The following is a 72,089-nucleotide window of genomic DNA, read 5'->3' as shown; positions in this document are numbered from 1 at the left end:
TTGGACACTCTAGGCCAGTAGTGGTGAACCTATGGCACGCGTGCCAGAGGCAGCACACAGAGCCCTCCCTACTGGCATGCTCGCCGGCAGCTGCTCACCACGGTAGTGTTACCCCTGGGGTACCGTGGCTGCCCTGCCAGTATTCACTCAACAGGAGCTGATCCCAGTTGCACACTGTGACGTCAGTGTGCACCTGGGACCCTCTTCCCTCCCCTCACGTTTCCTCCTTGGTTCCGTGAGAGCAAAGGGGAGGAGGCATCCAGACGCACAGAGTGACGTCACAGTGTGCACCTGGGATCAGCTGTGGGGGTCACTATGACTGCTGGGGCCACTGTGTGGGTCACTATTACTACTCGGGCTACTTTGGTGGTCACTATGACTACTGGGGCAACTGTGGGGGTCACTATTACTGCTGTGGCTACTGTGAGGGACATTATTACTAGTAGCACTATTGTGGGGGACACTATTACTGCTGGGGCTACTGTGGGGGTCACTATTACTACTGAGGCCGCTGTGGGGGTCACAACTACTGCTGGGGCTGCTGTGGGGGTGACTATTACTACTGAAGCCACTGTGGGGGTCACTATTACTGCTGGGGCTACTGTAGGGGTAACTATTACTACTGAAGCCACTGTGGGGGTCACTATTACTGCTAAGACCACTGTGGGGGTCATTATTACTGCCGAGACCATTGGTGGGGGTCACTATTATTGCGGAGACCATTGGATGGGATACATAAAACAAAGGGTGGGCATCACCCCTGAGATTAGGATGCTATATGAGCTTACCCTCTTGGACACTCTAGGCCAGTATTGGTGAACCTATGGCACGCGTGCCTGAGCAGCACAAAGAGCCCTCCCTGCTGGCACGCTTGCCGGCAGCTGCTCACTACGGTAGTGATAGTGCTTAGGGTCCTGCGGCTGCCCTGCCAGTATTCACTCAGCGGCGCTGATCCCAGTTGCACACTGTGGCATCAGTGTGCACCCGGGACCCTCCTCCCTACCCTTACGTCTCCTCCTTGGTTCCGTGAAAGCAGAGGGGAGAAGGCATCCAGATGCACAAAGTGACATCACAGTGCGCACCTGGGATCAGCGCTGCTAGCAGCGCTGAGCAGAGGAGCAGAGGCGCTTCGACGAGGAGGAGGGGTTAAGTATATGGGTCTCAGGGGATCACTATTACTACTGGGGCCGCTGTGGGGGGTCACTATCACTACTGGGGCTGCTGTGAGCATCACTATTACTACTGGGGCTGCTGTGGGGGACACTATTACTGCTGAGGCCACTATGGGGGACACTGTTACTACTGGGGTGACAGTGGGGGACACTATTACTGCTGCGGCCACTGTGGGGGTCCCTACTACTACTGAGGCCTCTGTTGGGTCACTAATACTACTGGGGCCACTTTGGGGGACACTGTCAATACTGGAGCCACTGTGAGGGACACTATTACTGCTGGGACTGCTGTGGGGGTCATTAATACTACTGGGGCAGCTGTGGGGGTCACTATTATTATTGAAGCCACTCTAGGGGGTTACTATTACGGCTGGGGCCACTGTGTGGTTTACTATTAGTGCTGGAGCTACTTTGTGGGTCACTATTACTACTCGGGCTACTTTGGGGGTCACTATGACTACTGGGGCCACTGTGGGGGTCATTATTACTGCTGGGGCTACTGTGGGGGACATTATTACTACTAGTGCCATTGTGCGGGACACCATTACTGCTGGGGCTACTGTGGGGGTCACTATTACTACTCAGGCCACTGTTGGGGTCACTATTGCTGCTAAGACCACTCTGGGGGTCAGTATTACTGTGGAGACCATTAGTGGGGGTCACTATTACTGCGGAGACCATTGGATGGGATACATAAAACAAAGGGCGGGCATCACCCCTGAGATTTGGATGCTATATGAGCTTACCCTCTTGGACACTCTAGGCCAGTGGTGGCAAACCTATGGCACGCATGCCTGAGCAGCACGCAGAGCCCTGCCTGCTGGCACACTTGCCCGCAGCTGCTTACCACGGTAGTTATACCGCTAGGGGTACCGCAGCTGCCCTGCCAGTATTCACTCAGCAGCGCTGATCCCAGTTGCACACTGTGGTGTCAGTGTGCACCCGGGACCCTCCTCCCTCCCCTTGCGTCTCCTCCTTGGTTCCGTGAGAGCAGAGGGAGGAGGCATCCTCCCACTGTGACACAGTGATGTCACAGTGCGCACCTGGGATCAGCGCCGCTAGCAGTGCTAAGAGCAGAGGAGCAGAGCTGCTTCGACGAGGAGGAGGGGTTAAGTATATCTGTCTCAGGCAGGCACTATTACTACTGGGGCTGATATAGGGGATACTATTAGTAATAGTGTTCCCTATGTCGGCCACAGTAGTAATAGAATTACCACTGGGGCCACTCTGGGGGTCACTATTACTACTGGGGCTGCTATGGGTGTCACTATCACTACTTGGGCCGCTGTGAGCATCGCTATTACTACTGGGGCTGCTGTGGGGGACACTATTACTGCTGGAGCTACTATGGGGGACACTATTACTACTGGGGCGACAGTAGGGGACACTATTACTGCTGGGGCCACTGTGGGGGTCCCTACTACTACTGAGGCCACTGTGGGGTCACTAATACTACTGGGGCCACCTTGGGGGACACTGTTAATACTGGAGCCACTGTGGGGGACCCTATTACTGCTGGGACTGCTGTGGGGTCATTATTACTACTGGGGCAGCTGTGGAGGTCGCTATTATTATTGGAGCCACTGTAATATTACTGCTGCGGCCACTGTGTGGTTCACTGTTACTGCTGGAGCTACTGTGGAAGTCACTATTACTACTGGGGCTACTTTGGGGGTCACTATTACTGCTGGGGCTATTGTGGAGTACATTATTACTACTAGTGCCATTGTGGGGGACACTATTACTGCTGGGGCTACTGTGGGGGTCACTATTACTACTCAGGTCTCTGTTGGGGTCACTATTGCTGCTGGGGCTGCTGTGGGGGTAACTATTACTACTGAAGCCACTGTGGGGGTCACTATTACTGCTAAGACCACTGTGGGGGTCACTATTACTGTGGAGACCATTGGTGGGGGTCATTATTACTACATAGATCACTGTGGAGGCACTATTACTGTAGAGACCACTGTGCAGGTCATTATTACTGCAGAGACCACTGTGGGGGTCACTATTAATGCGTAGACCACTGTACGGGGTCATTATTACTGTGGAGACCACTGCGAGGGTCACTATTACTACAGAGAGCACTGTGGGGGTCACTATTACTGCGGAGACCACTGTAGGGGTAATTATTACTGCAGAGACCACTGTGGGTGGTCACTATTACTGTGGAGACCACTGTGGGGGTCACTATTACTGTGGAGACCACTGTGGGGGTCACTATTACTACTGAGGCTACTGTGGGCATCACTATTTCTGCTGAGGCCACTGTGGGCATCACTATTACTGCTGTGGCCACTGTGGGAGTGACTATTAGTGCTGGGGTATGTTTACACGTGGCAGAAATGCTGCAGAATGTCCTCAGCAGAAATTTCTGTGGCAAATTGTGCAGCATTTCACATCCAAAAAGCAGTCAAAATCTGCACTCTGTCTATTTTGAAACAGCCTTGTCCTTTTTATAACGATGGAGGTAAAATCATACGTTGTGATAAGCCCCACCACCTGACATGTTGGCACTTTGCTATAAATAAGTGGATTTTAGGTTGCAGTTTGGGCACTCGGTCTCTAAAAGGTTTGCCATCACTGCTCTAGGCTCTGTCACCTTGTTCTCCATTGACCAGTTGTGCGTTTTGAAGGACTGAACTCTACAGCTGAGCACTGTGCTTATTGAAGGGATTGTCCCAAGATTTATTATCAATGATCTATCCTCAGAATAGGTTTTCAAAATTTGATCGGCAGGGTTCACTGCTGGAAGCAGATAGTGCTGTCCGTATTGCAATGGCATGGTTTGGTACTGCAAGCGCATCCCACATTGAAATAAATGGGAGCTGTGCCTGTAGTACCAAACTTGGCCACTGCAATGTTGACAGCGTTATCTACTTCTAGTACTGTGTTCACTGACAGTGGTGCAGGAAATCAGCTGGGATCCCAAGCAGTGCATGCCGACGATCGACTATTGCAAACCTACCCTGAGGATAGATGATGGTATCTAACATCATCATGTGACACCTCTTGGATTTTAGCAGCCCCATCATTGTGGAGTAGATCACATCCCTGAGGAAGATCAATTTGTCTTTCACAGAATTTTAAGTCATCTCAATTTTCTCCCAAGTAAACAGTGACACAATTCTCTGGCTTCAGTGAGTGGGCGAGTGCCAGTGTAAGGGTGATCACATGGCATCTGCACAGAACGCCACCGCATCTTCCCATGGTAAATGTCATGTTAACTGCTCGTCTGCCACACAGTACATCACTGCAACTGAAAATTCTAGAATGTAATATACATGCATAGCAAGCAAGGTGAGTGTTCCTTCATGCCTGGCATCGTGTTATATATCGGTGCACACCCATGCAAGGGAATTTTAAAAGAATGGCGCAAAAGTAAAGTTGATTTATTCCTCTGTGAATTGACGTACAGCAGCCAGAGTGACATGAAAAGATAGAAGAACTCTTCAAGTTTTTAATGCCCCTTACAGATGTTTGACGTGAGCGCCGTTGGCGACACGGTAGATATCAAGTCAGCCCAGACACGTCCCGGCATATTTTCAGTTATCGATTCCGCTGCAGTGGAGATGCGTTGTTTTCACTCGTCTAGTGTCACCAACGGCGCTCCCATCGACCATCTGTGAGGTGCATTAAAAACTTGGAGTTCTTCTATCTTTTCATGTCATTCCGGCTGCTGTATGTCAATTCATGGAGGAAGAAATCTGCTTGACTTTTGTACCATTCTTTTGGAATCACCCTGTATAAAACTCACAGTTGTAGTTGCAAGAAAAAGTAAGTGAACCCTTTGGAATTTCTGGGATTTTTGTATAAATTACTAATAAAATGTGGTTGGATTGTTATCTAAGTCACAATTACAGACTAAGGCCGGCAGCACATGGCCGTGACGGGCTCCGCTGCGGAATACTCCGCGGCGAAGCCCGTCACGGCGCCCCCCAGAGACCCGATACTTACCAGCGGATCCGGCATCCTGGGTCCCGCATGACGCTTTGGGACAGCAGCCCACAGCATCACATGACGCGCCGGCGGTAGACGGAGAGGCGATTTCACGCTATCTTCCGCTGTGCTACAGCGGAAGATAGCATGAACGGACGGCTTCCATTAACTGCAATGGAAGCCGGACGCGCTTACACCCGCGGCAAATAGAGCATGCCGCAGGTGAGGACGGGAGATTTCACGGTGCGGAATTCCGCGATGGAATTCCGCACTGTGAGCATTGAGCTATTAGGTTCAATAGAACCTAATAGCTGCGGGCAACGCGGCGGATTTTTACCGCATATTACACGGCGGAAATCCGTCTGTGGGAAGGAGGCCTAACACAATCTAATTAATAACGCACCAACAGTTGTACTGTTCACGTCTTTTATTGAGCACATTGAGTAAAAATTCACAGTCGGAGAAAAAAAGTAAGTGAACTTCACCTTTGCGTTAATTACTTTTCCAAGAGCTAATTGGCAAAAGGTGCTTCAATTGAAGAGGACCTGTTATGTTGTAAATACAGTGGGCTGGGCGCATAGCTCTGCAGCTGTGGCCCCGTTGACAATCAACCTGTTTCTTTTTTCATACACAATACTCCCCTCATTTGTCCATAAAGGCTCATCTTAGGTCTGTTTTTTTTTGCTGTGAATCTGTCAAAGCCTGGTCAATTAGCGATCATTGAGGAAGCAATGGATTCTAAAGGCCCATTTAGACACAACGATAATCGCTCAAAATTCACTCAAAAGCCGTCTTTTGAGCGATAATCGTTGTGTCTAACTGCACTTACATCATGCAGTTTTCGTTAAGCCGTTGCTCAGTGTTGTCTTTCAGCTTGATGAGCCTCATCAGGGATTCACAGCGGGATACAGCTGATACTATTGTTTCAGCCGTATCCCGCTCCCTGATCACAGGCTGAGTATGAAAAACAGAGCAGTCCAGCTCAGTTCTCCATACCCAGCATGAAGCGCTCGGCTGTATAGCAGCCGGGCGCTCCATGCAGAAAACATCTGGATGCAGAAGACAAGCAGGGACACCCCGCTTGTCTTCTGCATCCTCCGCTCTGAGCGCTCGGCTGTATAACAGCCGGGCACTGGAATGGGGGAACAGCTGTATGCAGAAGACAAGCGGGGACACCCCGCTTATCTTCTGCATCCTCCTCTATGAGCACTCGGCTGTATAACAGCCGGGCGCTCGGAGCGGAGAACAGCTGGATGCAGAAGACAAGCGGAGACACCTCCTCTGCGGGCAGCGCAAGGTGATCGCTCATCTTGAGCGATCATCTTGCGCTGTAAATGACACTTGAGCGACATCTTTTGAGCGATTATCGTTGTGTCTAAATGGACCTTAAGGTACATCAGAGAATTTTACAGGAGAATGGAAGAATAGGAGTCCATAACCTCAAGCTGTAGAGACGGTGGATCATGCAACAGGACAATGACCCAAAACTCACATGTAAAGAGGCTAAGGAATAGTTGAAAAATAATATTTGCATTTTGGAATAATTAACTCGGCCTCAACATTATCAAGATAATTTGACATGACCCAAAGATGGCTGTGAACGAAAGGCATCCCAGAAATACTGATGAACTGAAGCACATTTCCAAGGAAAAAATGATCCAAAATTCATCCTCAACGTTGTACAAATCTTATTTGCAGCTAAAGAAGAAATTTGGTGGAGGTAATTATTGCTAAAGTGGAATATAGAAGTTTTGAAAGTGTACTTCATGTGTAGATATGGAATAACACTATTTCTGGATATTATATGGGAAAAGGGTAAAGTTGTAATCTTTGTATACACCGACCCCCATCATCTCTGACCCCAAGACCTCACAATGTTCCTTGAAGAACCTGAACATAGAAGCTCTTAGTAGATGATGCCACTAGTCACCTCATTTGTGGTCTATCCTGACTCCTTAAGGTGGCTATACACATGAGATTTGGCCATTTCGGGTGGAAAAAAATGCAACTAATTGTTCACGATGGCAGACTATACTCTGCCAAAAGATGCTGTTGGAAAATTTCAGCTGAAAATGCTAGTGTATGGCAGGATCTACCAAATATGGCCAATTAGTTGCCATACCATTCAAATACCTGATCTCCCATTTTCATGTACAATGTTGCTGGTGGCTGATCGCTATCTTAAACGTACGGCCAGCTTTATAGTGGAAGCAGCGCCATATCCTCCTGCTGTGCAGTCACGTGGAGGTGATGAGGATACTATTGGTATCTCTAACTGTTAGACTGTGACAAGCCTGCTCGTGGTGATGAGGAGTTATTAGACGTTAATTACTGTACAGTTGCAGCAGTCGGTAATTACAGAAGAATATACACAGAGATAATAGATGGTATAGTATTAATCACAATCCGGATCTTCTTTATCTGCCGAGACGATGCCTGGAACCTGGGGTGGATTCAGTGCCCGAACACCACTCTGGCTGAAAAGCCAAGTTGTACAAGCATTCAGAAGCCCTAGCAGCTGAAGGGTTAATGTCTAGGAAGTGGGATCCGTAAAAGGGGAGATCCCAAGATGTAATAATGGGACTTATAATCTGGGAATGATCCAAGTTCTCAGTGGTGGTCAAAACTGAGAGGACAGAAAGAAATCCCAAAAATCCACCATTGCTGAATATTCTGCACCAGTATGGAAGGTGGCTACCACTCTTCACACACAAGTCATAGACCTATCATAGCCTTCCAAAGTCTGTGCAACATTTGTAACAATACAGTATTATATGCAATACACTGTAATGTAACTTTTGTCGTCTTCGCAGCCGAACTCTAGTTCAGGTCTATAGAATTGTCTTGTCTTCCATTGGTGGTTATGCCATTCCTAAGTGCTGACTAAGTGCTCCTCTCATCCCTGAAAGTGTGTCAAGCTATATAGTGTCAGCAACTCTTCCCAGGTCTCGTCTACTAGAGGAAAAAAGGTTAAAACAAATAGCCCCCTGTGCTACTTTCACAGTATGGGTTAAGCGCTGCGGAATAATTTGGCGCTATACAAATAAAGATTATTATTATTATTATCGATAGAGTCGAGAAAAGATCCCTTAAGGGTAACAGAACTTACTTTTTAGAGGAGTCCTATATAGAAATAGAACTCCTCTATATCCAGGTTTGTCCTTAGTTAATCAAGCAAGGTCCTTTTCCTTTTTCTCCAAAAGTTCAACAGTGGAAGACTTTGCCTTCCATCTGGAAAGGAGCGCCCCCAATAGGTAGCTAAAGTAGAATTCAAGTCACTCGCACTGTGAAATCCACCACAACCTGCTGGTGACAGGACTACAACAAAGGCAATTGATAGAATCTCCCAGACCTACTCAATGGGGGGGTCATCACTGCAATCACATCAATCCTGGAGGAATCACAATGAAACTGATTACATTGATACTTGTGACTCTTCCCAGACACAAATAACACTCAGAGTGCGAGTTGGTAAAAGGGGATGTAGCTTTCACATGAATGTATCAAAGATTTCTGACTTTTCTAGATGTATGGTACAATATATAGCAACAAGCGTCAATTTTTGCAGGACAATCCCATGACTCAGACCACAAGGGGATGGAATTTATGAAGTCTCGGAGCTCAAATTGCCCTAGGGATAACTCCGGGTTATAGAAACATAATTCTAATTGCCAAAGGCAAAACCTACCCATAGGTAATATTCTCTAAAACATAAATGCTTTATTATTCAAAAATAGACAAGGACAACATCAAAAATATTATAAAATAAAGGGGCAAATCGTGGTAACAATATAGCGTGACCAACAGTCATCAGTCAGTATCGTGTGTGTAATTGTGCATGTATAGACTTAAAGGAGATGTCCCGAGGCAGCAAGTGGGGTTATACACTTCTGTATGGCCATAATAATGCACTTTGTAATATACATTGTGCATTAATTATGAGCCATACAGAAGTTATAAAAAGTTTTTTACTTACCTGCTCCGTTGCTAGCGTCCTGGTCTCCATGGTGCCGACTAATTTTTGGCCTCCGATGGCCAAATTAGCCGCGCTTGCGCAGTCCGGGTCTTCTGCTGTTCTCTATGGGGCTCCGTGTAGCTCCGTGTAGCTCCGCCCCGTCACGTGCCGATTCCAGCCAATCAGGAGGCTGGAATCGGCAGTGGACCGCACAGAAGAGCTGCGGTCCACGGAGGAAGAGGCCATCTTCAGCGGTGAGTAGAGAAGTCACCGGAGCGCCGGGATTCAGGTAAGCGTTGTGCGGGTGGTTTTTTTAACCCCTGCATCGGGGTTGTCTCGCGCCGAACGGGGGGGGGGTTTAAAAAAAAAAAAACCCGTTTCGGCGCGGGACATCTCCTTTAAACATAGGTCCGGATGACCAACTTCCAGAAGCCTATGTAGAAATCAGTAGGTCAGCGCCACCAGAATCCTATTGAAAGTCTACCCTATAGCCATCCGGACACGATTCGCCTTACGGCATCCTCAGGGGGAACAAGAACCAGGACTATAGTAAATGTTGGCATCTCCCTGCTCAGCACAGTATTAGGGGCCATAATCTCTGTGACTCTTGCATGATAACTAATAGAAGTTCTGATTGCACACAGGTTCTTCCCCATCATCATCTTGCTGGGCTGCGTGCTGAGAAGATACAGAGCCGCTCTTGGTGAGTATTGATTACCAATTACTAATCTACTGAAAAAAAATAGAAGGGCAAGTATAGACACAACATTCCTCAGCATACAGGCAGGCAGATTGCTACATGGAGGGGCAGTGCATACGTGCAATATACTGATGAACAACCACTCACATACCTACCACCTATTGGACTTACCTGCATTGGACAAACTAGCAGTAGATTTGGGTTTCGATACCATCTCTACACTGACGACAGCCAATTATATACTACTTCCCATGACATTGCACCCTCACTACTAAAAATGTGCCAGTGATTTGTCTGCTGTCTCTAACATACAAAGGGTGTCAGGTTAATGTATACGTGTGGTGCACCATTCAGACTTACAACCTATTAATGACGCCACATACTATTCAGGGCAGTGGATTACCCTGCACCTCAAAGGTGAACCACACTGGCACCGACACCCTGGGCTTCCCCAGCATTTTAACACAGCAATTTGCTGCAAAAATAATGATAAACACAAGGTATTGACTAATATTTTGGCCAAAATATGCAAGCTTGCAACCCCCGTCAAAGGTTGTTCTCTTGCGAGTCCCGACACTGACATTACAATGTGCAAGTATAACACTAAGCAGCCACTTCCTCAGTATAGGTTAGGTGTGTGAGTGGTTGTTCATCAAGTATTTGACACCTGTGCATTGCTCCTCCACACTGTAATTAATCAGTCTGCATGCTGAGCAGTGATTTGATTACCAGGTGGGGATTTAACAAGTCTCTTCAGGTTGTTGGTCTCCTTTGGGCAGATGATGAATATTTTTTGCCCTCCACCATACAAGGGAGATGTGCCAAACCTAGAACAAAGAAAAAGTGAATCCAGCTAAGAGCAGGTCACTGCCTCCTCCCTCAGGACTCCCAATAAATCACAGTTTCCTCCCCCAGACCCGCTTCCCATAAATTACATCCATCTCCTTCAACTCCCTCCCCAAGGACTAAACCATAAATCACAGCCCCCTTCACCAGGATTCCTTCCATAGGATGATACAGCCTCCTCCCTCGGGACCTACTCCCATAAATTACAGCACCCACCCGGAAAATCATAGTCCCCTCCTATTAATCACTGCCACACTGCCCCAGGAGCCCCACATTGAACACAGCACCCCTTCCTCAGTATTGTCCCAGCTACACTCCACCAGGACATCCCCCCCCCCCCAAAGAACACAACCAAACTTCCATAGGACTCTCTACAGATCACAGATTCCCTTCCTTAGAATCTTCGCTCTCAAATAAATCATAGTCTCCACCCTCAGGACGCCCAATAGATCAGTCTCTTCTCGCAGGACCCCCTCCCATAAATTACTTTTACTCCTTCAGCTATCTCCCCAAGGACCCAACCCTAAATCACAGCCCCCTTCACCAGGATTCCTTCTATAGGACAAACACAGCCTCCTACCTGAGGACCTACTCCCATAAATCACAGTCCTCTCCCTCAGGACACCCCTTATAGACTACAGGCTCCCTAGCCCATGTTCACCCCATGGACAACAGACTGTTACTGGTGATAATTACATGGTTATTATCGATCATGGACTCATATTATTTATAGTCCTCACAAAAGTATCAAATGACCTGATGATGCCTAAATCAAGGGGTGACTATTCCCTACTAATCCTCCTTGACCTCTCTGCTGTGTTTGACACTGTTGACCATGACCTCCTTCTTGCTATGCTCCATCGGCCTAAAGGACACTGCTCTCTACTGGTTCTCCTACCTCTCTGACCGCTCTTTCAGCATCTCCTTCCTTCGCTCTACCTCCTCTCCGCTACCCCTCGCAGTTGGGGTCCCCGTCTCTTCTCTATCTACACAGACCCAATCGGACAAACCATCCACAAATTTGGCCTCCACTACCACCTCTACGCTGACGACACCGAGTTATACACCTCTTCCCATGACATCTCCGCACCATTCCTCCAAAACATCACCAACTGCCTGTTCGCTGTATCTAACACCATGCTCTCCCTTTTTCTCAAACTTAACCTCTTAAAAACTGACCTGTCTTTTCACCCTTAACCGGCCAACCTCCCCCAATATCTCCATATCAGTATCTAGCACCATCATAACCCTCAGACAGCATACCCGCTGCCTTGGGGTCACATTGGACTCTGACCTCTCCTTACCCCCCACATCCAATCTCTGGCCCGAATATGCCACCTGCTCCTCAGGAGTATTGCTAAAATTTGTCCATTCCTCACCATGGACATGCTAAAAGCACTCGTTGTCGCCATTCCTGACTCAACTACTGCAACTCGCTGCTTATTGGCCTTCCCCACACCAGAATCTCCCCTCTTCCTATCCAGCCACTTCTCGGATGCCTCTGCACTATGCCAGTGATTGCGCTGGCTGTCCATCCACTACAGAACTCAATTCAAACTCATCACCCTCACCCACAAAGCCCTCCATGGCGCCGCACCACCGTACATTGCTTCCCTCCTGTCCATACATCACCAAGACTGTGCGCTACACTCTATTAACACACACAGACTAAATACCCTTCTAATAGGATCCTCACATGCTCACCTCCAGGACTTCTCTAGAGGAGCACCGATCCTCTGGAACGCTTTACCTGAAAACATCTGTACAATCCCCAATGTGTGGAACTTCAGACGCACCTTAAAGATGCACCTCTTCAAAGAAGCATACCAAACCACCTGATCTAGTCCCCCACCCCCCACAATTTGCCCTCTGCTCCTCCCTATAGCTTTTTTTTTTTTGCCTATCATGTACACTTCCTGTTCCGTACCTCCTGTACTACCCTCACACCATTTGTGTCCTAAAAACTGTATATCACCTTATCGTTGCATTGCTGTGTTCCCCCTTGCTCCACCGCCTGCCCCTGTACCTTCTGTTATCACCCCACTTTGTTTCTAAACAATTGAATACCATATGTAAATTTTTGTAATTTCTGTAATTTTAGTATTGTTTATGTTCCCCATGCTCAATCCGAGAGGGGCCTACAGCTATGTTCATCCTGGAAACCTGGAAAGCAGTGCATACTGACACAGGCAGAGCCGTAGGCGCAATGGAACATGACGATTGTAACTTTACATGACTATGACTTTATAGGATGGATATCCTGAATCTGTGGAAGGCCGGGTGACAACTTGTATGGACATTAGTTATCATCATCCAGGCTCTATTATCTGTGTGGAGACTGAATCGAATATTCTGTGCAGATTTCCACCCTGGAGTCTTCACATCTGCTGAATTTCTTGGCTCCGGTAATAGCTGCCGCGGTGCCACCAATCTGTGCGTCAGGCTTGTCACATGGTAATTAGAGCCGATCTGCCGCGCTGGATTTCATTTGCTTCTGCTGGGCTCATTGTCGGGGAGACGTGAGGGGCGCAGCTGATGGCCTCATTCAGTGGCTGATCTGCATCTTCTCTGCTCATAAAATATTTAACGTTTCTAAGAATGAACATAAGACGCCGTGATTCTGAGCTCGTCCTCCCTGCTGATAGTCTGAACCGCTGCTCTGAATTTCCCCCAATGAGAGGCGGCGGCGGCAGAGGACACGGCGCTTTCATGTGCAATCTTCCACTTATTTGTCAAAAATACAGAAACATCAATTTTCCCGTCACAGGCTCATTTACATACGAGTGCCGACATCCAGCAGGCGCCGCGGTGTTATCATATCACGTTATTATTCCACCAACTCATGTGATGCCTTTGACAAATTTCAGTTCTGTCCTAGAATTCGCCACTGCAGGCATTCAGTAACACTTAAGGATACGGAATGAGAAGAGATTAAGGCGTTTCTATTTAATCTTCTACTTTCTATCTCTTTTCTTTTTGGTAAATTGCTGAGATGACGATCTGAAGTCAGACAATTACAACATGCTTCTATGTGGCCTCCAATCTAAACTCTTGCACCCTTCCAATCCACCCTCAGCTCTGCTGCCCAGCTAATCTAGTTCTTGCACCTTTACTCCTCTGCCCATTCCCAAGCGCGTAGCTAAGGTTGCTGTAACACGGAGCGATGTCACAGTTTGCTCGTTCGCTCCGCCGGTCAGTTTAGGCACGTAGATAAATCTTTTTTTTTTGTTTTTTTTAACACAATCTCATTCAGTCATTCAGTTTACTGTATAAGTGAATGAGAACGACTGTAACGATCGGTGTTTAAACCAAACGATTAGCCAACGAGCCAATGATGATTTCTATGCTTGCATGAAATAAAAAATAAGCGAACAAGTTATCATTCATCGATCAATCATTGGCTGCATTTACACTGATTATTCGTTCCAGTTGGAAAGGTCCAATGATTTTTTTGAATGATAGTTTCAATCATTACTAGCCCTTTATATGGCACATGGACTTGTGTGCAAAAGTCCGGCTTCGACCACCACCTACTCACACCCCCTTGTGGTCCACCCCAAAAAGGACATACATAATATAGAATCTGACATAATATTTATATAAAAGCACATTTATAACATGGCGCCTTAAATACAGCAGCTCAGCTCTAGTAACCTCTAAGGTAGTAACCATACAGTAGAATAGTCAGATATCAGTTCTACTCAGTGATAGTGATTTCAGGACAGTTACCTCCAAGTAATCACAACTAACATCTTCTCTCATTGGTGTTGTCCATTTTCACTTTTCTTCTTTATCCAGCCCAGAACACAATGAAGATTTTTTAAAGCTACAACTTGTTTCTGCTATCGCTATCCTGCTGAGCAGCAGATCACAGTTACAGCCTGTCAGTGATACTAGACTAGCTGGGGCCAGCATTTCAAAAATTGGCAACCTTGTGGGATTTTCTAGTACAACAGTGCCGAGTGTATACCGAGAATGTAGTGATTGAGGAAAAAATCTGGCAAAAGGGGAACCTGTGGACGCAAACAACTTGTTGATAAAAGGGGTCAGAGGAGGATGTTAAGAGTTGTTCTGATGAACAGGCGGTCATCAGTCAAGCAAACTGCAGCTGAATACAACTAATGTCTTCAATCATACGACTTATTGTGCCTTAGCATGGATGAGCTATAACAGCAGATGACCATTTTGAATGCCATTGTTGTCTAAAAGAAACAGAAAGACAAGACTCCAGTAGGCAAAAGAACACAAAAATTGGATCACTGAGCAGTGGAAAAACATCACCTGGAGGGTCAGAATTTGGTGCAGCAGAATGCATTGATGAACCCTTCTCGCATGTCAACAGTTTAGGCTGGTAGACAAATGTTCTGGGGAATGGTCTCTTGGCATCCTGGGCCCTCTGATACCTGCAGATGTATGTTTGAACAGTAGGGCTAACTCAAGCATTGTGGCCGACTTTCAGCAGTTTTGCACCATGCCACAAAGGTCGAATAGTCATGGACTGGATCCAGGAACATGACCACCAGTGCATCATGCATAAATCAATAACCCCTTCCTGTCAGCTGTTCAGAGCAGGTCAGTACCTCCACCTAATTTGTGGCAACTACAAAAGGCTATGCTATCCGCATGGGCCAATATTATTACAGAATGATTTCAATACCTAGTGGAATTTATTCCACAATTAATTGCTGCAATTTTAAAGATCAAAGGAGGACCAACGCATTACTAAATGAGTGTCTCTAATAAAGTGGCTATGCAGTGTAAAATAGTGCATAAGTGCTCTTTCACACAGGCGTATATCGGCCGATATACGCCACCCATCTGAGGCATTGGTTTCGAATGCCTCAGTTCAGATGGGCGTTTTTCAGCTGTGTAAAAGCGCCCGGCGGGCCAAGGTAGGGCATACGGAGCGCATTCTGGTCAGACGCTTTTATGCGGCCAGAAAAGATAGTTCTGGAACTATCTTTTCCATCCAGAATACGGCTGCTGCCACAGACTCCTATGGGAGCCAATGACAGCTGCCAGAGAAGGGAGGTGGGAGGGAGTTTAGCAGCGTGACTGCTAAACTCCCACCTCTTCCCTCCCCCTCTCTAGCTCCTGCCCCCCTCCCATTGCTGGCAGCCAACAAGGGGTGGAGAGGGGGCGGGAGCATAGCACACTAGCTTCCGCCCCCTCCCCTTTCCGAGAGCTGGTGAGGGGGCAGAAAGGCGAAGGCAGTTTAGCAGAGCTAAACTGTCTGCCCCCACTCAACGATATTCCAGGTGCAGCGTATAATCGCCGCACTCGGCCTACGCTCCTGTGAAAAAGCCCTGACAGTTCCCAGGGACCTGAGGTACGATAACATTGTGGCCCAATTATTTCCCCGCAGATGTCCATACCGGTGGGTGCCGGAATGGTGGCATCATCCCTGACAACCCCTTCACCTGTCCTACTTATTGGGCATCCCCATGCCAGAGGTGGCCGGAAGAGGCCCAGTGCTGCCCTGGCCTTGGCTGTGTGCGGCCATCCGGTAGGGAGTGTGGTAAGTGCCACCGTGACAAGCCAGCATCTTGCCCTCCCAGCTCCCCAGCGTATGCCATGTGTCCGGGGTCACCCAACGGGACGCTGCAAAGGCGTCCAGGCCACTCTTGAAAGTCTCACTGCTCTTACAGTAATGAACTCCCTTGTATGTCGGTGTAGAAAGCTTCTTTCCTCTAGACGTAGAGGTTTCCCCCTTGTTATAGTCCCAGTCCTGAGTATAAATAGATGATGGGAGAGATCTCTGTATTGGCCTCTGATATATTCCGCCTGCACACAGGCGAATTTTTGCTGCGGAATCTGCGGCGAGCGTCTGCACTGCGGATCCGCATCAAGTACCGTCCATAGCATGCTATGGGAAATCGATTCTTCATGCACACGAGCGAAAACCAATTGCACTTTCTGCTCTCGGAGGAAAAATCAGAGCATGCTCCATTTTTGTGCAGTGTCCGCACGGATGGCTTCTATTGAAGTCAGTGGAAGCTGTTCGACCCGCGGCCCATCTGCACTTAACATTGTGGACAGGTCGCGGATTCCGACTCATCGCCTAGCGATAGTGAGGAAAAAGTAAACACTTGCAAAAAAAATCTGTACTGCACATGTCTGACAGTGAGCCATGCAGACCATCTGCAGTACAGATGAAGAGGATAAATGATAGGTACGCCAGACGCCACTGCTGCCAGGGTCGGATTCCACTGCAGGCTCCCACATGCGCAATCCGACTCTGCCGTGTGCAGGCGGCCTTATACATAGTTATTAGGTCGCCCCTCAGCCGTCTTTTCTCTAAACGAAATATCCCCAATTTTGTTAACATTTCAATTTATAGGGCTTGGATACAAATTTTTACTAACAGGTTCCCTACCTAGTGTAGCACGCCATAGAAGGCTATTTGCACTTTAACAATAATAATCAAAGAATTGCCAAGTCAGGTTAACACACGCTATAGCAGATTTTACCATGTGAGACTACAGCTCCCAGTATAACCTGAACAATAGTAAAGGTATGCTGAAAGTTGGGGATATAATACTGATACAACACAGTCAGAAGCAGAATATACAAGGACATGCAGTGACTCCCAGGGCAGAGAAAAAATAAGCAGTGGCAGCATAAATGGGGAATAATATAATATTAGATTGTATTGTTCCATAATCTTGTAGTAGGCGATGTTTCCACTATATAGGTCTTTTTCAAGCCACTATCGGATGTCAGAACAGCTGGTCCATGCGACCTCTGAATAAAGTTATTCCTTATATTCTCCATCTGGTCCAGACCCTCATGACTTCTCTATCTAATTCTTGCTTCTTCAGTGTATGCAGTCCAGACATCTTTAGCCCCTCTGAAAATAATAGCACCAAGCACTGTGTAACCTGTAGTAGCGCTAATCTCTGTGTCTCCTGAAATCAATAATATACTGTTCCTCCAGAAATGAACATACTTGTTTCCCATGAAATTAATTAGAACACACACTGGGTCCTTGTATTTTATTCTACTACCGTGTTTCCCCGAAAATAAGACAGTGTCTTATATTAATTTTTGTTCAAACAGGTTTAACTTTTTTACATGTATAGCTGCCTGGACACTATTTAAATTGACTTTTTTAATTAACTGTTAGCAGGGCTTAATTTTGGAGTAGGGCTTATATTTCAAGCATCCTCAAAAAGCCTGAAAAATAATTTTGCATCCTCAAAAATTCTGGAAAATCATGCTAGGTCTTATTTTCAGGGTATGTCTTATTTTCAGGGAAACAGGGTATGCCCGTGATCACTAGAATTCTTTCTAATTCACACTGTGCCTCTGAAATGAATTATAGTATACACTGTGCCCCCTGAACAAAAAAAAAAATATTCCCTACTCCAGAAATAAATGCCACTTACCAATCTCTTGTCTTCTGATAGAGTCCCTGTAGATTGTACAGTGAAGTGGGTAAGCTCTCCTCGTTAGGACTCATGGTGAATAACTAGTGTTTGCACTTGATGGGTTATTACTTCACAGCCAATAAATTGTGCAAGCTATGAGAAATGCGACATGAGAGCTAATACTGCCTGTGTGAAGACAGTGTGAGGGACAGATACATTGCGGATATCAATGAGTGAGTCTATAATTGCACTGGGACTTGTACAAAGGCGACATATAATCTCTGCATACAATAGGAAGTGGTGAATGGTGGGCAGATAGTAGAATACTCCCTTGCGTCCACCTGCACTTGGTAATTCAATTGTATTGGCATTCTTAGCACATTGTTACAACTGAAATCAGGGGAATCAAATCGGGATCCCTCTTCTCTCTGCTTGCGCTGGGGAGAATTGGCCAGCTCTCCCTGCTGGAAGTACAGAAAGCAGCATAGGAAAAGCTAGGTGACAACAAATGTGACAACTGTAATGGTGGCCATATTGCCTATCATTGTGCTGTTCCACAACGAGGGTAGCAAGGTAGAACTGTAAAAACCGTAAGGAACTTTTCACATGGGACCGCATATTCTGCAACCATTACAGAATATGCCGTCCCGGAATTCTGCACCAAAATTCGCACTGCTAATTGTGCAGACTTTCTGCATCAAAATCTGCAAGTTGCACTGCAGATTTTGGTGCTGAATATTCCGCAGGAGGGATATTCCACAATGTTGTTGCAGAATATTCCGTCTGGTGTGAAAGGTGCATTGAGGGCGCCTGCACACTGGCGGGAAAATTGCGCAAGAGTGAGTGAAGACGCATAATCATGAAACCAATGATTTTCAATTGTTTCCTTCACATTTGCATTGTTTTCACTCATGCGATGTTGCGAGAAATAAAAATTGCGGCATGCCACATCTTTCTGCGTTTTTAGTTTTTTTTTAAATCTCCCATATTTCCCTATGGAGCCTCCTTTTTATTGCACCACAAAGCACGAACTTGCAATTTTTGTGCAATGTGATGCATTTTTAATAGAGATGAGCGAGCACCAAAATGCTCGGGTGCTCGTTACTCGGGACGAAATTATTGCGATGCTCGAGGGTTCGTTTCGAGTAACGAACCCCATTGAAGTCAATGGGCGACTCGAGCATTTTTGTATTTCGCCGATGCTCGCTAAGGTTTCCATTTGTGAAAATCGGGGGAATTCAAGAAAGTGATAGGAACGACACAGCAACGGATAGGGCAGGCGAGGGGCTACAAGTTGGGCTGCATCTCAAGTTCCCAGGTCCCACTATTAAGCCACAATAGCGGCAAGAGTGCCCCCCCCCAACAACTTTTACTTCTGAAAAGCCCTCATTAGCAATGCATACCTTAGCTAAGCACCACACTACCTCCAACAAAGCACAATCACTGCCTGCATGACACTCCGCTGCCACTTTTCCTGGGTTACATGCTGCCCACCCCCCTACCCCCGCACGACCCAGTGTCCACAGCGCACACCAAACTGTCCCTGCGCAGCCTTCAGCTGCCCTCATGCCACGCCACACTCATGTCTATTTATAAGTGCGTCTGCCATGAGGAGGAACCGCAGGCACACACTGCAGAGGGTTGGCATGGCTAGGCAGCGACCCTCTTTAAAAGGGGCGGGGTGATAGCCCACAATGCTGTACAGAAGCAATGAGAAATATAATCCTGTGCCACCGCCATGAGGAGCTGCACACGTGGGCATAGCAATGGGAAACCTATGTGCCACACACTATTCATTCTGTCAAGGTGTCTGCATGCCCCAGTCAGACCGCGGTTTTTTATAAATAGTCAAAGGCAGGTACAACTCCGCAATGGGAATTCCGTGTGGACCCACGACATGGGTGGCTCCCTGGAACCCACCGGCGGTACATAAATATATCCCATTGCAGTGCCCAACACAGCTGATGTAACGTCAGCTTTTATGCAGGTGGGCAAAAAATTAATTGGATTACACTGTAGGCGAGGGCCCCAAAAAATTGGTGTACCAACAGTACTAATGTACGTCCGAAAAATTGCCCATGCCCAACCAAGAGGGCAGGTGAAACCCATTTATCGCTTTGGTTAATGTGGCTTAATTGGTAACTAGGCCTGGAGGCAGCCCAGTTAAAATAAAAATTGGTTGAGGTGAAAGCTGCGTGGTTAGCCCTGATCCCAGCTTCATCAGCACTGCACCCAGCACCTACTCACTATCTACGTTAGAACCAACGACAGAGGAAGAAGTCTCCAGGCTCCTTTCCACTGCCCGCCCTACCACCTGCGCCAGCGACCCTCTCCCCTCTCACCTCCTCCGCTCCCTTTCCCCAGCTCTCATTACTCACCTTACCACAATCTGCAACCTCTCCCTAACCTCTGGCACTTTTCCCTCCTCATTCAAACACTCCATTATATCTCCTCTGCTTAAAAAACCAACCCTGGACCCGACTAATGCTGCTAACTACCGACCCGTCTCAAACCTCCCCTTTATCTCCAAATTACTGGAACGCCTGGTCTACTCCCGGCTTACTCGCTTTCTCTCTGACAACTCACTCCTCGACCCCCTCCAGTCTGGTTTCCGCTCTCTACACTCGACCGAAACTGCCCTTACAAAAGTAACAAATGACCTGATGACTGCAAAGTCGAGAGGATATTACTCTCTACTAATCCTCCTTGACCTGTCTGCTGCATTTGACACGGTCGACCATAATCTCCTTCTCACTATGCTCCACTCTATTGGTCTAAAGGATACTGCTCTCTCCTGGTTCTCCTCCTACCTCTCTGACCGCTCTTTCAGTGTTTCCTTTGCTGGTTCTATCTCTGCTCCACTTCCTCTCGCTGTCGGGGTACCCCAGGGCTCGGTCCTTGGTCCCCTTCTTTTCTCTATCTATACTGCCCCAATTGGACAAACCATCCACAGATTCGGCCTCCAATACCATCTCTATGCTGACGACACCCAACTATACACCTCCTCTCGTGAAATCTCTGGACCATTCCTCCAAAATATCACCGACTGTCTGTCTGCTGTCTCTAATACTATGTCCTCCCTTTTTCTCAAACTAAACCTCTCTAAAACTGACCTCCTTGTCTTTCCACCTTCTAACCGACCTCCCCTCAACATCTCCATTCCAGTGTCTGGCACCATCATAACCCCCCGACGGCATGCCCGTTGCCTTGGCGTCACACTGGACTCTGACCTCTCCTTTGCCCCCCATATCCAATCTCTGGCCCAAACATGCCACATGCACCTCAGAAATATTGCTAAAATACGTCCGTTCCTAACCACGGACACGCTAAAGACGCTCGTGGTTGCGCTCATCCACTCCCGGCTTGACTACTGCAACTCGCTACTCATTGGCCTCCCCCGCACTAGACTCGCTCCGCTCCAATCCATACTAAATGCAGCAGCTAGACTCATTTTTCTATCCAGTCGTTACTCCGACGCCTCTGCATTATGCCAGTCGCTGCATTGGCTGCCCATCCACTGCAGAACTAAATTTAAACTCCTCTACCTCACTCACAAAGCTCTGCATGGCGCTGCACCACCATACATCACCTCCCTCCTGTCAGTACACCACCCAGCCCGCTCACTCCGATCGGCTAACACCCTCAGACTAAACACCCCTGTAATACGAACCTCTCATGCTCGCCTACAGGACTTCACTAGAGCAGCACCCATCCTCTGGAATGCTCTACCCCAAGGCATCCGGACAATTCCCGATGCACGAAATTTCAGACGTGCCTTAAAAACGCACCTCTTCAGGGAAGCATACCAAATCTCCTGACCTAGTCCCTCGCCCCTCACTATGGTGCTCCACCCTGTTTGCCTTCTGATAAATGATCTGTACATAATATTTCCTATTGCCTGTGTTCCCCACCCCCTGCCCCTCCTGTACCACCCTCAACCCATTTGTGTCTAACCCAATGTACCTTATATTGTAATTGTTGTATTGTTTTGCATTTATCCATGCCTGAAAGCGCTGCGGAATAAGTTGGCGCTATACAAATAAAGATTATTATTATTATTATTATTATTATTAAGTTTCAACGCTTTAATGAGCATTGAAACGTATAAAAATTGTTTACAAAAATTATATGACTGAGCCTTGTGGGCCTAAGAAAAATTGCCCGTTCGGCGTGATTATGTCAGGTTTCAGGAGGAGGAGCAGGAGGAGGAGGATAAATATTATACACAGATTGATGAAGCTAAAAGGTCCACATTTTTGATGGCGATAGAGAACAATGCTTCCATCCGCGGGTGCAGCCTACGTATTGTTTAGGTATCGCTGCTGTCCGCTGGTGGAGAAGAGAAGTCTGGGGAAATCCAGGCTTTGTTCATCTTGATGAGTGTAAGCCTGTCGGTTGACAGGCGGGTATGCTTATCTGTGATGATTCCCCCAGCCGCACTAAACACCCTCTCTGACAAGACGCTAGCCGCAGGACAAGCAAGCACCTCCAGGGCATACAGCGCGAGTTCAGGCCACGTGTCCAGCTTCGACACCCAGTAGTTGTAGGGGGCAGAGGCGTCACGGAGGACGGTCGTGCGATCGGCTACGTACTCCCTCACCATCCTTTTACAGTGCTCCCGCCGACTCAGCCTTGACTGGGGAGCGGTGACACAGTCTTGCTGGGGAGCCAGAAAGCTGTCAAAGGCCTTAGAGAGTGTTCCCCTGCCTGTGCCGTACATGCTGCCTGATCTCTGCGCCGCCTCTGCTACCTGGCCCTCGGAACTGCGTCTTCGGCCACTAGCGCTGTCGGATGGGAATTTTACCATCAGTTTGTCCGCCAGGGTCCTGTGGTATAGCATCACTCTTGAACCCCTTTCCTCTTCGGGAATGAGAGTGGAAAGGTTCTCCTTATACTGTGGGTCGAGCAGTGTGTACACCCAGTAATCCGTAGTGGCCAGAATGCGTGTAACGTGAGGGTCATGAGAAAGGCATCCTAACATGAAGTCAGCCATGTGTGCCAGGGTACCTGTACGCAACACATGGCTGTCCTCACTAGGAAGATCACTTTCAGGATCCTCCTCCTCCTCATGCCATACACGCTGAAAGGATGACAGGCAAGCAGCATGGGTACCCTCAGCATTGGGCCAAGCTGTCTCTTCCCCCTCCTCCTCATCCTCCTCATGCTCCTCCTCCTCCTCAACGCGCTGAGATATAGACAGGAGGGTGCTCTGACTATCCAGCGACATACTGTCTTCCCCCGCCTCCGTTTCCAAGCGCAAAGCATCTGCCTTTATGCTTTGCAGGGAACTTCTCAAGAGGCATAGCAGAGGAATGGTGACGCTAATGATTGCAGCATCGCCGCTCACCATCTGGGTAGACTCCTCAAAGTTTCCAAGGACCTGGCAGATGTCTGCCAACCAGGCCCACTCTTCTGTAAAGAATTAAGGAGGCTGACTCCCACTGCACCGCCCATGTTGGAGTTGGTATTCCACTACAGCTCTACGCTGCTCATAGAGCCTGGCCAACATGTGGAGCGTAGAGTTCCACCGTGTGGGCACGTCGCACAGCAGTTGGTGCACTGGCAGATTAAACCGATGTTGCAGGGTGGCAGCGTCCGTGTGGGACTTGCGGAAATGTGCGCAGAGCCGGCGCACCTTTCCGAGCAGGTCTGACAAGCGTGGGTAGCTTTTCAGAAAGCGCTGAACCACCAAATTAAAGACATGGGCCAGGCATGGCACGTGCGTGAGGCTGCCGAGCTGCCACCAGGTTACGGCCGTTGTCACACACGACCATGCCCGGTTGGAGGCTCAGCGGCGCAAGCCAGCGGTCAGAGTGCTCTGTCAGACCCTGCAGCAGTTCGTGGGCCATGTGCCTCTTATCTCCTAAGCTGAGTAGTTTCAGCACGGCCTGCTGACGCTTGCCCACCGCTGTGCTGGCACGCCGCGCGACACCGACTGCTGCCGACGTGCTGCTGCTGACACATCTTGATTGCGAGACAGAGGTTGCGGAGGAGGAGGAGGGTGGTTTAGTGGAGGAAGCATACACCGCCGCAGATACCACCACCGAGCTGGGCACGCAATTCTGGGGGTGGGTAGGACGTGAGCGGTCCCAGGCTCTGACTCTGTCCCAGACTCCACTAAATTCACCCAATGTGCTGTCAGGGAGATATAGTGGCCCTGCCCGCCTGTGCTTGTCCACGTGTCTGTTGTTAAGTGGACCTTGGCAGTAATCGCGTTGGTGAGGGCGCGTACAATGTTGCGGGAGACGTGGTCGTGCAGGGCTGGGACAGCACATCGGGAAAAGTAGTGGCGACTGGGAACTGAGTAGCGCGGGGCCGCCGCCATCATACTTTTGAAAGCCTCCGTTTCCACAACCCTATACGGCAGCATCTCCAGGCTGATAAATTTGGCTATGTGCACGTTTAACACTTGAGCGTGCGGGTGCGTGGCGGCATACTTGCGCTTGCGCTCCAACACTTGCGCTAGCGACGGCTGGACGGTACGCTGACAGACATTGGTGGATGGGGCCGAGGACAGCGGAGGTGAGGGTGTGGGTGCAGGCCAGGAGATGGTAGTGCCTGTGTCCTGAGAGGGGGGTTGGATCTCAGTGGCAGGTTGGGGCACAGGGGGAGAGGCAGCGGTGCAAACCGGAGGCGGTGAACGGCCTTCGTCCCACCTTGTGGGGTGCTTGGCCATCATATGTCTGCGCATGCTGGTGGTGGTGGCTCCCCGGCTGATCTTGGCGCGACAAAGGTTGCACACCACTGTTCGTCGGTCGTCTGCACTCAGTGAAAAACTGCCAGACCTTTGAGCACCTCGGCCTCTGCAGGGTGGAATGGCGCGAGGGGGCGCTTTGGGAAACAGTTGGTGGATTATTCGGTCTGGCCCTGCCTCTACCCCTGGACACCGCACTGCCTCTTGCAACCTGCCCTGCTGCTGCCCTTGCCTCCCCCTCTAAAGACCTGTCCTCAGTAGGCGTAGCAAACCAGGTGGGGTCAGTCACCTCATCGTCCTGCTGCTCTTCCTCCGAATCCTCTGTGCGCTCCTCCCTCGGACTTACTGCCCTTACTACTACCTCACTGATAGACAACTGTGTCTCATCGTCATCGTCCTCCTCACCCACTGAAAGGTCTTGAGACAGTTGCTGGAAGTCCCCAGCCTCATCCCCCGGACCCCGGGAACTTTCCAAAGGTTGGGCATCGGTCACAACAAACTCCTCCAGTGGGAGAGGATTCGGAACCCTTGCTGCCCATTCTGGGCAGGGGCCCGGGAACAGTTCCTGGGAGTCTGCCTGCTCCTCAGAATGTGTCATTGTAATGGAGTGAGGACGCTGGGAGGAAGGAGGAGCAGCAGCCAGAGGATTCAGAGTTGCAGCAGTGGACGGCGCAGAACTCTGGGTGTTCGATATATTGCTGGATGCACTTTCTACCATCCACGACAGGACCTGCTCACACTGCTCATTTTCTAATAAAGGTCTATCGCGTGGACCCATTAATTGTGAGATGAATGTGGGGACGCCAGAAACGTGCCTCTCTCTTAATCCCGCAGCAGTCGGCTGCGATACACCTTGATCAGGTGCTCGGCCTGTGCCCACACCCTGACTTGGGCCTCCGCGTCCTCTAGGCCTACCCCTACCTCTCAGCATGGTGTATTACCAGTAGTGCAGAAACAGAACGCTGTAATTAAATGTGCCGCTTATTGGCCTGTGGTTGGAGGCTGACTTCGCTTACGGAACGCCAGGAAATAATTTTGCGCAAGCCTGCTGTAACACTTAGCTGGCTGCGTATGAATTAGGAGGACAACTACACCCAGCATAGACCCAGTACAATGAGGACAGTCACAGGCAGCCCAAATAGATTTTTTTTCCCAAATGTTTTTGGAAAAGGCCCACTGCCTATATACACTGTATATGTCTTCTCTCTCTGCGTCACCACTACTGGCCCTGGAGTATGTAAAATAACTGCAGACTGTTGCACTGTGGACAGGAATACAGCGGTGATGTAACAGCCAACACAGAGCCAGGAAATAATTTTGCGCAAGCCTGCTGTAACACTTAGCTGGCTGCGTATGAATTAGGACAACTACACCCAGCACAGACCCAGTACACTGAGGACAGTCACAGGCAGCCCAAATAGATTTTTTTTCCCAAATGTTTTTGGAAAGGCCCACTGCCTATATTCAATATATATATGTCTTCTGTCCCTGCCTCACCACCACTACTTGCCCTGGAGTATGTATAATTACTGCAGGGCGCAATGCTCTGCACGGCCGATATACAAAAAAAAAAAAAAGTGCAACACTGCAAAAAGCAGCCTCCACACTACTGCACACGGTTAGATGTGGCCCTAAGAAGGACCGTTGGGGTTCTTGAAGCCTAAAATACTCCTAACACTCTCCCTATAGCAGCTCCGGCACCAACAGCACTTTCCCTCCTCTATGTCAGAATAAATCTGTGCCGAGCCGCGGGAGGGGCCGATTTTTATACTCGGGTGACACCTGATCTCGCCAGCCACTCACTGCAGGGGGGTGGTATAGGGCTTGAAAGTCACAGGGGGAAGTTGTAATGCCTTCCCTGTCTTTCTATTGGCCAGAAAACCGCGCTAACGTCTCAGAGATGAAAGTGAAAGTAACTCGAACATCGCGTGGTACTCGTCACGAGTAACGAGCATCTCGAACACGCTAATACTCGAACGAGCATCAAGCTCAGACGAGTACGTTCGCTCATCTCTAATTTTTAACATTAGAAATAAAAAAAATCGCCAGTGTGCAGGAGCCCTTAGGCTGGGTTCACACGGGACGAATTTACCGCAGAAATTCTGTGCGGAATTTCGCCGTGGCAAATCCACATGCGGCCGCTAATCCTGGCATTAGCCAGCCATGTGGACGAGAATTCTCAGAAATCTCGTCCACACGGGACTGCATATCCACTGCGGCTAAGCCGGCAGAAGCTGCTGCTGCCGCGCGGATTTGCCGACTGCAGCATGTCCCTTTTTTTTCCCACTACGGCCGCGCTCTCTTCTCTGGGAGCACAGCCCGCAGCGGAAGAGCGAGCGGCCGGGCAGCTTTAAAGCCGCCGCGGGTTTTGCCACAGTGGTTCTCCTGGTGGTTTTCCGTCGAGAATCTGCCCTGTGAGAACCCAGCCTTAGGGATTGCCTCGGGAACTTCTACTAACTGGGTTTAATCATGGACACACTGATCCTATCACATTGGGACTTAGGACTAGAGATGAGCGAACGTACTCGTTTCGAGTACTTACACGCCCGAGTACCACCATTTTCGAGTACTTCAGTACTCGGGTGAAAAGATTCGGGGGGCGCCGGGGGGCGGGGAGAGGCATGGTGGGGCGGGGGGTAGCAGCGGGGAACAGGGGGGAGCCCTCTCTCTCTCCCTCTCCCCCCCACTCCCCACTGCTACCCCCCGTGCCGCCACGGCGCCCCCCGAATTTTTTCGCCCGAGTACGGAAGTACTCGGAAATCGCGGTATTCGAGCGAAAAAGGGGCGTGGCCGAGCACGTTCGCTCATCTCTACTTAGGACCTTTTTGCACATCATGATTAATTGTGTGAATAACTGTTAGATCGAGGCGTTTGCATGACAATTGTTATGTGTAAAAGAGCGCAGCGAGCGAACGATTAGCAATAAATCATTAGATTATCACTGATTGGATCTTCCATGTGGACCTAAAAATCATCAGTGATCTGCTGCAAGTCCTTTTGTGTAAATGGGCGGCGTAACAATTTGCTAAATAGTAAGCAGTGGTAGAAGGGTTTGCTAGAGGCGGTTATGATACAATGAACGATCAAAACTGCCCAATTACTGTTCAGTGTAAATGCCAAACGAACTATATACGTTCGCTAGTTCATCGCCATTCACTCGCTGTGTAAAAGGCCTTTATATGTTTCCTAAAGGGTTTTAGGCAGAAAAATACAGGACAGAATATCCGCATAAAGCAAAACCCAAAATTCCTGCGAGTAATTGCCGTCTGAGGGTCATTCAGGTAGATAAGAGCCTCTTATACTGATGAGGACACACTGAGAAATACCTCTGAAAAGAGCTGAGAAATGCAGAGATTGCTGGAAAAAAAGCAGAAAATATTCGGTCAGCTCTACTCTAGTCTTATGTCTGTATTCTGTATGAGCGTCGCAGCTCTAGCGTGCGTGTACCGACTTGGACTCACGAAACGACTTTCATGATGCGGAGGGTTCAGGTCAGTAGACTTGCGCTTGCGCTATTTGTCTGGACTATGGGCACAAAAATGCACTTGTAATACGCTTGGGTAAGACAGTCTATTGGTGTACAGTAAAAGCTGATCACAGATGTGACCGGCAGTCCCGATGGCGGCCAGTAAATATTCCACCAGTTCATCTAAGGCTGGATTCACACGGGTGATTTTCCTGGGCAAGTTCTGTCTGATTCCGGGATGGACAGGAAAGAGCCCATTCATTTAAATGAGGTCATTCTCACAAATGATTTTTCTCAGACTGAGTTAGAAAAATTACTGCAAGTCCTATTTTTGAGCAATTCTGCTTCAAGCATTGCTCGTTGTTTTCTATGGGTTCATGAAAATAAAAGCGGATTGTAATTGCAGGTCCTGTGATTTGCATGGAAGTGTGATGCATTTTTAACACATTGCTATTGGGGCCATGTAAAAAAACCCCACAAGAAGTGCAAAGCAGTGAAATGCGGATATAAAATTAATGCAAATCGCAAAAATGCATTGCAAACATATGAAAAAAAAATAATAAAATCACACAGAAATTGTCAGTTTCTAACTGACCAAATCCGAGCTTGCCCATGTGAATACATCCTAAGGTTGCTTTCACACACCTGAGAATATTGAGTGAGATTGGTGCATTGCGGTACGGGGAAAAAAAAATTGCCGCATGCCCTATCTTTGGGTGTTCCCTTGGATTACATCACCCGTTGTCTTCAATGGGGCCGGCGAAAGCATCACATGGCATGCGAGGTGCACGTGAGTGCGATACTTCCCACTGAAAACAATGGGAAACACTTGCCGATCCTCCGGCGCTGCAGGATCACTACTTTCCTGAAGTGATGGAAGTAGTTTTTGACACAAAAATTCCTCGCATCCGTGGGGAAAATCACACATTCCCGAGTGCGATATTAGACAGAGTTTCAGCGCAGGTCTAAATGATGCAAAAAACATCTGTGTGAGGGGAGCCTTGGGTGAGCGTGATATCAGGCCGAGAGACTTGGTCCGATAGCGCGCTTGCCAATGTGCGATTTTCATGGCGTTGAAAAGCGTTTTTGATTAAAAATGGCATCACATCGCTCTTGTGAAATTGCGGCTCTCATGCACGTGACACAAGTGCTTTCCATTGGCTTCACTGGGAAACATATCACGCGGCATGCGAGTAACGTATGATGTCTTTCAAGGTCCCATTGAAAACAATGGGGAAGGCGTTCTATGGGAAGATGTTGCCTCCTCCACAGGGTTCTCATCAGCGTTGCTACAACGACACCGCCATGACCCACCGCTATGTAGAACCACACCCCGACACAAAGTGTGAATGCAGCCCTGTTAACAGCAATGTATTCACCCGCTGCACTGGTAGCATGGTTCCCATGGGCACATAGCCACTTGCCACCTCTAGCTGTCTGCAGAGTTTATGGATTTATATCAGCTTAGCTGAACTGAAAATACATTGGTAAGAGTGGCATGAAGATTTAGGGCATAAATGAGCAAGCTGCTGCTGTTACACAGGGGCAGGGCAGTCCAGCACATGGAATCTTAAACCTTACCAACTCCTATAATAAAAGACACGGACACCAATACTGGATGAATAAAGGCCGCGGTGTTTATTAACGGGGTTATGTACAATGGGGATAAGTGTAACCAATAAATGAACATAACATTACAATGTCAACTCTGTCTTGGGGTTTTTCGCCTTCCTCTGGATCAACAACACAGGAGGATAGACAGGCTGGACTAGATGGACATTGTCTTCATTCGATCTTACAAACTATGTTACTATGTCTTACAGACACAAGTTTACCACCAAACTCTCCCCAAATTTATCTGCCCACCCGCCTAATGCGGGCGACAATCTCCACCCGGCCATGTCATCCACTTATGACATGCCCCCCCAACCAACCGCAGCTCCTTCATCCATCGACTGAAAGTCTATATTGAAGATATCCAATGCAATATCAGATAAATGTACCATATCATCCTTATAAAAGCCCTTTACAAAACCCTCTAAATCAATATGTCTGAAAGAAAAACCACCCCACCCCGCCTGATTAACGCACTTCCGGATCTTTTCAATGTATCTAAACCTTGGCAGAGACCACAGCAATCGCGGTAAATCTCTGATAAAACTAACACTGTTTTAGGAAATCTCGCTTTAATGTTCCACATCTCCCGCTTGATGTCCCACAGCAGATCCAATGTATTCTCCTTCCCTAGATGCAATATCAAGACATCTGGACAAGGTCAACACGACTCCCTGTACATTAATTCAGGCATCAGCCCACTCCACCTCACACCTCTACAACCTCACCAAAAGATTTCAAATTTCGACCTGTCCAGTCCCAAATTTTCTGAATACCAACGATCTGCTTGTCCAGGCCCAGTACACAAGGAAATGTCCAATAATCCACACAATCCTTTTCTTATTTACTGAAAAAATAATAATTAGTGTACCACCTTATTTGGGCGGATGTACAACTTAGGCCTCATGTCCACGGGGAAAATCAGGCCTGCTACGGATTCTCCATGTAGAATCCGTAGCGGGTCCCTCCTGCCCCGCGGACATGAGCGCTGAAAATAAGAATAAACTTACCCGCAGTGGACCGGACAGGTCTTCTCTTCTTCACAGCCGGATTTTCTTTCTTCGGCCGGCGGATGTGCTCGGCATGCTGGCAGCGTGCCACGCGCATGCGCCGGGCACATCCACCAGGCCGAAGAAAGAAGATCCGGCCATGAAGAAGAGAAGACCTGCCCGGTCCGCTGCGGTTAATTTATTCTTATTTTAGGTCTCCCGCAGATCCGAGCGGCTTCCATAGAAGCCTGCGGGAGACCCGCACGAAAATGGAGCATGACACGTTTTTTTTTCATGCTCCATTTTTTTAAAATTTACTTTTATTGACCATCCGCGGGTATTTATGGTCAATGCATCCCTATGGGATGCAGATCCGCATGCGCGTGATCCGCTGCGGATTTAAAATCATATTTTGCCCGTGGACATGAGGCCTTAAAGCGAGATGACCCCCATCTGCCGACTCCTTTATTGAAGCCACATCTGGACGCTTCTGTCGCTGCTCCAATCCTTAAAGAATGTGCAGTAATTTTAAACCCCACATAACCAACACCTGTAAGCAGCTTTGAAGAACCATTGTGAACTGGAAGAGAGATAAGGATTGTCCATCTCTACGGATCAGCAAGGAACCTGGCGCCTGCAGGCGCATAAACACCTGTAAGTTACCCACCAGGCAAATATCCTTAGGCCCATTAGCAAATAAATGAATCCAAAGCCCTCTACCCATCTTGTCAGTTTTTGTGTGCCGCAGAAAAGTTTTTACAAAATGACCATGGTCCGACATGTCTGACCACGATAAGGATGAAAAAAATGATTTTGGACTTTGCCAAAAACTCACCCATCCTTAATGCTCCAAAGAACGCCAGCACAAAAGGCACACCAAAACAGCTGTACCTCATATGCTGTCATATATATCTCAGGCAATACCGTTACCAACTTCTCCAACAAGCTGAATGTGATCGCCGAACGTTAATCAGGGGCATATGACACCATCCTAAAGACCTTAATCAACTGCTTAACCTGAAAAAAAGGAATTAAAGGGGTTGTCCCGCGCCGAAACGGGTTTTTTTTTTTTTCAACCTCCCCCCCCCCCCCCCCCGTTCGGCGCGAGACAACCCCGATGCAGGGGTTAAAAAAGAACACCGGAGAGTGCTTACCTGAATCCCCGCGCTCCGGTGACTTCTTACTTACCTGATGAAGATGGCCGCGGGGATCTTCTCACTCGGTGGACCGCAGGGCGTCTGTGCAGTCCATTGCCGATTCCAGCCTCCTGATTGGCTGGAATCGGCATGTGACGGGGCGGAGCTACACGGAGCCCCATTCAGAAAAGAAGACGACCCGGACTGCGCAAGCGCGGCTAATTTGGCCATTAGACGGCGAAAATTAGTCGGCTCTATGGAAACGAGGACGCCAGCAACGGAGCAGGTAAGTGAAAAACTTCTTATAACTTCTGTATGGCTCATAATTAATGCACAATGTACATTACAAAGTGCATTAATATGGCCATACAGAAGTGTATAGACCCACTTGCTGCCGCGGGACAACCCCTTTAATTGGTACCAAATTATGCCACTTTTGAAAAAAAGGCAATACCAGACAATAATTTTAAAAAAGAATTAATTGCTATCCGCACCTTTATTCTCAGAACAAAAACACCGTATTTTTAACTAGACCTCTCCTGAACCAAGGAGCATGACATTCCTATGCCAGTCCTTACTAGAGTTGAACGAACGTACTCTGCCGAGCTTGAGGTGCTCGATGGTGCTTGTTACTCGAACGAGCATCACGCCGTGTTCGACCCCGCCCCAGTTTTTGGTTCCTCCCTGCTGTGACGTGCCTGTTTTGACCCCTCCCCACCGCAGCGCGCGCCAATGGCAAATTTTTGGGCTGGCAGGCAGGGGGAGGGAGAGAGAGGGGGAGAGGGAACACATGAACCAAGAAAAAAAAAAAAAAAGCTTGGCACCTGGCGTCCCACATACAAAAATGCTTGAGTCTCCCATTGTAGTCAATGGGGTTCGTTACTCGAGTAGAGCTCTCGAATTTTACGAAAAGCTCGACTAAGCTTGAATGCGTCTTTCTTGGGACCAAGCCTACAAATAAAATCAGGGAAGGTATGATACCATTCATATGGTCCAGTAGGAGGGACAGGAGGTAAATGGGCGGCAGGTGTGAGCGACCAAGTGAAGGCAGCCAAAACCTCACAATATTTATACAAAAAAGAATAAAATAGGTCAGCACTAACCATTGGAAATATATCCCAATAGAAGTATATAGGTGCACGTTAAACCATGGCTGCAACATACAGTAGAAGCAGAAACCAAAAATGGCAACAGTGCACAAAATACATTTACTATCAGAAGAATACTCTAACCACATTAAATAATGCAAAGTTCCTAGTATATAATTTAATCAAAATTACTTTGGCCAATCTACCTTCCCTGATTTTATTTGTAGGCTTAGTCCCAAGAGAGAAGCATTCTGAGAGGTAGGAACCCAACTTTCCCAGGTTGAGATTATACCACCTGGTTTTAGCGTTAGGACCCATCTGAAAGCTTGGTCACCTGGACGTTTGTAGATGGGCCAATGTTATTTGATTAATCAGCCACCGCGGGGCAGGAGCGACCAGCCCTGCTAAAACCGCAAGTCCAGCCATCACCAAAGCGAGCACTGCGTTCCCGTCAGAATTAATATTTTCTGATCAAGGTCGCCCGTCGACCCATCCAACCTCACCAGTAGAGCCCACTGTAGGGGGCAAGAGTGAAACTGGGCAAACAGGAATGCCTCGAACATGGAGACCATTAGCCCCAAAATTTTCATGCCATGCCGAATCGTTACCCGATGCCTGGTGCAGAGGGAGCCCACCTGTACCAATAGATGCTGGTGCTTTGCTGCCAGGGGCAAGACCTGGCCCTGCAGGGTATCGAAGGACATCCCCAGAAATTCCATGTGCTAGGACAGTACCAGAGACAATTTCTGGTGGTTGATGACCCACCCGAATCTGGTCAATGTATCCAATATGATGCTCTCTCTCTTCAAATTGTCTGACCGAGTTGAAGCTTTCACCATGATGTTGTCCAAGGAAGGAATGGCCACTATCCCTCTGGAATAAAGAATAGCCATTACAGCAGCAAGGACCTGCTTAAAAACCCTGGGGGTGGTCGCCAGTCCGAAGGGCAGCGCCGCAAACTGGAAGGGATCCTCCTGCACCGAGAACCGCAGGTAACGCTGGTGTGCCTGGCAGATGGCAACATGAAGATACACGTCTCTGGTCTATTGAGGAGAGAAATTCTCCCTGTTCCATAGATACAATGACCGAACAGAGCGATTCCATCCAGAATTGCCGCACCCTTACATACTGATTTAGTTTTCTCAGGTCCAGAACTGGCCTGACAGACCCGTCCTTTTTGGGGACTACGAAGAGATTGGAATAGAAACCCCTGAAGTGTTCGGCGGCCGGGACCCGCACGATGCCCTGGGAAAACAAAACGTGGACCACCCAAAGAAAAGCCTCAGCTTTCTCGGTTGACCTTGGGGTTCTGGACCTGGCAAAAACGATCGGGAGGGCGCCACACCAATTCTATGGCATAACCCCTCACCACGACTTCCCCTACCTGGTCACCCAGGAAGCCGTAAAAATTGGCCTGGGGCCTGAACCTGCTGCCTCAAAAGCGGATCGCGCAAAAGATTCCAGTCTCCTATCATGAGAATCTTTAAGGTACAAGGCGTCTGCCATAGGAAAAACGGTATGCTTCGCCAACCGGGATACAGGTGGATCAACCAACTGGGAGGACGACCACTTTTCCACCAGAACCTCGGGGAAGAGATGCAACACATCCAGGTACTTTTACCTGGAAAAGCGTTTTTCCAGAGACTTTCATTCCCTGGACAGGATCTTCTCGAAACCCTTATGAGGCACAAAAGTCTTAGAGGGGCACCTGGGACGACAAACGGAAAGGGACAACGTCGGAGAAGGAGGAGCCTGTTCTGAGATATGGAATGTATCCTGTATCCCCACTATGAGGATGTCTACCATAGCCGACAGCTTTGACCCCTGCTCCTACTCCAGATCGGAATAAGATGAGGACTTCAATAGCTCTCGCCAAGGGCCACTGTACTCACTGGACGACCGTTGCAATCTCATACCTGGGGAGGGCGAGGAACTAGAAGTGCCCCATGACCCCGACGGCCTCACCAGCTTCCACGGGCATGCACCCCTCCTGAAAAACGTATCCATACCCACATCCTGCATAACAAGAGCCCCGCGATCCAAGCTATCCAGGATCGCACCAGATGCCCGGGTGAGGTCTGATACCGCCTGGGACATGGAGCGGGCCCACTCCAGCTCCCCGAAGGGAGGGAGCTGGACAGGAGAGGAAGTTTGACCAACTGCCTGCTTAGCCAGGGAGCAATCACTACAACATGGCTCCACCTGCCCTCATGCGAACTCTGTTTTGCAGCGAGAACAGGGATACTGCGTATCCCTGGGTGAACCCTGCCTGGACTCCTCGGCCTGGACCTGGTGCTGAAAAACGCCAGCTGTAACTGTCACCTGTGTCAGTCAACCTTGACCTACAGAAGCAGTAACTGGGCAGCGCTTGGTCCACTGTACTGGGGAGCTGACGACAAACAGCAGCACTTCCACAAGGAGAAGAGGAAAAGGCAGGAAAGGCATACCTTTAAAAATGCCTTGTAAAGAAAAAAATGCCAGCCAACTTCTGTAGGCCGGGGGCAGGAGACTGCAATCTGCCAAAAAAAAAACTGCTGTAGGCCGAGGTCAGGAGACTGCAATCTGCCAAAAAAAAAAAACGCCACCTGATGAGGGGAAGTGCTGAGGTGCCACTCCCCAATCTGCCACCACTGTGCCTAGGAAGAAGCCTCTGCTGCAAGCCTGGAGAGACTCCGAGGAGACACCTGCAGGTATCCGGACACTAGGGGTAGGGAAGGGGCCCATCACCTCACCCAGCTACACAAGGGAAGGATGGAAGAGAAGGGAGGAGGCACATACTGACCTAGCTGACCGAAGGGTAGCTCCCAGCTCAAGCAGAGCTATCTCCCTAGCATTGCCTGCCCTTGCACAAGGAGGGGACACGGACCAAGCACCATAATGGGGGGCTTTATGGCTGGCAGGCTTCATGCAGGAAAGCCTGGATGTGCCTTCTGAGGGGGCCGGGCAGGCAACAAAGTTTGCATATCCAGCTCTGTTCGCCCTCCTCAGTTGGGGTGATGGGGAGCATCCTGACTCCCCGTCAGCCCTGGCCCATCCAGAACACAGCCCAGCGTCGGCAGGAGGAATATAGCCAACGAGCGGGGCTAACACCTTTTTTTCCTTAGTGTCGCCTCCTAGTGTCAGTGGCTATATCCCATGGTTTTGCTGTGTTCCCAAATGACACGATTGAGAAAAAAACCTTATGAAAACTATCTTTAACGAGGCTGGCCTTCTCCCGGTCTGGATACTTGTTTAACCATGGCAGCATTTTTTTCCAGCTTCACTGGCATCAAGGCCCTTGTTGGCAAATTCTCGAAGCAGTGACTAAGCTGGGCTGGCAGAAGCCTTCTTAAAACACTTGCTTGCAGAATGCCATCCGCCACAAAGCACTTATGGCGGTACTTGCAGTCCTGCAACCATTTACACTGGCTCTCGTTAAATGCGAAGCATATGCCCCTGCGTAAATTCACATTATTGCCATCTGGCGCCTTATTAAAAATGGCAGGTCTAGTGGGCAACATCAGGTGCAACCATAAACCCACCTCCTTCACCCCCTATTTTAAATTAGGGCAAATTGCCAATTTGGAAAAACATCAGGTCATAAGTAAAACACGACATTCCCCCCAAATTACAGTATGCTTCTAAGACTTTATCGCCATGTTGGAATAACCCCGCCGCACTAAGCTGAGAACGCTCAGGCAGCACAGCGGCAAGAATACAAAAAGGCTGGCAGCCAACTATTACCATGCCTCGGCCGCTTCCTTTCTTCCTCCTCCTCAGCCTTTTTATCCCACTTCCTGGGTTCCGTACCCAGTGGCAACAAGGTCAGTAAATCAATAAACTCCCCCTTCCAAATCTTCTCTTTCACTGCTTGTGGCAGGTGAAGCCCAGAGGGGAGATGTCACATGGCATTACCTCCTTGAAGCAAGCACCATTAACCCCTGCTGCTCTGCTCAACTCAGGAATCTCCTGCATTGGCACCCAGGACTGAGCAGGGGTCAATCCACTGGCCCCAGGCTGACCCTGCACGGAAGAGGGAAGCTTAACCCCTGCTGTGCCTGCCTGTAACAGATGTGTCAGCTGTAGCAGCAGTTCCTGCAGCCAGGGGCTCACAGGCTCTGCACATAAAGTGTTAAATCGTAGACAGTCAGAGCTGGCTAGCTGGGCTAATCCGCTGGTGATCTCCCTGCCAGATGCATCTCCCCCCGGGCTCTGCTCCTGCAGGCTCCCGGGGCTTGCAGTCGGCTTCCTGCACCATGGCTGGCGGTGAGTAATGACGTGTCCTCCTCCCCATCAGGCAGCCTGTATCCTCCTCCTCCGGGTCGCATGGCCTGACGACTTCCGTAGTAATCCTCTCCGCCGGTCCCGCTGCTGACTGTACCGGTAACTCCAGCCCGTCTTCTCCTCCCGCAGCCCCGGCTCTCATGCCGTAGTAAGTCCTCCATGCTGGAATCACTTCCCACTCTGATGCTGCTTCCTTTTCAGAAGATGATGGCTCCTCCGCTCTGCGCCTCCATGTATAACCCCCGCAGCTTCCCCCAATCATCAGCTGCTGTCAGCCCCCCTGCATCTGCCTGACACCTCAGGTGAGCGCCTGCCACCTTCCCACAGCCAATCCATCGCCGGGCAGAACACCATCACCTGCTGACCCTGTAATCACCTTATAACATACTGGTAACCAGCAAGACCTTCCTTAGGATAATACAGTCCGTCCATTGTAAGCTGCAGTCCCCAGACTCCATGACCGTCCCTCAAGCCTTACAGTATGGTCCCATCTGGAGCCTCACCTGTCTGCAGCACTCATACCTGGGCTAATACCCACTGGAGAGGCGCTCACCGCTTGTCATTCCACCCTCCGGCCACCAGGTGCCGCTGTCTGTAGAGGACACCGGGAGCGCATCAGTCATCCTGCGATCACCGGCGCCCGGGACTGCGACAGCGAGAGACCCAAACATCAGGTACCGGAGAGAGACCGCACTGGGAAACTGCATGCCGAGAGACAGGCTGCACGTTGTGTCCCCAGCTCCAGTCCTCAGGGACCACCAACAGGTCATGTTTTCAGGATATCCTATAGTAAGAACACCTGTGGCAATGTCTGGGGTGCCGACAATAATTACATCACCTGTGCAATACTGAGGAAATCCTGAAAACATGACCTGTGGGGAAACACTGACAGAGAGTGACAGCTGAGAGACTGCATAGAGAGTGACAGCTGAGAGACTGCATGCAGAGGGACAGCTGAGAGACTGCATGCAGAGGGACGGCTGAGAGACTGCATGCAGAGGGACGGCTGAGAGACTGCATGCAGAGGGGCGGCTGAGAGACTGCATGCAGAGGGGCGGCTGAGAGACTGCATGCAGAGGGGCGGCTGAGAGACTGCATGCAGAGGGGCGGCTGAGAGACTGCATGCAGAGGGGCGGCTGAGAGACAGACTTTACATGGAGTGACAGCGGAGGGAGACTGTATATATAGTGACAGCAGGGAGAGACTGCATGCAGAGTGACACATGAGAAAGAGACTGCATGCAGAGTGACAGCTAAAAGACAGACTTTACATGGAGTGAGGAGGGAGACTGCATATATAGTGACAGCTGAGAGAGACAGACTTTACATAGAATGACAGCAGGGAGAGACTGCATGCAGAGTAACAGCTAAGAGACAGACTTTACATGGAGTGAGGAGGGAGACTGCATGTATAGTGACACCTGAGAAAGAGACTGCATGCAGAGTGACACCTGAGAAAGAGACTGCATGCAGAGTGACACCTGAGAAAGAGACTGCATGCAGAGTGACAGCTAAGAGACAGACTTTACATGGAGTGACAGCGGAGGGAGACAGCATATATAGTGACAGCAGGGAGAGACTGCATGCAGAGTGACACCTGAGAAAGAGACTGCATGCAGAGTGACAGCTAAGAGACAGACTTTGCATGGAGTGAGGAGGGAGACTGCATATATAGTGACAGCAGGGAGAGACTGCATGCAGAGTGACACCTGAGAAAGAGACTGCATGCAGAGTGACAGCTAAGAGACAGACTTTGCATGGAGTGAGGAGGGAGACTGCATATAGAGTGACAGCAGGGAGAGACTGCATGCAGAGTGACAGCTAAGAGAGACAGACTTCACATAGAATGACAGCAGGGAGAGACTGCATGCAGAGTGACAGCTAAGAGACAGACTTTACATGGAGTGAGTAGGGAGACTGCATATATAGTGACAGCTGAGAGCGAGACTGCATGCAGAGTGACAGCTGAGTGACAGCGAAGGGAGATTACCTATATAGTGACAGCTGGGAGCGAGAGAGACTGCATGCTGAGCGACAGCTGGGAGCGAGAGAGACTGCATGCGGAGCAACAGACTATATAGATAGCAACAGTAAAGAGAGAGACTGCACATAGTGACTATTTGTCATCCCCACATGCAGAATGAAGCGAGTGACGTCCTGTGACATCCAGATATTAAGGCATGCAGAGTGACCGCCGGTGAGTGCTTGCCATCAGCCAGGAGATGTGACATCCTGAAGCTTCTGTCCCCCGACGAGAGAGAGGATGAGCCGGCAATGACATCTCCTCCGCCGAGAGAGGCTGAAGACACAGGTGAGCGCCGACTGGATGTCACATGGTGGATGTCTAGTGAGACACTCACTCTAGTATTGTAGATGGAGAAATACCAATATTGCTTCACTAGACTCATTGGTAGCAGGAAGATGGCGCAGATGTCAGTGTGACAGCCGTGCCCTGCCCACGTTACACGTCTCGCATGCACCAATGATGACACTAAGGCCCAATGTCTGCGGGCAGAAGATCCGCAAGTCAAAGTGCCCATAGGGAAGCATTGGCATCTGCAACTGAATGTAAGCATGAGGGTTTGATTTGCGGAAAACAAATCGCAAGATGATGCATTTCAGTGCGGATTCTGTGCGGACGGGCTCCATAGAGGTCAATGAGTGCGGACCATCCGCAAAAACAATTGCAGATGCACTGCGGATTTGAAGGTTAAATCAATTAGGGAGGTGGGGAAAAGGCTGAGAGGTGGGGTTGTGGATTTTTTTTTGCGCGCGGATGATCCGTAGTTAGAGATGAGCGAGCATACTCGCTAAGGACAATTACTCGAGCGAGCATTGCCCTTAGCGAGGAACTTCCCGCTCGGAAGAAAAGGTTCGGCTGCCGGCGCGGGTGACAGGTGAGTTGCGACCATGAGCAGGGGGTAGCGGGGGGGGAGAGAGAGGGAGAGAGAGATCTCCCCTCCGTTTTTTCCCCGCTCTCCCCTGCCGCTCCCTGCCCGCCGCCAGCAGCCGAATCTTTGCTCCCGAGCGGGCAGGTACTCGCTAAGGGCAATGATCGATCGAGCAATTGCCCTTAGCGAGTATGCTCGCTCATTTCTATCCATAGTGCATCTGCGCGGAAAAACCATTACATCCGCGATCTCCTGCAATTGGTTTCCATGGGTCTCCTGCTGTGGAATCCGATCCACCCGTGGACATGAAGCCTATATGTCATAACTAGTACGAATGTGAAGAGCGAACATACAACCATACAGCAGCCAACAGGGTCCATTGTGTGATTCGGGTCACCCCTTAGCTTCTGTTGTCGACTTCTCATGCTGTGAAACCTCTCAGACGCGCCCTTCTCTCCTCGGACGCTCTCTTCTCTCTGACATTCTCCTCTCCTCTTTAAACCTTCTCACAGGTGGAGACATGGAGAGTATGAAGTGCAAGACTCCACTGCCCAAAGACAAGAGATGGAAGTTCCTCGTTGTTGGAGTCATCATAGCCTGGCTAATACTGCTCCATCTCCTGGTGAACATCTGGCTTCTCCTCCTCTTCTCTGGCGTCATGGCTGCCATCGGAGCCTGGTTAGGCCCGCAATTGATTCTCGGCAGTGCCACCCCTATACACCTGGAGAGATTTATCACTTTAGAACACAACAGCCAATCTTCCGATACTGAGGCGCAGCTGGACAAGGAAATCAGCCTAACGATACAGAAGATTGTCCGGGACTTTGTGTCCTCATGGTATCGGAGGCTGAGCCATGAAACCACATTTGAGGATGAGGTGAGTGGAGTGATGTGGGATGTGTCCATGGAGCTGAAGAGAAGGTTGATTTCTACAGATCAGGATGACTTAACCCGGAAATTACTCATTCTGGCCGGTTGTCACCTTCAGTGCTATAAATGGGCAAAAGCGCGAGTGCAAGGCATCAGCGACCAGTCCGAGAGGGAATCCCTGTTGTGGGAGGCCTACCAGGAGCTGAGTCCTGCCCACCAGGCCATGTCAAGCCCCACAGATGAGGTGGCCCACACTCGCTGGTTGGTGGATCTCCTGCTGACAGAGCTAGTTCCTCGGCCGCACCTTGAGACTCGGACCGGAAGACATTTAGTGGTGGAGCTCATAGCTTGTAATGTCATCCTTCCTCTTGTGGGGAGAATGTCTGAACCAGATTGGATTAACATTGTTTTGACCAACATTTTCTCCAAGTTGCCGCTGAAAATAGAAGATGAGAAAGATGACTTTCCTGCTCCACCAGCTGTTCCCAAGTCACTTCCTTTGGGGCTAAATCAGGACCCAACTCCTCAGCTCAACCTTCCTTCACCGCTTCCGGGTAACGTTTCCAGCTATGAAGTGATATATAGTAGTGACATTGAACATGAGGGGGAAGGGAGGGCTAGAGACACGATAGAAGCCATGGAGGAACTCTTCTCGGTGCACTATCTGCAGCCACCAAAGCCATGCAGCCCCTTCTTCCTCTGTGAGGAATCTGAGTTGGAGTCTCCCCTGTCTGACTTGGGACGGGAACTGGACCCTCCGTTGATGAACTCTTCTGATGACCTCTTATCTGACTGCTGCTTAGAAGCGCTGACCCCAGCCGAGAGCCCCATTGTCTCGGCTCATAATGAAAGTGGATCCACCATATTGGAGGAAGCTTGCATGTCCATCCATGGTGGGACGCTTGTTCGGCCAGAGATCCTTATTGAATCCATAGGTCTAGATCCAGAATTTGCAACCACGCCCCTCAATGATAAGGAAGGGTTGAGTCCAAATGATGCTTCTCCTGTTATCACAGCCTCCCCAACTGTTCCTATTCATCCATTCAGCTTTGTACCCCTCAGCAGCCCTGATGGACCAGTATTAATCCAAAACCTCCGGATCACGGGTACCATAACCGCACGTGAGCACAGCGGGACAGGCTCTCACCCATACACGCTGTACACTATAAAGGTAATGGTTCTATCTGGAATAGTGCTCAATGCTGTAAAGTAAGATCTGTATCTAGTGTTGAGCAAGAAGATCTTATCCTTGATTACTATAGATCCCGTCTAACACGAAGCTTACACCCTATGATCTGTTATTAAAGCAAGCCTCCAGTTTAGGGTTAAAATTCAGTCCAAGGACAAGAGGAGGGACGGGTATATTCCCTGCAGTTCTTGTTCTCTGCAGCCCCTCCAATCTGCCGGTTCTAGGTCCCGAGATGGCTGCAGCAATCTACAGACAGCCTAATCTCCACCGTCTACAAGTGTTCTTAGACTACCAAAGCACTATATCTGCTCTCGGATTGGCCAGAGCTGCTCACATGATCAGCAGTGGCCAATCGGAGAGAAGTGTTCTAGGTAGCTAGAAAATTGCTACAGCCATCTTGGATGGCCCAGAACCAGCCATAGAGAAAAAACAATAGCATGTAATATGTCCGTGTGCAGGCGGCCTAAAATAAATTCTGTGAGGCTTTCTTTCATGGGACAGCCTCTTTACTATACACCCTGATATCTTTATGTGTGAACTCAGCTGCAATGTTGCACAGAGCATTGCATTATAGGAGCTTGTAGGGGTGTGTCTGTTGCCAGCAGAATTGTGATTGCAGCTCTTGATGAGCATAAGACATGATGTAACTGCAGAATTGTGAATGCAGCTCTGGAGTATAAGCCATCGTATATCAGTAGAATTGTGGTAGCAGCTCTGGATGTGATTGTATTGTAGTAGAAGACATGATGAAGCAACAGAATTTTGCGTGCGATTCTAGGTGTGACATTCGGTTTATCGTGAATTACCGTGATCTTGCAGTGTGTTTGCTAGCCGCGTCGTATAGTTCCTACAAGCGAAACACGTTTTTAAATATGTTTCGTTTGTAAAAAGCATGCAGCAATTGGTTGCGCCACACTATTACAACCTATTACTGGAGTACAGGACATAATGTAACAATGAATTTGAGTGCAGCTCTTGGTGTGACTCGAGTATTAAAAATGATGTAGTGACAGAATTGTGACTAGAGTATGAGGATGATATAAGGGGGTTTTCCTACTACAGAAAGAAAATACAGAAAATACAAAGAAAAGACAATACTCTCTTCACTTCAGTCCCCCCCGGACACAGCTGAGCGGCTTTGCTGCAGGTATGTGCATCCGTCAAGTCAAGTGACCACTACAGCCAGTTGAAGGCCACAGCGTCACCATCCAGACTCCTGGCATCAGCGCTCACATCCTGGTCGCCATGATGCTAGGAGTTCGGAATAGTAAGTCTATGGCCCCTGATTGACCGCAGCAGTCACTTGACTTCTGCCGGATGTACATGCCAGAGCCGCTCAGCTGTGTCCCAGGGGGGCTGAACACAGGTGAGTACGGTCTCTCATGATTTTCCACTATAAAAAAAAAAACGTTTAAAGGCCTTTTACACAGACTGATAATCAGTTGAACAATTGTTTGTGAGAACAGTCATTCCAGATCATTGCCCCATCTATAGGCCCGTTTATAGGCAAAGGCAATCTTTCAAATGATTGAAAGATTGACAGTTTTAGCGATCATTTTGCATAAAGTGTTAATGGACACCAGTGTCCTTTAACACTTTATCAGCTTCATCTGTGTGTAAAAGGGCCTCTGCAGCTGTTTGCAGAGTGCAGCATGTGGGCTGGGCTCTGCACACAGCTGCATTGTTCTCGCATGGCCTGTCGTCACAATACAATGTAATCTCCGGCACCCACTGAGAACACCGTGTGCGGTCTGTATTATCACTGTCCGGCTGAATGATGGAGTTTAAGCTCACTATAAAATCATCGTTCAGATGAAAAGTGACCGATGGCCGCGTTTATACGCAACGATTGTTAATTTGCCGTCGTTTGAACAAATTTTGAGCGATAATCGTTGCATGTAAACGGGCCTTATGGCTGTGTTTAAATCATGTGCTTCACCTGCAGAAGTCAATTGGTTGAAAACCTCATCGCAAATCCGTGGTGCTGTGCGGTAAAACGCATTTGGTTTTCTGACCTCCGTTAACATGCACATCAAAAACGCTCCATGATCACCATATAATGATTATATCGCCGTGTATTGGTCCGTGCAGAAGGCCCTTTAACGAGCAATGTTAAACATGTCATTTGTTAATCGGCGCTCGTTCTGTGTATAAACGGGACCTTAGGATGTAACGTGTATGAGGGCAGCTACACCGTGTAAAGCAGGGATATGTCGTCAGTAGCGGACTACAGATTGGAGGCCACGGCGCTCGCTCCATATGTATCGTCCATTCAGTCCCTTTGGTACATTGTTTCTTCCCACCCTGGAGACTATGATTAATTCAAGTGGAAGTCGACAAACGAGATCTAATCGTTGGAACATGTAAAGTTAATCAGGATTTGTTGTACTGAGCGACTTCAAAGTTCCGGTAATAGCGGCGGGCGTCTGGATGGGGCTGAGTGTAAACCCACGGGGCGTCGCATCTTCAAAGGGAGCGAGCGGAAGTCGGTCAGGCATTTAATTAAAGCGAGAACAATGTGTGTAAGGGAAAATGACCGCGGCAGACGTGCGTGGTGAATATTAACAACCCCTGATGCTACACGCTTCTAATCTGCTGCAGTCTGGAGGCGGTGAGTGCACTGGAGGTGAGCCGTGTGTGTGAAATGACCGCTTAATGAATGTCTGTCTGTGTCCCACAGTACGACACGGCTCTGGACAGCCAATCCCTGGGCACCCTGCAGCCGATGGCGTATCACACCGTCAATCGGAGGTACCGTGAGTTTCTCAATTTACAGACGCGCCTGGAGGAAAAAGCTGATCTGCGGAAGTTCATCAAACGTGAGACGCTTATCGTAGTATAGCATGATGCAGGGGTGGAGCAGGACCCTCGGAAAAGTTTTTCTGTCTATGCTCATTAGTGGGGCTTGACTCAGCTTATTGGAAGTTACTCAACTAACCATTTCCTATCGCACTTTAGATACTTCCTGTACCTACGTCAGGCTACAGACGAGCCCATATTGTATTTGTAGCTGAAGGCGACGGGTTCTGTTCCAGTTATCAGATTAAATACACCAAAAATAAGTCACGTTGGATTTCAAATTTAAGTCCCTTAACCCTTTCCAATCCTGGTTTTCCTAGGGGGCTTACTCTTTTTCTGCCGTTATACAATGCTGGTATATGCTGGCTAAAGCCAGTACTGCATGAGGAGACACATTGCTTAGGCTCCGACAGCAGAGAGGCTGGCAATATACAGTAAGAGAACCCCGACGGATGTCTTCCAACATCAGAGCTGTACAGCCTTAAATCATAATGTCTTCAGACGTCAGACCGTGGATTGGAAAGGGTTAAAGATATAAAATTGTATCATACAAACAATATTTCACAGTGAATTAATCAAGTGTATATTTAGTCATATATATACTTTATAGTACAAATGCCAACTCCATCTTCCATCCAAAAAATATTGAATGCCACGAGCTGCAAGTGCAGAACGTGAAACCAAGTAATCTTGTAGATATGATACCTTTAATGGCTAACAAAAATACATGATGTTACAGCGAGCTTTCCAACCTACTCAGGGTTGTTCCTCAGACATAAATGATTACTTGGTTGATTTTGCCCACTCACTTAGTGGGTGGTTTTGGTCCAGTGAGAGACCGCGGCAGTGAGTATTCACTCGAAGACCACCTGCGTGGTTTTTTTGTGTTCAGTAGACTCGGCAACCATTGAGTGTTGAAAATTGAAATTCGTGTCTTTCAAAGAACCTCACGCCCTCCAACCAGTCGACGAATGATATTTCGGCCCGTGTAAATGCTCCCAACAATTCGTTCAGTGATCACGAAAATAACAAGTGAACAACAATCACTTTGTATAAAAGTTCACAAACAGTTGTTCATATACTTGATCGATTGGCACACGCGACTGTCCAGACAGTTATCACGTGTAAAGCTAAGCTAAAGAGCCTACACTTCAGTCCGATACATTTACCTTATACTATTGGCCATCAGCTGTGTGAGGAGGGAGTTTGCAGAACTTTTCATTATCGTTACCCAGCTTTGTTCATACTGTGCTTGTTTGCTGCATGGTGGCACATTGTGTCAGTAAGGCTTCTATCACATTGCACTCTTGAATCCAGCGCTGCCTCCATATCTGCTATCCATATTCTGTGCGCAGTGATGAAAAGCAGAATGAAACCAAGATGGAACCATAGCTTCTGTCCCTGTTAAACCAGTTTCACATCTGTGTTGGAATCTACGGCCAAAGGTCCCATCTGATTCGGCTCAACATACGTCCAAAAGTCGGGCAGCTGGGTGGAAAGTGAGTGGACCCAATTTTAGTCAGTGGGGTCCATCTAGAGACAGAGCCGTTCGGCCACAGGCATTCCTGTTTCCTGCTCCCCGAATGGTGCAAGAAAGCGGAATCCCAACGCAAATGTGAAACTACCCCTGGATAGAAAAGCACAGAGGATGCAGTTTTCTGCATAGAAGATGGATAGCAGCGATGGAACCAGTGCCAGATCCAAGAGTGCCGTGTAAAAGAAGCCTTATAGTAAGTGCTACCTGATAACTTCCCACCTGTCCCCTGTTTGTTACTTTCAGACATTAAAGGACCCAAGAAGTTTCTTCCGGATTTACCGTTTGGGAACATGGACAGTGAAAAGGTGGAGGCACGGAAAAGCTTGTTGGAGTCATTCCTGAGGGTCAGTAGGGTGATTGGGTAGGAGGCAATAAGGATATGGCAGCATTAGGGATACCCCCAATATATCCAGTGCCCTTTCCTCCCTCATTTCTTTTTGGATTTGCCCATTTACAGCAACTGTGTGCCGTGCCGGAGATCGCCAGCAGCGAGGAGGTGCAAGAATTCCTGGCACTTAACACTGACGCTCGGATTGCATTTGTGAAGAAGCCGTTCCTGGTGTCCCGTATAGATAAGGTGTGTGAGATGTTATAAATGGAGCAGGCTGTGTACCTGCATGCCATCCAGTGTACAGATGCAAATAAGGGAGTTGGAATAATACATCCACAGTGCCACCTATTAGAAGGCAACAGTCCTTCAAGCCAAAGCCAGACTCTTTATACAAGCCTTGTAACAATGACTGGGAATTAAAAGCAAAGCCAGACTCCGTGTGCGGACAGCTGTTTCAGGGTATTTGTCCTTCATCAGTGTACAGTAGGAGCCTGGCTTTGCTAGTCAGAGGCCTGGGACGGGGGTCAGAAACGCTATCTTTTCTGCTCTTAGCGTTTCTGACAACTGTCCCAGGCCTCTCACTAGCAAAGCCAGACTCCTACTGTACACCGATGAAGGGCAAATACCCTGAAACAGCTGTCTGTACACGGAGTCTGGCTTTGCTTTTAATTCCTGGTCATTATTACAAGGCTTGTATAAAGAGTCTAGCTTTGGCTTGAAGAAATGCTGACTTCCAATAGGTGGCACTGTGGAGGTATTGTTCCATCTCCCTTATTTGCATATTACCCAGAGGAGCATGAATGGCCTTTTGAGTCTCCTCACTCACCATCAAGGTGCTCTCCCTAAGGAGAAAAAATAGCGTTTTTGACCTCCTGTGTACAGATAATGGCCGTGCTGCTATCAGCTCATCCTGAGATTGCTCATTGTGATGGAGGCTGGAAAGGGGCAAATTGCTGTTGTCTCCACTTTATCTCCACCGCATGAAGGTCAATAACCTAATGTGATGTAATCATCTGCGTTTCTTTGAATTCTCTACCTTTTCCTGTTTTTTACTTCTTCCAGATTGTAGTAAATGCTATTGTGGACACCCTAAAGACGGCATTCCCACGCTCTGAACCCCAGAGTCCGACTGAAGACCTGAGTGAGAATGAAGTGGATGGGAAGAGTCAGAATGACACCAAAAAAAGCTCAAAGTGAGTGATCTGAGGCGCGCGGGTGGGATACTAGGGAATTACTCTTTAGTCCCTTTTATTTGCTTTCCATCAGTAGTAAATAATACAGCAGTTTCCTCCTATGGTTCTTTGAGTGGTGCCGAGCTACCCTACAGCTCTATACATACAATATACACTGAGGGAAATTGGAAGTGTTACAGCCAGAAGGCATTGGTGGAATTTCATGAACCATGGTAGATATGTCCAGAGTCATACCCAGAATAAGTGGCAGCTAATTGCAATGAATTAAAGTTTCTTACTGTTGGGTGCAGGTTTCTGTAAGAGGCGTTCCCACCATGAGCACCTAGACACTCTTGGATCCTGGCATTGAATCAATAAGTGCTCAGATATCTTGTTGGGGTCTCTCCGTGCCCGCACGACATGTACAGTCAGTGATGGGCCTGTAACGTAATGCATCTACCTATGGCATCCCAGACATGCTATATTGGGATAGATCTGGGGTGCGCACGGACCGATCCATTTAGGGATAGGGGTAGTACAGATATAAAGGCCGGTTTTACGTCGGCTGAAGTGAGTGTTGCAGGAAGTCTGCAGCTTTAGTTTGCTATCTATGGCATTCATATACTTTAGAAGAGTGTATAAGTACGGGTTGTCTGGATGAGGGCCTTGCATTTAATAAACTTCAGAGAGGACTTATCTCATGTCTATATCAATATTGGGAATGAAAACTCCTTGATGTTAAGAATGTGGAACCTTCCTGAGCCTGTGACACTTGTACCCACAGCGCCCTCTACAGTAATGCAGATGCAAATAACACTGACATACTAGGGTCGAGCAGTCATGTCCGGCTTTCCTCCTGTTCTTGCCTTGACCGCAGTAATCTGGAGCGTGAGATTTTTTATCTCAAGTACTCCTGAACTGTCCTAGAGCTGTAAACGCACCCCTCCTCATCAGTCTGATATAAATCGACCACATTGCGCACTTTTCCTGTTTTTCCTTGTTGCTCGGAGTTTGAGGTGGTGTTCAGTTTGTTGTAAATGTGCCCGAAATCTAGAAGCCAGAGCAGATGGATGCCGCGCAGCAGCTCTCTACAGGTCAGGATGTAACAGGCAACCATTTATCAGTTGCAGTAATTCATCAATTCCAATAATTTGCCACCTGTCATGTACACACAGGCGCCATTTCTGCTGATGTCACTTTATGAACGTTGCACATTATGAATACAGATAAATTGCTTCATTACTTCTCTGCGTCTCACATTAATCAATATCTGTTTTTGTCAGGTCCCGCCTCCGATTTCCTTCTAGCAAAATTGCTCCTGTGCTGAGCTCGGCTGACGCACAGGAAAAGATTGTCTACTCTGTACGAGATGGCAGCACGGTAAGCACAGGGAAATCCATCATTGTGCCGTCATATACAGTCTCTTGTGCAACACTGACAGAGCAGAGGGCGAAGGGATGTACGGTTAGGCTGGGTTCTCGCACGGTGTATTCCCGTCGGAAATCTCGTGGTTTGGCCGCAGCAAAAAAAAGTAAGATTTCCACCGGGAAAGTGCTGCTTCAAAACCCGCTGCACTTAGCCGCGGGTTTTGGAGCGGCTTGGCCTCATGCTTTTCCGTTGCAGCCAGCGCTCCCATAGAGGAAAGCGCGGCCGCAACGGAAAAAAAGGGGGCATGCTGGGCCGGAGAATCCGTGCCACCACGCCGGCTTTGCCATGACGAATTCTCTATCCCGTGTACATGGCTGGCTAATCCCGGGATTAGTGGCCGCAGGCGGATTTGCCGCGGCAAAATTTCGGACGGAATTTCCGCGGCAAATCCGCCCTGTGTAAACCCAGCCTTATAGTGACTGTAGCTGCAACTTTCTAATTTAGGCTCTATCATACTATGTTTGCAAACAATATGGGCAAGAAAAGCTTCCACTACATACTCCAAATGCATCCACAGGACTCTGGCTGATGGCTCTAAGGGTCCTTTTACATGGAAGGATTGTTGGGTGCATCAATGCACAACAGTTGTCCAGTGATAATCGCTCCTGTGCTTTCATACAGGAGCAAGGATCACTCAGTGAATGGAGACAGAATAGGACGGAGATCACACCGGCCACCCACCTCCATAAGGCTAATGCCCATGGCTGGATTTTTGACGCGTTATCACGCAGCTATTAGGTTCTATTGAACCTTATAGCTTAATAGTCACGCTGTGGAATTCCGCAGCATGAAAGAAACGGCGTCATGCTCTAATTGCTGCGGAAAAACACGAGGCCGGCTTCCATTGTAGTCATTGTGAGCACAGCAGAAGTATTGCGTGATTACGCGTCACCGCCCATCACGTCATTGCTCACTGCCGCCGTGTCATGCCCTGTACTGCGCATGCACCCAAGCTTGCCCTGGGCGTGACTCGAGTGGCGGATCCGGAGAAGTAAGTATGAGGTCTTTGGGGGGCGCAGTCACGGACTCGACTGCGATATTCCGCGTGTGGAGTCCGTCACGGCCGTGGGCATGAGGCCTTATACAGCAAATAGGCAGTCGTTCATAGATGAATGACTGCCTGTTTACAAGGGCTGATCGTTGTTCTAATTTTATGCCTGCAGAAACTGAACGGCAAATGTATTGTCCTTCAAAAGAAGGCCACAAGGCAGTACACACTGAGCTTTACACGCATAAGACAAAATAAAGGGGCAAGTGCATACTACATGCCACTGGCGCTCCTTAAGGCTAGGTGCGCACTAGCTGTAAGTGTGAGTTCCACCCTTGAGACTTGGGCGCAACTCACATAGGCCAGCATGCAGATACCGGTCTGGTTCTGTCCAATGCACTGACATGTCCTATTTCTTGTTTATGAAACGGACAGGAATAAGACATGCCATGAGTTTATTTTCACCATCAGTCCATGCCCCGTGTCACCCTCACGACCTACAGGTGTCTGACATCTTGTCCATGACTGGAATGGAGTCCTTCATTGAGAGGCAGGAGAAGCAGCTGGAAGATATTTCTGAGTCTCAGGAGAAGTCATCGTTGAGCAGCACGCAGCTCTTCACCATCAATCCCAGAGCATCAGGTAGGAAGGAATGGGTGGCTTAGAGGTCATGTAATGTAGCTCCAGTATAGACTCATTCCCAGTGTATAGGCTCCTTTATGTGGTAGTCACCTGTTGTTTAGCGCAGATACTGGGAGGACTTGGCCTGATCTGCTGTGGAGGTTCAGCCATGTCACCTGAGTACTTGAAAAGGCATGCTACACAGGAGACCAGATGGCAGCAGCTCAAGAGCTTGCAGGAGACATTGACGGCTTGTTCTTGTGCCGCTCAGGTCTGGAGGGTAACTTGTCAGTTGTGGCCCTGGAGGTTCTGTGGCTACTGATGAGAGAGCACTGGAGCTGGCTGTGTACGGATACGATGCAGAAGGTCACCCACCTACTGTGCGGCAGTCTTATCCAGAGGTGAGGGCTCGTCCTACTGTATGTTCTTCCCTGCGTCTGTTCCATCTCATATTTGTAGAAATATTTCTGTAAAATCATGTGATAAGCACACTCTGCTCCTGCAATACTCTGTGCTGCAGTGGAGACCTCCTTTTCTCTCATGTCCCAGAGTAGGATACAGTACATACATACAGATAAAATGACAGCACAGCATGTGACTCTAGTTAAAGGGCCGGTCCATTCTAAGGATTAATCATTGTATAGTCCTGTGAGTTTCTGATATGCTTTCTGTTCCAAGATATCTGATTGCAGTCCTTAAGTAGGAACATGCTTGTTTACAATCTAAGGCTGAAAACCCATCCTGAACTAATACTTATCATATCTAAGGGAGTTGCCGTGTAAGAATCTGGGTATTTGCCCAGAAACGGCAAAACTTTTTCACAGGAAAGGGCGACTCCAGGACTTCTCTTCATTCTATATTGGACGTGTTGACCTTTAAATCCAGTGTAAAGACTTATTTGATGTCCCCTTCATAATGCCTAATTGTACGGATCTGTGCAAATCTGTTATATGGCAGTTATGCAGTAAATATTCCTCCTCCGTACTCATCTGAGGATGCGGGGATGGCCGGACCTTTTTCAACCACAATATCATAATAGCTAATACTTCCAGCAGTTTGGGGCTTGTTACAGTGTATCATTGTAGATCAGTGTTTTCCAAACTTCAGTCCCCACAACCTCCAACAGGTCATGATTTGAATATATCCTATAGAGAGAACACCTGTGGCAATGTCTCAGCCACTGTCAATAATTACATCACCTGTGCAATACTGAGGAAATCCTGAAAACGCGATTTTCGTGCGGTGTGATGCAACTTTGCCAGTAGAAAGTCCTACTGTCAAAGCCCTAATCTAAGCCCTGGCTGCAAGAAAAAACAAAACACATACATCACCTCTCCGACGCTGTCAGCCCGGCTGCATTTTCTCCCCGGGTCCCGACACTATTCTCCATCAGTGCTGGCTCTGATTGGCTAAGCATCATCCAATCGCAGCTAGCGCTTCCATGAGGCGGGAATTTTCAATCCCCGGCCAGAAGAGCTGAAGAAGACAAGTGAACTGGGGAGAAGCTGCAGCGGAGCCACGGACAGCGCGTCCAGATGATATATACTTTTTTATTTTTTTTTCTCTGCAGTTAGAGTATATTTTCGGAGTAGGGGTTATATTTCAAGCCCCTCCTCGAAAATCCTAGCATGTGGTGCTACAAAGTCATGCGACTTTATAGTACCAGATGTGACTTTGTAGCGCTATAAAATCATAGTATTGCCGTGAGAAGACGCAGCGATATCTCTGCGATTTTCTCGCCGCGATGCCATGTTGCCCGTGTGAAGGAGGCATTAGGAAACGCTGGTATAGACAATTCTCTCTCACCTAAAAAACAGCCTGAACTTCAAACTAGTATATTTTTACCTGCACTGATACCTTGTAACAAACTATCAGGACAGGACGGAGTTTTGTGCAGCTGTTGTGTTTAGATCACAGAAAATGTTCTGCACTGATACATTGAAATAAGCCAAGAACTGTTAGAAGTATTAGGTCAGGAGAGGTTTTCATCCTGGTGATGTAAACAATGAATGTTTTAATTCACTGAAAGCTAGGAAAGATTTAGACGTTTTGAGGAATTGAAAAATAGTTTATTAGAAAGTTACATATGGCTGAGTGAACTTTTCAGACTCGTGTTATCTTCCTGGCTGCAGTTCTCCTCTTGACCAGTAGGTTAGACTTCATTAGTATGGGAGCTGAATGTGCGAAGCATTTCATGTCTTTCCTCTCTGCCTCTAATCAATAACTTGCTGAGAAATATTAAACTACAAGTTGTCTCTTCTCTCTTCTTTCCTGGAAATGTGAAGACGTCAAATCCTCCAGACAAGTCTCATACCGATTCCTTTATGTTCCTCATCACCTTCTGTCTACATAATGCATATCTCAGAACAGGCTTCTGCTGTCACAGCCTGAGCAGTCTGGGGTCCTGCGTGCCCCCAGCAGTCACTACAGCTATGTTAAAGATGTGACTAGCATTAACACAAATAGACCCAAGGGCTTTATCATGACAATCACACCTTGACACTTTGGGTACAGAACAATGACAGACAGAAATGGGGTTCAAGACAATGACACACTGACACTTGGGGATACAGGACAATGACAAGCTCACAGGTGTAATTTTAAGGTGATGAGCCCAACGCAAAATATGGAATTGGCCCCCAATTATAATGCTTTATTAATAGCACTGCCCCACTTATATTGGTAAGAGGGACCTGATGTAGCTCCTGGGCTCTGCACCTCTTACAGTTATGTCCCTGGACAAGCTGACACTGGGGTTACAGTACAATGACACTCTGCAGGACACTAGGAAAAGAGGACAATGACCTACTGATACTTGGAGATGCAGGACAACGACATGCTGATGGTGGAAGGGCAGGAATAACTCTGGGGGAACAGAACAATGACATACTAAAACTTGGGGTACACGATGACACGCTGGTATCGCCGGTGTCCCCAATTCGCTGTCTTGCAATGTTTCTTAACCTCTCCTATTGGTTGTCAGGTGGCTGGAGGTGCAGGTAATGAATTTCACATGCTCGCAGCGCTGGGTGCTTTACCTCCGTTTACTTCAACAAGCTATATGGCCTGGAGGGGCGCTGCGCACTCAGCCACGACCTGTAAGGACACAGGAACAGAAAGATGCAGCACGCAGACAAGCCCTGCAAAGCCTGATGGGTATTTTACCAGGTATGTCCCAGTCCCTTATATTATCCCTGTCTTCTCTGTTCTTGATCTTACAGTTCCAATGTTCTATCCACAGACCTGCTGCAGGAGATATTAGGGGTGGAGAAGTGTCAGTTCGTCTGGCAGGCGGTACTGGACTCGTTGCAGCACCCCCAAATAAACAGGTAAAGAAAGTCATAGGAAGATGAGGACCCCATACAATGCGGCAGCACATGAGGACTGCATAAATACAGTGATGCGTTGTACTGTGGGCAGTGACAAGTAATGGTAACTGTCTATTGTTGGGTGATGATGCCCTTTGTGCTTCCCGGTGGCACTGTTATTATAATATTTTATTCTCTCTCCATAGACATCTGCTGTACTGTATATGGGACATTCTTTTGGAGAGTGTGACTTCAGTTCGCCCCTCGTAGGATGATATCAGTGCCATGTGATCTGTTTTCAGAGGGACCGGTTACTGTGGATTCATGGATGCCATCACTCAGCAAGTCTCTGCTGCACCATTAGGAAGTAAATGGTTAAAGGACGCAGGGGCTAGAACATTAGACATGGCTGCTTACAGGATGTTTGGATCCAGTTTTGTGGCTTTGTCATATTGTGTGTAGCCCCTCTTCTACGCCTCCACTTTCTCACTGTTTAATATGGTTCTGAATATTGAACATTTTTTCTCATTCTGTGATATTGTGGTTGTGAGAAGTCCGGCGGTCCGCGGATGAGCGTGTGGAGGAGGAATATTTACTGCACGACTGCCACATTAGAGATTTGCACAGGTCCGCAGAACCTTATGAAGGTGACGTCATAAGTCTTTACACTGGATTTAAAGGGCACCACGCTCAATATAGCGCAAAAAGTGTTCTGGGGTCGTCCTTTCCTGTGAAAAACACTGTTTCTTAAGACTGTACTGTTTTCTGGGAAAGCTGGGTCATTAACCAGACTCTTACGTGGCAACGCAGCCTAGTCATATATACCCCTGCTCTTACTAACTAGTGCTGTTCAGACCCCCAGCGTGACGACTTCTGTGGGAGATCTAATGGTAACTGTATTGGTTGTTACCCAGATTTCTAAGAAAAAGATTTGAGACCACTCGATGGAATCTTTAAAAAAAAAAAAAAAAGCATAACAGAAGATGGGTTGATGATTCAAAGAGTAAAATCTACTGGGGGATTGGGGCTATTTATTTCATGAAGGAGTTAAAGCTTTGCACTAAATGCACATTCCACTGAATTATAAGGGGAAGAGAGGGACACAGGGCAGGTCTGTAGCACAGCCATGATGTGGAGTGCCGTGTGGTCACCATGTATTGGTTCCCCAGTCAGGTGGCTACTGGCATCTAAACCGGTGGAGAAGGCATTACCTGTAGCACCAAGCTGTGTCCCCAGCCATTGTCCAGGTGGCATGCAGGAAGCAGTGTGTGCCCCCATTGCTGCGCTCTCCTTTGTGCAGGTGTCTTATGTTATTTTGTATCGTTGCTTCATGTAGTGTTTTAATATCATTCTGGTTTTACATATTATTTTAATTAGTAAATTGCGGTAAGTCTGACTCCTCGGTGACGCCTCCTCTCTGTCCGGGTGGGGAACATGAACTTGTTCTGACTTAAAACGCTGCCGACATTTGATATAAGCCTACTGGATGATTTTATTCTTCGGGAGGGGTAACATCTCTCCTTAGGGAGAGCACCAAGAAGGTGAGTGAGGAGACTTATAAGGCCATCCATTCTCCTCTGGGTAATATGCAAATAAGGAAGATGGAAGGTGGTGCTGGAGTGGTATTGCTCAATCTTCCTTATTTGCATTCTTGTGTTTATTTTAGTCCTTTCTGTTTGACCAAGTCCTTGGTCCAGCATCAATCGAAACGCATGTCGATTGGCGCTCGTTTCTTTTATACAGGCTGAAAATCTGTTTATGGGGATGAATGATTGTAATGACGATTGTATGTCTCCATATCTCCCTGTTCACATGGGGAGACGTACAGCCAATCAGCAAGCGTTTTTATGCTAGCTGAAACTGGACGATCAGATGAAAAATGAGAATTCTCTCATTCATTGGCTAATCGTTGTTCCTTTTACATGCCCTAGTTGTCGGGTGAATGATCATTCAGGCCTGATAATCGGGTAATGTAGGAAGACAATTAGGATGACTTCAAACATCCAGTATTTGTTTCAAAAAGTTTTTCCAGAATCTGTACCAAAATTGCGCAATGAAGCACATCAAAAAGTTAGCGAATGAGGTTTTAACAAACCCCATTTATTTACAGTAATCTGCAGTAAATTATAGGCATGCTGCGGATTTGTAGATCTACAGCATACTCGATCTCTTGCAGAACTGCCACAGTGTTTCGGTGAGGATTGCCTTCATTGCTACAGTATGCAAAGAGTTAAATTCAGGGCTGTATCTGCACCAAAATTCACAATGAGATCTTTCTGTAACACTTGGATTTTATTGCACTTTTTAAAGCCGGTTCCACAACATCATTTTTACGCAATGGGTGAAGTCAACCTTATTGCCACTGTCACGCCATACCTTTATAAGGGCTTATAGCCTTCCCAGTTTGAAGATGATAACAATGCTGGAGCATTAGGGTTTGTTCACGTGTGCGAGATTCGCTGTGGATTTCACCCCGTCATTTGAAGGGGTGAAAACCCCCAACGCAGTGCAATTTCTGCACACTGGAGATGCCTGCTCACATCTACTAGAAGTCCAGCAGCAGAATAAATTTGGGGACCCAGTGATGTAGCTGCTGGAACATAGCTGTACCCGTCACAATTGGGATGTCACTGTCTGGACAGATGGGGAAGGAGGTGGAATATAAAGAGTAAACTAGATGTGATGGTGGCACATAAAACAACCATACTACTGTAGGCTGTAGACCCCTAACATCACTGAGGAGATAGACAGCGGTACAGGGTGATAATGAGGAGATTCTATGGAGACAGTTCAATTTGCTGCAGGACAGCAGCCAGAAGCATTTTGGATCCCCTGTGTGGCGGTAATGTGGCATCTGTGGTACATCGCGTGCCGCATCCGTTCAAAGTTCTACTTGATTCTGCTTAATTTGCCATCTCTGGGAACAAGCAGCAATAATCCCATAGTCTTGTCTCTGAGCCGTTCAGCAAACAGCCCCCAAGCAGCCCGAGCCAACATGTATTTACCTTCATTTGCCTTTCACAAACATTGCAGGATCTGGTACTGGAGGAGACTTTAAGTTGTTAATAAGTCAAGTGCCGTAATCCTTTACATAGAGAGAGGATTAAACAACACTCAATAGTGGAAAGTAAGGAGGTTAAATCAGAACAGCAAGCAAGTTAAAGAGTGTCTCATGATACAGGATAAATGTAAATGTAATGTCCTGATTAACATTATGTCTTATACTCTAGTCACATCCAGAGATGCAATCACGGTTCTGTTCCATCACGTCTAATGCTTCAATCACAGCCAGAGCTGCAATCGCACTTTACATCACCTTGTTACCCCCTGCTGGTTCAGTGTCTGTAGGGAATGCCCTGCTGTGCTGTATTTCTATATCGGGCTACTGAAACACTGGGAAGACCCAAATGTAATGAATCTGATGTGAACTTTCCAGAGATGAGATTTGAGGAGCAGCCATGATGGAACTTGTTTGTAACCGTACCAGTCACAGCTCTTATAAGGCAAAAGACAGAAAACATAATGATATGTCACATAAGTCTATGTCAAGCTGCTGCGGTAAAACTCCTTTACAGTCTGTAGGTTATCAATAAAAGGGCCAGAGAGAGTTTGCGGCAATGCCTATCCGAAGGATCAGACTACACAGCCTGTTTGTAGTCTGTAACCATGGAAACGCATAACTGTTCACAAGCATCTAACAACCTCAATCTGGTCCTGATTGCACTCACTTGGATTACCTTGACAGCCCTATGCATGGTTTATATGCATATTCTATAGCTCAAAGCATGTAAAAGAGAAGGAGGGGAGGGTACTTCATGGGAAGGAGTGTAAGCTGAAAAATTATAGATATTGTGCATCTATCTATACATTCGCAAGTAGATGTTAACATATTCTTTGAACTAGCGTACTGAATTTGGTCTGGACTGCTACCTTTTTGATCTTATCTGGTGGGGAATTCTATCATATTTCGGCAAAGGACAGGGATTAAAGATCAATCTTTTAGTAGTGCTATCACAATGGATTCATCAGAGGATTATAAAAACATATTTGTGTTGGAACTGATAATGATGCATTTTGGATTTGGATTGGATCCTTCAGGTTTGTAGAACACTGATTTGTCTAAACCTAAAGAAGCACTCGAGATTTTAATTTAAAAATTCCTTACAATATCACTGACCTCTGCTGTGAAGAATGCAGTGCTGTAGCTCAAGCCTTCCAGGCTGTGTATTCTGAACTTTTCTTCTAGCTTCCATAGCAGAGAGCACAGGTACGGTAGTCGACAAAGATGGAGTAGCTATAGGACGGTATAGCACTGTGTAGAGCTTCATGGTGGGAGGGGAGTTTAATGAGGAAAAGATCAATCAGTAGTGAATTACAGTAGTCAAAATGAGAATCATAGAATCATGGAGCTGGAAGGGACTCCCAGGGTCATCGGGTCCAACCCCCTGCTCAATGCAGGATCACTAAATCATCCTAGACATCGGCGCCCGTGTTACTGCAGCCAGCAGGTGGACGTACCTGAAGACGGCCGTCTCTCTGCAGCGCCGGGAGGAAGAACATGTGACCGGCTCCATTGCCAGTCGTGTTCTATGATCAGCGCTGTAGAGAAACGTCCGTCTTCTAACTGTAATTCACACGGGTGTATCGGCGCCAGTGTTCGGGTGCCGATGCGCCCGTGTGACTGAGCCCTGAAGGAAAATGTACCACCTCCTGTGGTAACCTGTTCCACTCATTGATCACCCTCACTGTCAGAAAGTTTTTTTCTAATATCTAATTTGTGTCTCCTCCCTTTCAGTTTCATCCCATTGCTTCTAGTCTTTCCTTGTACAAATGAGAATAAGGCTGATCCCTCTGCACTGTGACAGCCCTTTAGATATTTGTAGACCGCTATTAAGTCTCCTCTCAGCCTTCTTTTTTCCAAGCTAAACATTCCCCGATCCTTTAACCGTTCCTCATAGGACATGATTTGCAGACCACTTATCATCCTGGTATCTCTTCTCTGAACTTGCTCCAGTTTGTTGATGTATTTTCTTAAATTAGGCTGTCCAGAACTGGACTCAGTATTCCAGGTTTTCATAGTTTAGTAGATGACAAACAGAAAAAGCTCAGTTTTTGAAAGATTCAGTTTCAGATAGAGAGAAGAAGTGATGTTAGTAACAGTGGTCAGACAGTCTCTGGGGTTTTGCCGCAGTGAAGCGATGATGTCTTTGGAAGAGGTATTTAATTAAGTACCATCCGCAAGAGAAGAAAGCAACAAAAGGGGTGAGAAAGCGGTCAATACATGTACAGTACAGACACCAGTGGTCATAATAAGATTTTTACGTACCGCATGTGTGTCTGTGGGGGGGGTCGTCCAAACCCTTCCTTCCCCTATAGTGTAATATAACCTCGAATACAATCGTGCATCCACAGACAGGTATTAGCCACATTTTTAATGCCAAAGGAAAAAGTGAACACTAAACATGTGTTGGGGATAACAAAAAGTATTTCCTTTTATCTGGACATTTCTCAGTGAGTCTCTGATTGTACTGGGCTCCTGATTGCTTTTTTTGTGAGCGTAGAGCTGATACTGATAGTTTGTCCAACATGGGCTGTGTAAAAAAAGATGAGCTAAGACTGAACTCTGAAGAACCCTACCGGCAAGAGGAGGAGAGGAAAAAGTAGACCAGAGAAAAGATACACTGAATGTGCGCTGAGACAGGAAGAAAACCGGGCTAGAGTAGTATCGTTAAAGGGGTTGTCTCGCGAAATCAAGTGGGTTATACACTTCTGTATGGCCATATTAATGCACTTTGTAATATACATCGTGCATTAAATATGAGCCATACAGAAGTTATTCACTTACCTTCCCTGCGCTGGCGTCCCCGTCTCCATGGCTCCGTCTAACTTCAGCGTCTAATCGCCCGATTAGACGCGCTTGCGCAGAAGGGTCTTCTGCTTTCAGGTCTGTCCGGTAGCAGCGACGTTCTGGCTCCGCCCCCTTCTATGCGTCATTGTGTAGCTCCGTCCCGTTACGTGTGCCGATTCCAGCCTCCTGATTGACTGGAATCGGCACACGTGACGGGGCGGATGACGCGTAGAAAAGAATAAATATAGTATTGAGGTGACAAATGACAGCCGTGAAGAGAGACTGGATGAGGTCTCAAGGAATCGGGTCACTAATGCAAGTAGCAGGGCAATAAGGAAAGAGGAGCTTGGAGACAACTTCTGATGTTGGGTCAAATGCTGAGAGCGAGCTAGAGGAGGTGCGGGAGGAACAAGTTACTCGGGGATCAGGAGATTATTTCCTCCCGGATGCTGTCAGTTTTCCCTTTGAAGTAAGTGGCCGGGTCTTCAGCACTGAGATCTGTAATAGACGGCTGCTCTTTAGGGAAAAGTGTCAGTTGTTTTGGGTTTTTCAATAGTGAGAGAGGTGAAGGAGGCTTGTTTGTCATAGTCAACAGTTCAGTTGTAAGTTCTGAGCATGAATTTGTAATGGAGGAAATCTGCTGATGTGTGTGATTTTCTCCACAGGCGTTCTGCACATCTAGAGCCTCATAAAGGAAACCGGTTTGAGACATGTGCCAAGGTTGCTGCGGTCTGCGTAAGGAGGAGCGGCGCGTAAGGGAAGCTGCTTTGTCCAGGGCCCTTTTGAGAGTTTCATTATAGTGTTTGGCAGACAGACCGAGGCAGAAGCGGGGAAAGATTGGGACAATGATAACTATAGGAAGTCTATAAATTGCTGAGTGTAAACGGCCTGTAGATTTCTGTATGTGTTGTTTACTACACAATTTATTTCTATCATTCATTGAAGTAGAATGGCCACTGTCAGCCTTGCAATCAACTGCAAATGCCTATATTTGTGCCAACAGCTGCCACCACAAACTGTGCATAATGGGAACACATTATTGATCCTGGATAACCAGCAGAGCAGAGTGAAGTAGCTCCGGAAATTTGCCAACAGGTAACTCATAGATGGTTCTTAGGCCCCATTCAGACGGCAGTATTTGGTCAGTATTTTGCCAGAAATGGAACATAAAGAGAGAAAAGCCTAATGGAAAGATTTGGACCTTTTATATATTTTGGACATACAACTGGTTTTGGGCTATCACTACTGATGTAGAATACTGACCAAATACTGTTGTCTGAATGGGGACTTTTTCTGTAATTCACTTTCTGCTTTAGATAGTAGCCCAATTTTGACTATCATGTTGGGCAAGTAGTCAGAATTTTGTGACTTTCTTGGAGAACAAATAAAGTCAAGTCTCCAAGCTGCAGACAGTATTAGTGTATCTTGACGCCACCAGGAAGAAGTGGTGGAGTCAAGATTGACAGGGGGGGTAACGCTTCCTGTCCCTGATTGGCTGCAGAACTCGATGGGCTGCAAGTCCTGCCAGCTCACTAAGCTGATGCTTGCTTCACATGTGCTCCTTTCCGAGTAGTGTGGCGTGATTTCTGACAGGGATGAAGGGTTAGGGTCAGGGGAAAGTGTAACAGTTAGGCTTACTTGTAAAATATAAGGCTGACTGTTACACTTACCCCTAACCCTCCATCCCTGCCACAAATTGGTGAACACTGTTTTCCCCATGCCTCACCGCTGAGCTCCGTCCCCCGGTAAATTGTGCTCCCGCTGCCGCTCTCCCTGTGGCCGAAACAGGTGGAAGCGCAGTGAGTTGTTGTTTCCCTGCTGCTGTCTCCTGCTCCAGCTCACTCTGCATCGCCAGTTTTCCGTTACTGCTGCCACTGCGGGCATGGCAACCAGGAGCGGTGTCCGTCGCTGCTCTTATCCCCGTGTCCCTGCTGTGGGAGCACTGTCAGTGTTGTTCTGCCGGTGAAGTCTGCCGCAGTAGCCTACCTCTTCAGCACCCCCTGCAGGCAAAGCAGGTGCGAGCGCTGTCAGTCACTTCGCCTGGTCCCACTCCTCCTGCTGCCCGCATAAGTCCGGCACCCTAGGTTCCCGGTTCAGCTCCCCCTGCGGCCACAGCAGCATGGAGCGCTGTCACGGACATCCCTGGATTCTATCTCCTCGGCTCACCAACGCTATTACTGCCATCCCCGGGCCCTGCTTCCTTCCAAGACCTTTGCTTCTTGGCCCAATCGGAAGCTGGGGGTGTGCTAGGGCCCTTCCTCCTGTTAAACCCCTAGCTTCGGGTGGCGTCAAGATACACGAATACCGCTGCAGACTACAAAGTTAGCTAAAAAGCTGCATAAAACTAGACGAAAAGTAAATTTTAAAAAAAAATGTGGCAGACAGCAAGGATTAAGGGACATGTTGGTAGTGGTGGTTTTAGAGGATAGACTAAGGTGGCACTTTAAGCGGCTCCTACTGAAGCAACAGCTCCACATTCTGCAGGAGGCAAGGTAGGCTTCCCTAGAAGTTTTTCTATTTAAACATTACATCTACAGCACACAGAGCAGGTTGTAGAGTAGATGACACAGCATGCCTCAACTACCACCACCTCTTCTTCCTCCCACTCACAGGAACACAGCGCTCAGCCATGAGCATCCTCCCTCTATTTCACCCTGCACCCTCTGAAGCTGGCCACGTGGATCAGTCTGAGGAGCTGTTTGATTATGCAGTGTCATGGATGTCAACTGGGAGGGCCAGACAGGTGGAAAATTATGAAGTACTTTACCCAACATGGACAGGCAGGAAGAGTCACTATAGCAGCTCACAGGGGAAGGAGGAAGAGGAAGTGGCCATAACGTCACCATCAGCTACTACTAGTCACAGTAGCACCATCATCAGGCCCACAGCTGGGGCTGCTTACAGGCCTTGGACAACCTTTGAAAGTGCACGAGATGACAGAACAATGGTCATCTGTAAGATCTGCAGTAAGTATTTAAAATGTGGTAATAGCATAAATAACCTCAACACAATGTGTACAAGCAGTCAAATGAACTCTCATCATTCACTGCTTTGGAAAGACCTCCTGGGCCGTAGTACAAATAGTCAGCCTCATACTGCTGCCTCTTCCTCCACTTTCCTCCCCATTCATGCAGTAGCCTCTGAGCACAGAGTGGCAGTTTTGTGTAGGGTCAGTAACATGCCTACTTCAGGCCTCTCCTTTGTAATTGATGATCGAGATGCAGCCTTCAGAGTCAGGAGTGGGAAACAAAGAGCAGAAGTTGAGCCAACATCACCACCTTCACCAACATTGACATCTACCCCATTCCAGCGTCTCAAATCAACAGCGAGCCCAACATCCCCCACCTATAGGAATGTGAAAAAAAAAACATCCCAACCATCCACAAGCACAGAGCCTGGACACAAACATTGCACAACTGCTTGCAATGGAAATCTTGCCTTCAGACTTGTGGACATAGATGTCTTTCGCAACGTGATGCTCCATTCTAACCCACAGTACCAGGTACCCAGCTGCCATTTCTTTGCCAAAAAATGTTTCGACCCTGCACTGCCATGTGAGTGATAACATGTCCCTCGCATTACAGAACGCTATCAGTGGTAGGATACACCTGACCATGGACATATCCTTAACAACACACTGGCTCAATATCCTGCAGGTGGGGCATGAAGCCGAAAATAGTGATCCATGTTTCATGGTACCCCCAAGACTTGTGGGACATTCATCTGTGTCTGTTCCCTCCTCACTACCCTCCTTCTTTTCCTCCACCTCTTCATACCACCTTTCAGCACACTATACATCTGCACAGATATGCATATGTGACAAAGCCTGACCTCCATACAGCAGTGCATGTGGTAAACGCCAACACAATGTCCGAAAACGGTGTATAATGAAAACTATGCAGAGCCGGCAACAGCTCTTCACGTGGCTGAAGAGCTGTTGACAACTCTGTGGGCCCAGGCTTACATCCCACAATTTAAAGCCAGGCAAAGTCATGCGTGACAATGGGGCCAACCTGCTGGCAGCCCTTCACCTTGGAAATCTCACACACCTACCTTGCCTGGCCCAGGTGATCAAACTGGTAGAGCGGTACTTCCTAAACAATTACCCAGGTTTACATCCAGTGCTGGAAAAAGCCGGGGAACTGCTCATACTTTTGTGTGCCCACCCAGCTGCCTCTCGTCTGAAAGAGGTGCAGCAACAGTTTCGGCTACCACCCAACCATCTCATCTGTATTGTGCCTACATGCTGGAATTCCACATTGCATATGTTGCAGAGGCTAAGCCAGCAGCAGAGAATGGTCATGGAGTACCAGATGCCATTAGCAGGCGCAGTATGGAGGTTGGTCACTTGACGCCTGAGGAGTGACTGCAGATCAAAGATGTTTGTGCCGTTTTAGCTTGCTTTGAGGAAGTGACCAAAAGGGTCAGTTTTGATGATGCCCTGATCTGTATGACCATCCCTGTTGTCTGTTTGCTGGAACATACACTACAGGGACTTGGGGACAATGATGTTGGGTGTCACAGGAGAGGACGGAGAAGAAAGGGATACTAATCTCCCAACTGTCTGGATAGTCCGCCATTACTCAACACTGCAGGAGGGTGGCTTTAAGCACGTGAGCATCAAAGCTGGACCGTACAACAATGGAAGAAGGTGGCCTGGTCTGAATCATGCTTTTTTTTTTTTTACAGTAGAGCGTGTTTGCATTGCTTACTCGAGGAAGAGATGGCACCAGGATGTACTATGGGAAGAAGGCAAGCTGGCAGAAGTATTGTGTTGTCTGGGCCATGTTCTAATTGGAAACCTTGGGTCCTGACTAGAGATGAGCGAGTATACTCGCTAAGGCACATTACTCGAGCGAGTAGTGCCTTAGCCGAGTATCTCCCCGCTCGTCTCTAAAGATTCGGGGGCCGGCGGCGGGGGAGAGCGGGGAGGAACGGAGGGTAGACCTCTCTCCCTCTCTCCCCCCCGCTACCCGCCGCAACTCACCAGTCACCCGCACCGGCCCCCGAATCTTTAGAGACGAGCGGGGAGATACTCGGCTAAGGCACTACTCGCTCGAGTAATGTGCTTAGTGAGTATACTCGCTCATCTCTAGTCCTGACATTTACTCGCCTAAAACTTTCTGCACCAAGTAGTATTCCCTATGTCAGTGCCCTCTTTCAGCAGGATAATGCACCATGCCACACTGCAAAAATTGTTCGGGAATGCTTTACGGAACATGACAAAAAGACCAAGTTGTTGATTTGGCCTCCAAATTCCCCAGATTTCAATCCAATCAAACATATGTGGGATGTGCTGGAAATACAGGACTGATCCATGAAGGCACCTCCTCACAATTTACATACCTATAGGATCTGCTGCTAATGTCTTGGTGCTGGATACCTTTTAGGGCATCGTCACACTATGAGTATCTGAACACTGCATCAAATATGCACCAAATGACCACATTTACACTTAAATGGTGTGAATTTGGCTGTTCTTTTACTTGCTTTCAATTAAATTCAAGGGATGAAATCCTCGTCATACTGCAGTGGAGTTAGAGCGGATTTAGAATCCCCAGCGCTTTTCAAAAACATTATGGATTCATTAAGGAAGCTTTCCGCAGCAGGTGGAGATTCTAGAAATCTCCGCATGTCCCAAAGATAGGACATGCGAGTGTTATGCCCGCATCTACCTCCGTGGTGCGCACAAAGATACGACGTGTCCTATCTTTGCTGCATGGTTTCCATAGGCTCCTACGAGAGCTGGAATGCATGCAGCTCGCACCACAGATCGTGTGAACAAACTATTTCAAGAAGCTTGAATTAACCCATTCACGTGATCTTTAAGCTGTATAGCCGTTATCTTTGCTCGCGGGTACAGCGCCCGTGTGAAAGAGCGCCTATGTGCATGACGTGTAACCGCTGTACCTCTGCCACATCCAGCATGGTGATGGTGAAATGTCACAAATCATCCTCCAAGTTTATGGTTCCCTTGATTCTGGATGATTGTTCATCTCTGTTCTTCGCATCTGTGCTGCATGCGGCAGAACCGTTCTGGTTTGGGATTCCCTATTCTCTAGTGGGCTGCGCAGACATGAAAGCCTCAACCCCTCCTTCCCTTGTGGTTCTATCTCCCAGAAGGTCCGTCTTCTCTTCCCACCATTATTATGGCTGATTACCCATGGCGGTGAGCTCTTCCTGCTCTGTCCCATGTACCTGCGCCCCCCAGACTGTGACCTTTGCCCCCCGCTCTCCTATTCAATTCCTGGCCCATTATGGTGAATGTCACGCTTGGGCAGCAGACAATGGCGGCTCGGCTGAGTCACCGTGTAGGTAAATGGACCCTGAACAGGGAATTAAGCTGTGACGGAGAGGCGTGAAGACATTCTGAAAAGATCTCAGTGATTAAACGTAGCAGTCAATGGAAGCTGCGTGGGAGTTAAGTCTGTGTCCGTCTCGTAGAGACCAAGTCGCTTCCTTTAAGTCTGTTTCCATAGCAACTAGCGAGACCGCGTCTTCTTAATGTTTAGCGATATGCAGAACGAAAGTCGTAATGGACTTCACTTAATAGACTAACATTAAGACACGAGCATCCTGGTTGCTCCGGTAACTACTACCGGGGACAAGTATCAAGCAGCGTGTGAGCTAAAGGGTTAAAATCCTCCTCCGATAGATCTATTCTTGGGATTCGTCTGACTGCGAAATGATGATCACAATGGTTGTCACCCAGCTTTCCTAAGGGGATACAGAACTGAGAAATTGCTTAATTCTATGCTAAACAACATGGCAGAAAATGAGACTCCGCAACCAATGCTCGCTCTGAAAAACTAATCCTTGATCCTGCGCAAAACCGAGATAATTGTTAAGAAAGGAAAGGCCTATAGCAACTAATTGAACTGATAGAATGAGAGATGCAATCTAGCTGCTATGAGCCCCCATGAGGACATTTACAGTAACTTCATGGTCCGATGCAGTCCTATGTAGATAAAACTTCATCACTGTATGATGGAAAGTTCTACAGCCTTCGAAAAACTTTTTTACAGGGTGATTCAAAAGTCAGGGCCACTTGGCATATCTTCTGAACAAAAAGAGATACAAGTAGGAAGCTTTGTAGGACACTTAGATGGGTGGGGGGAAACCTTTTGGCACTCAGGTGGTGCTTGTCGGCCATCTTGGTGGCAGCCATCTAGAATGCAGCCCAAGAAACTTCAGGGGAAAGGGGGTCACGAGAAACATGATTTAAGAAATATGTCGTCCACGAAGTTACACAAAGCTGTAATCGTCTTTTTCATTCAGTTTGCACATGGTTCTGTGGTGTGATTTGCAAGCAGGCTTCGAAGAGTCTGAGGGTATGTTAATGAGACGAACTTCCGACTCCAAACCGCGTCACAATCCATGGCTTTTCGGGTCATGTGGAATTTGCCCTGTCAGTGGGAAACATTTGCGCACGAAATTTCAACGTGGAAAATCACATTTTTGCAGCAAAAAGTGAAAGTTCCACAGCGAATTCCACTGTATGAACATATCCTAAGCTGTAAGCCGTTTGTGTCTTGGATTTTGCATTGATAAATCATGGTCCAACAGATAAAAGTCCAGTGGTGTCAGGTCTGGTGATCTAGGGGGCCACTGTTGTGGGAACTGCTGATCTAACCATTCACATATGGCTGTACCATAATAGGGAGGTGTGCCATCCTGTTGGAAGAACAGTGGGAATGAGCCATCTTCATTTAACAAAGATGGGAAGATGTCCTTCCACAGCAGGTGCAGATAAGTGTCTGCTATTAGCTTTCCATTAATGAAAAGTTGGCCCAATCAGACGTGAGCCCCAGATCTTGCATCGCACCATCACTTTAGCAGTGTTCTCAGTCTTTGAGGGATCTATTAGGATCTGCATTTCCAAAAATTGAATTAAACCACTTTCTTCATATCAATGTTTCATATTCAAAATCATCCACAAATCGGAAATAGCTGCAGTTGAGAAAATGGCTGTACCTATCAATTTCTGATTAAATTCTACCCTTAAATCATGTATTCCATGACCCCCTTCCCATTGAAGTTTTTGGGCTGAATCCAGGAAGGCAGCCACCAAGATGGCTGACAAGCACCACCATAGTGCCAAAAAGCTTTCCCCCACCCATCTAAGAGTTCTACAAAGTTTCAATGAGAGCTGTGCCTGCAATTACAAGGGTCAGCCACTACACAGGGTTTGGAACAGCGGCTTCTGCTGCGACCTCAATGCATCCCAACATTGACAGTGGGCAGTGCCTGGAACCCCCCTTTAAGGTCTCTCTATCTTTGGTTTGCAAAGCGCAAAAGCCTTTATAGACTTCTTTGGGAGACTATGCGAGCCGTCTGGCAAAGAGAGATGAAGGGATTTCCAAGCAGTGAGGCTGCAGGGGTTTGCCCTGCAGGGGAGATGAAAGAATTCCCCAGTAGTGCAGCTGGAAGAGTTTCTACTGCGCTGCTGGGGAACCCCTTCATCTCCCCTGCAGGGGAACCCCTCCAGCTGCACTGCTGGGGAATCTCTTCATCTCCCCTGCAGCGGAACCCCTCCAGTCGTGCTGAGATGAAGAGAGTCCCCAGAGATGAAGGGAACCCTTGGGAGTCCCCTGATCTCTCTCTCCAGCAGCGCATATTTTCAGTCCCTCCCGTTCAGTGTGCAAAGATCGCGGCTGAAGCTCGGGACTTCAGCGCTGGAAAATTGTCTGTTCAGATGTTTATGCAGCTAACAGTTACAGGAATTCCACGCCCATGTGAAAGAGCCCTAAAACAAAGAATAATAAAAGGCTTCAAAAGAGCTTGGAAACATCACTTGAGTGTTTCTCATTGTTTTCTTCTCCAATGCATTGTGCATATAATTAGGCATACCTAATTGATAAGGCTGCTTTTTACTTACAATTGTTTCTCAAGTGGACTTGAAGATGCAGTCATTCAATTGTAAGTGCTGCCCCTTGAATGCTGAGCATTGACATGGCTAGTACATTAGTTTGGGAGGAGCCCACATAAAATTGACAGTGGGCACCATTGTAGGCAGCTGGGGCACATGGCCAAGAAATAACATATCATCTTCTGGGGGTTTGAAGGCTTGCTATAGCAGCTGCCACAACAAGTGAGAGAAGCGTGGTCTGAGAAGGGTCCGAAGTCCCTGGCTAGGGACTGTGTGCGGAATAATAGCATCCCTCCTGCCGGTGGGCTGTGGAGCCCGTGTGATATTCATTTCTGGGAACAAGGGAAAGCACTTGAGTCTGAGGGGCGAAGTAGTCTACCTTCTGCTGACCAGAAGAGATGGCTGCAGTGCTACAGCTGAAGCTAAGGCTAGTTGTAGACTGAGCCTACGATGGATGAGCCGACTAAAGCAATCTTCCTGCCCGTTTATACTGACAGATGAGGAGGCTGGTGTCGAGGAGGAAGGTGGTGGGGTACCAAAAGGTGGCACTATTACTGCTGGGCCCTCTAAAAGGGCCTAGTGTCACTAAATGGCGCACTATTATTACTAGGGCCACTAAAGGGGGCACTGATAAGGAGCAGTTTTACTACTGGAATAACAGAGGTAAGCCTCACCCCTAACCATGCCCCCTTTACCTTGGCCAGTATTTTTTGGTGACAAGGGTAACAATCCTACCGATATCTTTGAACACACGTTAGCCCTTGTGGCTGTTAGACCTGGTATCCTATGTGAACGGTTACCAGCTGATGCAACGGTTGAGGTAATGCATCCTCCATTGGAGTGAAAACAAATACATGTACAGTAAAGTTGCAACAATTTATTTCCACGCCATTTCCAACACCTGCACTTTACAACAATATAAACGTAAGCAACATAACGCCTTTTCTTCATGGACATATCAGCAAGCGTCATTTTAGACAAGCCAATTCCCGTTTGAACGAGCGCCTGACGCCACCGTTCGCGGTACATGTGAATGTGAACGACTGAACGATTGCTGTTTAAACGGTAAGTGAACAAGACAACGATGATTTTTACGCCTGCAGAAAACGAACGCTGAACGAAAATTGAACGATTCTCGTTTGCCGTTCAGTCGTTGCCTCGCATTTAGTCTGAAGGATTATCGTTCCATTGAACGATTTTTTTAACAATAAGTGTTCCATCTAAGAGCACCTTAAGTGAGCCCCGTAGGGTGATAGTAGCGCAGCCCAGGGCCCAAGGTCAAGGGGACAAGATGATACAGAGAGTGAAGATAAACCCTGGGGGTGATAATTGATGGAGAGAAGGGGGTTATTATCTGCCGCCAGAGCTAGGTGGTCTAGTTGTATGACAGCTCAGCAGTTTATACTTGGAGAACTTCTTTTGCTTCACTTGAATGAGTCATAAGAAATGCCCACAGGAGGCGAGGGGGAAGGGTGTGGGAAGATGGCAGCCATTCATCTGTGCACAGCGAGAAGCAATTGTCTGCTGCTAGCAGCTAACGCTCTACAGTGACCCTGCGGCCCCCAGTGCAGTGATACAGCTGACCCCATGACTTCATCTGCCGACAACCAAGGCTCGTTCTTAAGTATCATCACAACGGTTGCTGCGCAAATCATATGGCCACCACATCCAATGATGGCTTCGGAAGATTATTCCCATTATCTGGTGATGAACTCTACTGTTGTAACAACATTCGCTTCATATAACCACCGACGATTGGAAATGCGGGGGCTTTTTAGCCACACGCGGCTGATTTGCAGCTGGTTGTCTGCAGTGGGCAATCAGTAGCGGGAAACGTGCACCTCCTGCTGCGGATTTTATTGCGTATTTCTGTGCGGAAGTCACCCCGTCTTTGAGAAGAGGTGAATTCTGCAGCAGAAATGGCGATAAAATTCACGTTCTGCAGAGTTGAATTCCATGCCGCATGTCAATTTCCGCACGGGTTTTGTGCAGATTATTTCCACAGCTTGTGGATGAGAATTACAAAATCTCATCCAGTTTGCTGCTACTGTAAATGCCGCAGAATTTCCGTGTGGAGGATCCGCAGCAAAACCACCTTGTCTGGACCTCCCCTTACAGTGACACTGATAATGCCGTGCTGTGGGACGGCACAAGGCAAGAAACGTGAACCTGTGACATCCTATAAGCATGGTACATATGGAATGTTGGGGTACTTGGCTCCTCGTTTTCCGCTATCGCCCCTAAAAGTCGCTACCTGGGACTCTTCTCTTCAGACAATGCGCACACGCTGACTGAAGGAAAGCATCACCCTGCTAGACTGCGGGATAACAGCGAGGGTACAGGGAGCTGGGAAGTATAAAACTCCCCATTTCCTGTCCTATAAGTACCATAACTTAAATTACAGTGCTTACAGGACATGGCAGGTTCCTTAAGGCTCACTCCCACGGGCGTATGTGGCCCGCGTATTACAAGCATGTTTTTCCCGTAAATAAAATATGCAGTGCCCAGCAAATACGCCTGTACATGTGTATGTTAAATTCCCATATATTGCAGTATATTACGTACTAAATAGGACATTTGCACTAATGCATAAAAAAACACAGAGTGAGCGTCCTAATATAAACCAATGGGCTTATAGCACCAGGTATTACGCGTGTGAAATATAGGCAAGTAATACATGGGCAACACATGCCGATGTCAGTGAACCTTTAAAGGGGTTTATGACAATTGCAAGTTATCCCTTATCTGCAGAGACCTCCACTGATCTCAACAACCTTCTGTCACTGCAGCGTTCGCCTCTCTCCCCGCAGTGACATCACTGTAAATGGAGCGTTGACCATACATGTGGATAGCACTCCATTCATTTCAATGGCGCTGACAGAAATAGCCGAGCAGCAACTACTTGGTTATTTCTGCAGCCCCACTGAAAGGGAATGGAACGTAGTGTGTTTGTATGACCAGAGCTCCATTCAGTCTCCTCCTCACTGTGGAGGGTGCAGTGACTCCG

At 48.0% G+C, this 72,089-nt stretch overlaps 1 protein-coding gene across 1 annotated transcript; it reads left to right on the top strand.

The window, feature by feature from the left end:
• Positions 1–37,277: 37,277 nt before the first annotated feature.
• On the top strand, positions 37,278–55,761 carry SNX19 (sorting nexin 19). Its single transcript, XM_066607013.1, has 13 exons — positions 37,278–37,906; positions 39,371–39,542; positions 40,635–42,163; positions 44,862–45,000; positions 46,761–46,861; positions 46,975–47,094; positions 47,911–48,041; positions 49,304–49,400; positions 50,940–51,078; positions 51,329–51,458; positions 54,041–54,225; positions 54,299–54,386; positions 54,572–55,761. Exons 2-13 carry the CDS (start codon positions 39,506–39,508, stop codon positions 54,633–54,635), a joined length of 2,760 nt encoding a protein of 919 aa, XP_066463110.1. The 5' UTR covers positions 37,278–37,906; positions 39,371–39,505; the 3' UTR covers positions 54,636–55,761.
• Positions 55,762–72,089: the final 16,328 nt, after the last annotated feature.

The sequence above is a fragment of the Eleutherodactylus coqui genome, chromosome 6, assembly GCF_035609145.1.
Source record: "Eleutherodactylus coqui strain aEleCoq1 chromosome 6, aEleCoq1.hap1, whole genome shotgun sequence".
Taxonomy (NCBI): domain Eukaryota; kingdom Metazoa; phylum Chordata; class Amphibia; order Anura; family Eleutherodactylidae; genus Eleutherodactylus; species Eleutherodactylus coqui.
This window is presented reverse-complemented; position numbering and strand designations above follow the sequence as displayed.

Bases quoted from the DNA above. Each gene is read 5' to 3' on its own strand.
- SNX19 (XM_066607013.1), top strand. From the start codon at position 39,506: ATGACATCTCCTCCGCCGAGAGAGGCTGAAGACACAG. The intron at 42,164-44,861 runs GTAATGGTTCTA...TGTGTCCCACAG, and splicing joins ACACGCTGTACACTATAAAG to TACGACACGGCTCTGGACAG. The intron at 51,079-51,328 runs GTAGGAAGGAAT...TGTGCCGCTCAG, and splicing joins CATCAATCCCAGAGCATCAG to GTCTGGAGGGTAACTTGTCA.